General features: G+C 33.5%; 3 protein-coding genes, 1 long non-coding RNA gene and 1 other non-coding gene across 5 annotated transcripts in view; 3 read left to right on the top strand and 2 right to left on the bottom strand.

Moving 5' to 3' along the window:
* Positions 1–10,474, top strand: part of LOC114277736 (mitochondrial carnitine/acylcarnitine carrier-like protein) — an 11,873-nt gene extending 1,399 nt beyond the window's left edge. The window contains exons 3-4 of the mRNA XM_082895910.1: positions 8,275–8,666; positions 9,746–10,474. Of these exons, the coding sequence (XP_082752036.1) occupies positions 8,275–8,666; positions 9,746–10,247 (894 nt within the window). The 3' untranslated portion in view covers positions 10,248–10,474. The remainder of the gene's footprint in view (positions 1–8,274; positions 8,667–9,745) is intronic.
* Positions 10,475–21,178: 10,704 nt separating this feature from the next.
* On the bottom strand, positions 21,179–26,343 carry LOC145803304 (uncharacterized). Its single transcript, XR_014345414.1, has 3 exons — positions 26,292–26,343; positions 24,769–24,847; positions 21,179–22,090 (listed from the first exon to the last, which is right to left on the bottom strand). It is a non-coding gene; the product is annotated as an uncharacterized LOC145803304 (long non-coding RNA).
* A 5,063-nt stretch (positions 26,344–31,406) lies between these two features.
* On the top strand, positions 31,407–32,403 carry LOC114277728 (abscisic acid receptor PYR1). The gene has a single exon (XM_028219672.2). It carries the CDS (start codon positions 31,449–31,451, stop codon positions 32,094–32,096), a length of 648 nt encoding a protein of 215 aa, XP_028075473.1. The 5' UTR covers positions 31,407–31,448; the 3' UTR covers positions 32,097–32,403.
* A 30,696-nt stretch (positions 32,404–63,099) lies between these two features.
* LOC114266182 (small nucleolar RNA Z103) lies at positions 63,100–63,196 on the top strand. Its single transcript, XR_003630580.1, has one exon. It is a non-coding gene; the product is annotated as a small nucleolar RNA Z103 (small nucleolar RNA).
* A 3,313-nt stretch (positions 63,197–66,509) lies between these two features.
* LOC114266173 (protein HAIKU1) lies at positions 66,510–68,486 on the bottom strand. Its single transcript, XM_028207056.2, has one exon. It carries the CDS (start codon positions 67,884–67,886, stop codon positions 66,939–66,941), a length of 948 nt encoding a protein of 315 aa, XP_028062857.2. The 5' UTR covers positions 67,887–68,486; the 3' UTR covers positions 66,510–66,938.
* Positions 68,487–72,089: the final 3,603 nt, after the last annotated feature.

The following is a 72,089-nucleotide window of genomic DNA, read 5'->3' as shown; positions in this document are numbered from 1 at the left end:
GAGCTAGAGCACAAGGGAGATTGCCTCATCTCATATGGTTCGAATGATCAATTGGGTTGAAACTTCTACTGAAAATAATTTTTCGGTGTCCCAAGCAGATAGTGCCAATTGGATGAGGATTGATCATCTTGCATCTTGTCAACAAGCCCTTTCATATGCCACTACATCATCCACTTAACCATATTTTCTCTCATTTCATATTATTGGTTAATTAATAGGCCTTGGATGTGCTATTCTTTGAAATATACCTCAAAGAGAGAACAATTAACTTTTCTTTTTCTTTTTCTTTTTTTAGAAAATATATACTTTAGAAGTACTCTGAATTGAGATATGAGTTTCCTTAATGTGAGTGTAACTTTAGGTAAGCTGAATGTTGAATCGGTTTAAATAAAATCTTCGTGAGAAAGCATAGTGGGGAGTGGGGAGTTAACTCCCCACTATGCCTTGTCTATAGTCTGATTAAATTTATGTCCCGCAGTTCATACTAATTAATATTGCTATTATATTGTTAACTCCTCACTATGCTTTGGCTTGAAAGGTCCAATTCCATGTTTTCAAATCGCAGTATAGGTCGTTGTAACATATGTAATCATCGTGTAATAGTATTAGGAGTATTGGCCAAAGAGTAATGAGAATTGGAAACTGAGCCCATGAATTTTTGTAAAGCAATAGCAAACACCTAAAATCTCATTGATACACATGTTTTCAAATTGAAAGCTGACTCTCGTGAAATCAGTTGAATTTGGTAAATGAGAGCATCCTTATAATTTATTACAAAATTTACAAGCGTTATGGAGCATCAAATCTAAAGAAGAAACTTCTTTTATCCTTCACTTCATGTTTTGCTTTCTCTGATCTTTTTTATGGGCATACGTTTCGAACTTAGCTAAACAGCCTCAAGCTAAATCATTTTCTCTTTTCTCTAATATGTTAACATCCTTTTAGCCCATTGATTATAATTTATTAACCTAAGACTTCTGGCATGCTTTTTAATATTTTCTTTAATCCTTACAAGCATCATTCCATCTTTGTCTCTTTTCAATTGAAAATATAGAAGTGAAAATATCAGCACTAATATAATCACATAAAAAGGTTTACTCTTTAATATCAGCACTGATATTTTCTCTTCTAATTTTTCCCAGTTGTTTATTTCTTTAATTTTAACCTTTGACTCTTTAGTGTTTTACCATTATTAAAGAGTAAACCTTTTTATGTGATTATGGATGATCTTGTATTTAAATTCTTTTACCTGATTATGAATTTACCACAACTTGTTTTTGTCATTATTTATGTGATTATTGTTGATAAAAATGTCAGTACGCGTAAAATACCCTTAAATTTATTTTAAGTAAATTTCTATAATTTTATATATCTTTTACTTAAGCTTATTTGTTATCTGTTGTTTTATTTACGCATCTTAATTAATTTTCAATATATTTGATACATTCCAGTTTTGCATCTTGCGTTACTAGGGATAGAACATCTAGCCTTCTTTTCAAAATACTATTTTTACTTAAGGACGAGTTATCATAGGTGACTTGTCGTATGTGAATAAGATAGTGTTAGCATATTATATTAGCCGAAAGTTTCACTAAGGTCTGTCTGTAATCATTTTGTGCCCTCAGGGATTATCTTGTAATTGACCTTCTTGTAAACCCTAATCTTCATTTATAAATAGGGGGTGATATTCTATCATACCCCTAAGCTGGTTACTCAAGCTTCATGGTATCAGAGCTGAACCTCTAGGGTTTCGGCGCACCCTCGTTGGTAGACCTTTACACCAACGACACTCTAGGGTTGGAAGCTTACCTGGGTGGATCATCACTCAGCCGTCAGCTCGTCTTCCTCGCCTTCCTCTGTCGTCTCCCTCACCTCGTCGATCTCCTCAGCTCGTCTTCCTCGCCTTCCTCTGTCGTCTCCCTCACCTCGTCGATCTCCTTGCCTTCCTCTGTCGATCGTCGCTCGTCGTCGTCTTCCTCAGCCTCTGTCTCACTGTGGTATGATCTCAGCCTTGGTATATATAATTATATATATATATATATCCTGATATTTATATAAATATAGCCTGTTATATATATTTATATATAAATACATGTATACATAAATAAATCAATCTATATATAAAACAAAAAAAAAACAAAAAAAAAAAAAAAAAAAAAAAAAAAAAATGGTTTCTTAATTTTGTTATGTCTTTATAGTGGTCATTGTGCCTGTTATCTCACTACCACCTTCCGGGTTTGTGATTTCCACTAGTTTTGTTGCGGGTTTGGTAGTATTGTATCCATGATAGATTCCACCAGTGTGTCCCCTTCTTCTCAAACACCAAAGAGTGAGAGTCCCATTCTACCTACTACCATGACTGAGAACCCCAACCCTAGTCTGAAAATCACCACCTCTCTATTTAATGGTCAGAACTACCTAGCATGGTCTCAAAGTTTGACTATGTTTTTGAAAAGCAGAGGGAAGATGGGGTATGTTGATGGCAGGATACAGGCACCTAGTACCATTGACTCAGGTTATGACCAATGGGAGATTACCAACTCTTTGATTATGAGTTGGCTTATCCATTCGATGGTTCCAGAACTTGGTGAGGGCTACTTGTCTATGGAGACTGCCCAGGACGTTTGGGAGGCTGTGGCTATTACCTATTCTCGCAAAGGAAATTTTTCACAAGCATTTGAGTTGCGCCGATCTATTGAGAGCTCACTTCAGGGGGAGTAGACTGTTCTTCAGTACTTCACTTTCCTCACCAACGGCTGGAAACGCCTTGACCTAAGAAGCACGGACACTTCTAAGAAGGTGACGTATCCGTGTCGTGTCCGTGTCGGACACCGACACTCTTCGGACACTTCCCGACACGTGTCCGACACTCGTCAAAACGTGTCCTGTTTTTTAATTTTTCTTAAAGATCCGGACACTCTTTGGACACTTGGAGGACACATGTGTTTATCGCTTAAACACACGTGTCCATCAATTAGACATGGGTGAAACTAATTATAAGTTTGAACAAAACAATTTAAGATACAAAATAAAACAAAAACCATATGAATTTATAGGAATTAGTGTCATATTGCATTTTTTATTATCTTTGAATGATATATCTATATATATAACATATAATAAATATATATAGAATTATATATTTTATGCGTGTCCCCCACGTGTCGTGTCCTGCATTTTTTAAAAATTAGCGTGTCGGCGTGTCCGTGTCGTATCCGTGTCGTGTCGCGTGTCCGTGTCCATGCTTCTTAGGCCTTGACCACCTGGAAGACTATAAGCCCGTTTGCCCTGCTGATTCTGTCGGGTACAAGAAGTTCATCGCACGGGAACGGGTCTTTAAATTTTTGGCCGGCCTAAATGTGGAGTATGATCCAGTTAGGGGTCGAGTTCTGAGTATGGACACTCTTCCTTCACTTCAGGAGGCATTTGCCTATGTACAAAATGAGGAGAGTCGTCGGTCTGCTATGATGTCCCCTGTCTCTACTGACCGTTCCGCATTACTGTCTACTCCTCGAGATGGCCTCAGCCTGCCTCCTCCGTCTGCTGCTAAGGAGTCTATATTCTGTGATTATTGCAAGAAGCCGCGGCATACTCGTGAGACGTGTTGGAAGCTTTATGGGACTCCATCCGGGGGTCGAGGTGATCGGTCTGGTTCTCGAGGAGGTCGGTCCGGCCAATCTCGAGGACGTGGTTCCTATTCCCGGGCTCATCAGTCTAGTGCCGTTGATACCCTTGAGTCTAATTCTACTTCTGTTACCCAAGCTTCTGATACTGAGCTGGAGGATGCTTTGCGCCAATTGTTGGACCGCCGATCTTCTACTGCTCTCAGTACCGCTTCCTCGTCTTTTGCCCGCTCAGGTAACTTAGCATCTTCTCCTTGTGCTTTCCTGTGTCATACATCTTTGCCTTGGATTATTGATTCTGGTGCCTCAGATCATATGTCTGGCTCCTCTGATCTTTTCTCTGTCTATAAGCCCTCTTCAGGTCAGGACAAAGTTAGGATTGCCGATGGTACTGTTTCTTCCATTTCTGGAAAAGGTTTAGTCCAAGTCACTCCTACCATACATCTATCTTCTGTTCTCCATGTTCCCAAGTTTTCTGTTAATCTGTTATCCTTAAGTCGTCTTACCCAGGATTTGAATTGTAGTGTGACGTTTTTTTCTGATCATTGTCTTTTTCAGGACCTTGTCACGGGGAGGACGATTGGCAGTGGTAGTGCAGAAAATGGTCTCTACTTCCTAGATCAACCGGACAAACTTGCTTATTCTTCCACCATGTCTTCTACTACCCCCGCTGATTTATGGCTGTGGCATCGGCGTCTTGGGCATCCCTCATTTCATTTACTTAAGCATTTATTTCCTTCTAGTTTCGCAAATCATCATGTGTCTGACTTTCTTTGTGAGTCTTGTCAACTTGGCAAACAACATAGAGCTTCTTTTGCTCCCAGTTTGAATAAAAGTTTCGTTCCTTTTTCATTAATACATTCTGATGTTTGGGGTCCCTCTCGTGTTCTGTCTGTGAAAGGTCATCGCTGGTTTATTACATTTATTGATGATTTTTCTCGTGCTACTTGGGTGTATCTCATGAAAGATAAGAGTGAGGTTTTCTCTGTGTTTCGCACTTTTCATAAGCTGATTTGTACTCAGTTTGGGGCCACTGTCAAAATATTTCGTTCTGATAATGGCGGAGAATACATAGATTCTGGGTTAGGACAATATTTCTCTACTCATGGCATTATCCATCAGACCTCTTGCACAAATACCTCTCAACAAAATGGGGTGGCCGAACGCAAGAATCGGCATCTTCTTGACATGGCTTGGTGCATGTGTTTTTTTATGAATGTGCCTCGGCCCTATTGGGGCGACGCTGTTCTCACCGCTGCCCATCTTATTAATCGTCTCCCTACCCAGGTCTTGGACAAACAGGCTCCGCTTCACGTCCTCCTCGGTTCTCCGTCCTTGTTTTCTATTCCTCCCAAAATATTTGGTTGTGTCTGTTTTGTCCATAATCACTCTCCCTCTCGTGGTAAGTTGGACCCTCGCTCCCTCAAATGTGTTTTCCTTGGTTACTCCCCTACTCAAAAGGGGTATAAATGTTACCACCCTTCTTCTCGTAAGTGGTTTGTGTCCATGGATGTAACTTTCTTTGAGTCCCAGTCCTATTTCTTGTCCTCTCCGGTGTCACCGTCCTCATTTCCGGGGGAGCCTTGGTGTGAAGTGAGTCCTGTGCCTCCTATGGTGGAACCAGTTCTTGTGCCTCCTATGGTGGAACCAGTTGTTCTTGCACCACCCTCTACTACTGTGCTTCCTATGGTGGAACCAGTTGTTCTTGCACCCCCCTCTTCTACTGGGACTATCGAACCCACTGTCACCAAGAATAAGGACGGGATGTTTATGTTCGGGACATAGATAGAAAACCAGTTAACTGGATACACGGGACCGTTTTTGCTACTCCACTGCCATCTCCTGCTTCTGATGAGAGTCTGGGTAACTTTGAATCTCTTGAGTCGATTGATCTTGATGTTCCTATTGCCAAGAGGAAGGGTGTGAGATCTTGTACTCAACATCCTATCTCACAGTTTGTATCATACTCTCATTTGTCATCCTCATATAGAGCATTTGTGTCCAATATTTCCTGTGTTAGCATTCCTAACCATTTTCAGGATGCTCTTGCTACCTCTGAGTGGAAACTAGCCATGATTGAGGAAATGAAAGCACTTAGGAAGAATGACACTTGGGAATTGACTGAGTTACCTACGGGCAAATGACCTGTGGGATGTAAATAGGTATATACTGTGAAACACAAAGCAGATGGGTCTATTGAGCGTTACAAGGCAAGACTTGTGGCAAAAGGGTTTACTCAGACATATGGCATTGATTATCAGGAGACCTTCGCACCAGTGGCTAAAATGAATTCAGTCAGAGTACTTCTCTCTCTAGCAGCTAATCTAGATTGGCCGCTTTATCAATTTGATGTCAAGAATGCTTTTCTCCATGGTGACCTCGAAGAAGAAGTATATATGGACATTCCTCCGGGTTTTGAGGATCATCAAACAGAAGGCAAAGTATGCAAACTACGGAAGTCATTATATGGTCTCAAACAGTCTCCAAGGACTTGGTTTGAGAGATTCACTCAAGCTATGTTTAAATATGGCTTCAAACAAAGTCAGGCAGATCACACATTGTTTGTGAAACATTCCTCACGCGGTAAGACTACAGCACTTATTGTTTATGTAGATGACATAGTTCTTACAGGCAATGATAGTGGGGAAATACCTCTGTTGAAGAAATATTTAGCTAAAGAATTTGAAATCAAAGACTTGGGAAGCTTGAAGTATTTTCTAGGAATTGAAGTTGCTCGCTCTAAGGATGGGATATTTATCTCACAGAGAAAATATGTGCTTGACCTGTTGAAAGAAACTGGGATGCTTGGCTGTAAGGCATGTGCCATCCCACTGGAACCCAATCAGAAATTGGGGGATGATGAAGGAGGAGAAGTTGTGGATAGGGGGAGCTATCAACGATTAGTGGGTAAGCTCATTTACCTATCTCACTCCCGTTCTGATATTGCTGTTGCTGTCAGTGTAGTTAGTCAGTTTATGCATGCTCCTCATCAGATTCACTTTGATGCTGTCATGAGAATCTTGAGGTATTTGAAGTCTGCTCCTGGTAAGGGTCTGTATTTTTCAAAGTATGATTATCTTCGTGTAGAAGCCTATACAGATGCTGACTGGGCTGGGTCCGTAACTGATAGGAGATCAACTTCAGGGTATTGCACATTTGTTGGCGGCAACCTAGTTACTTGGAGGAGTAAGAAACAGAATGTGGTTGCCAGGTCAAGTGCAGAAGCTGAGTTTAGAGCTATGGCACAAGGTGTGTGTGAACTTTTATGGATCAAATTATTGTTGCGTGATCTAGGTATTGATCAGACGGACTCCATGCGGTTATACTGTGATAATAAGGCCGCCATCAACATCGCTCACAATCCAGTTCAACATGACAGGACAAAACATGTTGAGATTGATCGCCACTTCATTAAGGAGAAACTCACTAGTGGTACCATTTGTACTCTTTTTGTCCAGTCTGGTGAACAACTTGCTGACATTCTCACCAAGGGGATTGGGAATAAACCATTTCATGACATATTAGGCAAGCTGGGCATGAGAGATATCTTCGCACCAGCTTGAAGGGGAGTGTTAGCATATTATATTAGCCGAAAGTTTCACTAAGGTCTGTCTGTAATCATTTTGTGCCCTCAGGGATTATCTTGTAATTGACCTTCTTGTAAACCCTAATCTTCATTTATAAATAGGGGGTGATATTCTATCATACCCCTAAGCTGGTTACTCAAGCTTCAGATAGATGGTTTATTGGAGATTCGGAGCTAATTCAGTTGTGGTTTTCCTAGATTGTGCCCAAGGGTTGTAGTGGGTGTCATGTAGACATCTGTTGGTTATTGAAGTGGTTTTGCTTGGAACATGGACTACTGGCGTTTGCTTAGCCTTATATTAGGTCCATCCTACAATCAGCTTTCTGTGGTGCTGTGAGGGAATTTGATTATTAGTTATTTTTATTGAAACAAAATTTGTGTTGCTGACCAAGTAGTCGGGACATAGTTGGATCAACTATTGTTATTGCCTCTTGGACTTGCTTTTTTTCCCCTGCAAGAGTGTTATGTTTTATCCTGGAAATATATGTCCTTTCTTAAGCAATTCATCCTTTTTATTTGGGTGGAGGGTTTCTCTCTAGCACAAGGATAGCCCTCAAGGAATATATTGTTTTTCTGATTACGAAGCCTGGAACACAGAGGTTTCCTATTGCAGCCCTGTTTTCTAGATTGCTTAATTTGAACAACACAAGTTATGTTACTTGGATTGGGGAACTGGTGTCCGGTGCGGGTATTTGTCTGTTTATTTTACTTTTTAGGATAAAATGGTTTTTACAAGGTGTCATGGAGCATTGCATAATATGAAGTTTTATGCATAATTTTATAGTAAATTTAAAGAAATGTTAATAAATTCTAAAATCCATTTCATTGTCAGTTGCGACAGGTCTTTACTAAATATTTTTTTCTGTATGAATGTCCAACTACACGTCTGACCCTTAGTTAAGTGTCGAATGCCCAATATGGATACTTTTTACATTTAGAAGAGTCCATGATACATAGCTAAATTTAATGACTTTTCCTTTAACCATTTGAATTAATCATTTGATTCCAAATTATTTATTATTATATTTTTTAAGCTGAATCGTTTTTGATATATGAAATTTGCAGATGGGTGACGTAGCCAAGGACCTAGTTGCTGGGACTGTTGGTGGGGCAGCGCAGTTGATTGTTGGACACCCCTTTGATACGATCAAGGTCAAACTCCAAAGCCAACCCACACCACTCCCAGGTCAACCTCTGAAATACTCGGGTGCTATGGATGCTGTCAGAAAAACGATAGCATCAGAAGGCCCAAGTGGTCTGTACAAAGGTATGGGGGCACCTCTTGCCACTGTGGCAGCCTTTAATGCTCTCCTATTTACAGTTAGAGGACAAATGGAAGCTTTATTGAGATCTGAACCTGGTGCGCCTCTGACCGTCAATCAGCAGATAATTGCTGGGGCTGGGGCTGGAGTTGCCGTCTCCTTTTTGGCTTGCCCCACTGAATTGATCAAGTGCAGGTCAGTTTAATGGTGCTCTGCAATTTTCATTTTTTATTTTTTTTCATTTTGGAAAATTCTGACAATACAGAAATCCTTTACAGAATGCCTATAAAATGTAGTGAGTTTCTGTGATAGGTCTTTAATTGATTTTTTTGGGTGATATGATAGAACATAAATCAGCCCACCATTTTGTATGAAAAATCTGAAAAGTTGTCTGTATAGCATTACTCTCTCCCTCTTCCCTCTTTTTTTTCCACCTACTTTTTTCTTTGGCACTAAAACCTAGTTTTCCCATGTTTTATTGAGTCAGACTTGGACCCTTGCTTTGCCATCAAGCCTACTCAACCTGATTGTGTCTAGTATAATCATCTTGTAACCTAAAATCCTGGTTATGAGTAATTTCTTAACCATTTTAAAAGTTTACAAATGTTTGAGGGTTACCAAAAAACACTAATACCCTAATGATTTAGGTTATGAAATGCATGTTCGGAAATTTGGCACATTTAGTGATTCAAAGTGAATCCAAATTTTATTATCTTAAACGTTTCTTTACGAGGAAAATGTGAAATTTAATGAACTAAAAATCTAGGGAGACTGGAGTTTTGGAAGGACAGAATGTATATAAAAAAAAAAAAATACCTTAATACTCCTCCTAGAAATGTGGTTTTACATGGTCAAATTCAAAAGACATATACACTATATTGGATGTCTAATCGTTAAAAGAACATTACAAAAGAAACACCTTAAATTCCATTAGTGTAATCTAAACAAAGTCTATGCCTATCCTATTTAGAGCATATAGCGTATCATGCTCACTTTTCCGTTCCATGTACCAGAGTGATTTGCATTTCATGTAACATAGTTTTAGATTACCTGTAAAATGACAATTTGTGTTTCTTTCCCTCACTTGAAAAGTGCTTTTGAATTTCCCTTGTTTTTCGAATTTCCCTTGTTGATGTCACTATCTTCAGTGATTTCCAAATTGAAAGTTTCTATGCCATTGTATTCAAGCATTTTTTATTAGGCGCTATGCTATTATGAGATGGAGACCTTTAAAGAATTACTCATGAACTGCTCAGGATCTAACTGTGAAACAGGTTGCAAGCACAGAGTGCTCTAGCAGATTCTGGTTCAGCTGCCGTGGCAGTGAAGTATGCAGGACCAATGGACGTGGCAAGGCATGTTCTCCGATCAGAAGGTGGTATGAGAGGTCTCTTCAAGGGCTTAATTCCCACTATGGCACGAGAAGTTCCTGGAAATGCTGCAATGTTTGGCGTCTACGAAGCCCTGAAGCAGTACCTTGCGGGAGGGCAAGACACATCCAAGTTGGGAAGAGGTTCTTTGATTATAGCAGGAGGCTTGGCTGGAGCTTCCTTCTGGGTTTCTGTCTACCCAACTGATGTTGTCAAGAGCGTAATTCAAGTTGATGATCACAAAAATCCCAAGTTTTCTGGCTCGATTGATGCTTTTAGAAAGATTGTGGCCTCGGAGGGAGTGAAAGGCTTGTACAAGGGTTTTGGACCTGCCATGGCTCGAAGTGTTCCAGCAAATGCAGCATGCTTCTTGGCATATGAAGTAACAAGATCTAGTTTGGGATGACAAACTATTTTGAATGAAATTCTATTTTTTCGAATATGTTAAATCATGTTCGGTTAAGATTTCTGCACAATTCATTTTTGGAGCCAGAAGAAAGTTTCATTGACAAAATAACGTACTTTAAAGTTTCATTTTCACGTTAATTATGCCTTTTGACATGTAATGCACGCTCAAGCTGGCGAGTTATTTCAAAATAGGAACAAAAATGGAAGAAGATTGTGCATCAGAAATCTGTTTTGGGTGATCTAATTCATTTTTGAGCTTGTTTTTACAGGTAATTTGTAGTAGACTGCCAATACATTTGGCTGCTGCTTTGTTGCATTTGAGTCCCATTTCTCAAAGCTAATAAAGCATGGTGGACCTTCATTTTTTTTTTTTTAGACCTTTACACATAGGGCTGCAAATGAGCCGAGCTAAGCTGAGTTTTTAAATGTCCAAACTTGTTTATTAAAAATTAGTCGAGTTCGAGCTTGAGCCGAGCTCTAGTCAAGCTTCAAAAATCTAGCTCGAGTTGGGCTCGTCAAATATTTGTTGAACTCGAGGCTTAAGCTCGCTCGATTACGTAAACGAGCCGAGTTCGAGCTCGAGCTTGAAAAGAAAATAAATTTAAATTAATTTATTTATTAAGATTAAAAAAAATAAAAAATTTTGAGTAAAATTTATAATATTACTAATATTAATAATAAATCTCATCAATCAAATATGAAGATTTACACAAACACCAAACATAAATAAAAAATAAAATAGATTATTGCAAATTTATTTAATATATTATTAAAAATAAATATTAATTAATATATTTTTATATTCATGAGTCTTATTGAGTCAAGCTTAGGGTTATTGAAGTTTGGCTCAATTAATAAATAAGGTTAAAAATTGAGTTCGAAATCGTTCATTTAGTAAACGAATCGAATTTAAACGAACTTTAAACGAACCGCGTTTGAGCTGTTCATAAACAGCTCGATTCATTTGCAGTCCTATTTATACACTAAAATTGCTTTCAACCCTCATATTTTGACTTCCAGTAATAGTCTCTTACATAATTTCTTTAGACCTTTCGGTAATAGTCCCACCTTTTTACTTGCAACCTTCATAATTTTTTTTGGACCTTCACACACTAAAATTGCTTCTCACCCTTCTTTTTTTGAACACACCATATTATCAACTCTATCCTCCCACCCCTACAACACCATTCTACCCTTCCCCATTTTGACCCCCTTCGTGCACCGTGATCCCTCACAAAATTTTGATCCTTGAAAGAGAAAATAGATCTAGGGTTCTCAGGTTTAGAGTATAATGAAGGAGGAGGAGAAGGAGGATAAAGAGGGTGTGAATAGGAGAGAAAGGATGGGGGTGTTAAGAGGGAATGGGAAGGGCAAGCGAGGCAATAACTCTGTATTATTTACTTTATAACAAAAAAAATGAAATAATGGAAGAAAGCACAAAAAAAATTTGTGTTACAAAAAAATATTAAGTACAGCGGTGACATCTCACATAGTCTTACAAACTAATGTGTCAACTGAAATTAGATATACACCCATTATCTTTCTATAATCCGAGTTGGTCCAATTTGAAGAGAATGACTTAATTAAAATTGGACTTAAAATATAAGGAGTTAATTATTCAAATTGAAACAGTAAGGATCAAATTAAAATTTAATTTACTCATCATTTTTTTAAATATAAAATTCAGATCTTCATTATTTAGCTAAATTTTCTCAAGATTCAAAATGGATTGCCATAAAAAAAAAAAGAAAAAAGAAAAAAAAAAGAAGGGTTTGTATGGTATACTGTGAAAAAGAATTTGTGACCCCCTTCTTTAGCCACCCTCTTTCTACCATCGCCATCTCGTCGCTAATATTTTCTTGACAAATGGATAAAATTATGGATTGGTTGGGAATGTTTTAAAAAAGTGTACTTTTTGACTTATTGGCTTATATGAGTTGGGTTTGGGTTGGGTTTGGGTTGGGTTTGATATGATGTGTTAGAGAGGTGATGTGATTTAAATAAGATGATGTGACTTAAATAGGATAGTGACTTTTTAACTTTTTGTATTATTTAGTTTAGAATAAAGGTTGAGACCCCCCTTTGGGGGTCACCTTTAGTTTTGATTGGTCAATTTTTCCTTTTTTTTTTTTTTTTTTTGGTTCTCACTCAATCCTCAACCTCCATGTGTGTGAGGGGATTGTGGGGGTGAGTGTTTTAAGGGGGTCTAAATCAATGCCCTTTAGTTTATGCCAAACTAACCCTATTTCTGCTGGAAACTTTCCGTCTCAAAAAAAAATATATTTTTTAAGGTTGTGATGGTGTGCTTCTACAAGCTACCATGTGACCTTCAATTTATACACATGAAATTAAAATTTAAGCCAAATAACTATGAGAGCATGTGAGTTTAACTAGTGAAGAAGATAAGCAGAGAGTCGTTGTTTCAATGACATAATTAAACAAAATAAAATACAATAAAGTAGATCATCAATATTGAGAGTCCTCCTCTAATTGTATTCCACAATTTGCAATTGTTTTCTCATATGTTAAAATGGTGAAGCCAACTATTAATGGAAAAAAATAATAATAAAATTTTACAATAATTTTTCTTGAGATTTAAAAAAAAAAAAAATACATCAAGACTTACACAAAATGATAGTCATATTTGTTACATTCATGTATTTATACATCATCTGTATTAATTTTGATTGATTTGATCTGACTAAAAGTGATATCAATATAATTACATTAAATTTATAAAATTTATTGTATTTTTAGAATTTATTCATAAATAATTGAAACTTTAAGCCGATGGCTTGAAAACAAATAGGCTTGTGCTTCCCAATTTGAGAGGAATCTTTTGGCCAACATCTTATGCTTTAATATAAAATGTTATAAGATTAGACTCCTTAGATGTGGCCAACATCTTATGCTTTAATATAAGATATTATAAGATTAGACTCCTTAATTTAATAATAAGCACAATATAAATTGAGCATGATGTCTCATCAATGGGACAAGGTCCAAACAATTTGCACCAATCCAACATTCTCTTTTCACCACTTTCTAAACAAATATATAAAGCCAAAAAAAAAAAAAAAAAGAAAGAAAGAAAGGTATGGACAAGAATTGAAAACCCCATCAAAGATAAACTCTTAAATATACAAAGTCATGGATATGGTGGCATCCAAAAGGATCAAGACTTTGTTGGAGGATTCATGTCCATGTGTGTATGCCTATATTATCATATAAAAATTGAGGACTTAATGCAACTCTCTATTGTTGAATTTATTATCTAAGAGATCCTGTGATAATAAGTGGTGTTTTTATATATATATATATATATATAAAGTCATTAATTGTTAGTTTTTAGTGATAGTTTATGAAAAATTAAAAAATCTCCAAAATATTAATTTGTAATTATGTATCAATTTTAACAGTAAATAACAATCTCATTCAAACAATCAAAGATAAATCGACAAAACGATTTAACGTGGAAAAATCACAAATTGAACGTTTCCAATTGTGATAAAAAAAAATCTCGAGCCAAAACTACAAAACAATCCACTAAGAAAATAAAAAAAAAGGAATTACACAAGTGTACTCTCAATTATCTAGCGAATCCATACCCAAATTGAACTGACCCCAATATGTCTCTTCCACCACCGTCTTCACCTCAGAATTATCTTATCCAACTTTGAATCCACAACGCTTATGTCGAATCTATGATGACGAGCCACTCCGAAATTTACCAAAACTTCAGGCCCAAGTTCCCCGAAATTTATTAAAGAATAACTTTCTCTTTTGTGAATAAAAGGAAATAAACAAACCCCTTAATGATGTTGATATAAAGTTCATAAATCCATTAATTACTCTTAAATCATCAAGGAAATATTCATAAATCACCCTCTAATATAAAACACTTTGTTTTTTTCTTCCTCTCTGAAAATTTGGACATCTCGAAACCTAAAAACAACGAACATCACACTTTATAGAAAACATGATTGCGTAAACTGCACGAATGGTGTGACTAAAGGCGGTGCGAAACATATATGCTGACCGCTCTAGCACAACTTTCACCGCTCGAGCGGTAAAACTTTCTTTCAAGAAATTCAGATGCTTTGCAAAAGTACTGGATGATTATTTTCTTCTCTCAAGCGTACAAATGACCGCTTGAGCAATCAAATTACTTCGACTGTATTTTTACTTTTTACTTAGTCAGCTCGATCCCCGTACTTAGTTAGCGAAGTGGTAAACATGACAGGATTAAGATTACAAACATTTCTGCATAGGCACAATTTGGGTTAGATTTGCATCTAAATACTCATATCCTCACTGAAATATAAGAGCGAATAAAATTATAACTGAATGGAATTTTGTCAAATGAAATTACCAATTACAAAAACCTAACAGTTTACAAATTTCATTACATAAAAACGTCACTAATTGTCAATTTGTAGGGACAAATTCAAAAATGTCGCGAGTTGTTAGTTTTTAGCAACAAATTTAGAAAAAAAAAAGTTGATTGTCAGATTTTATCGATGATTCTCTTAGGACCAACTTTCAACGATCAACTAATAGAATTTAATGAGAATCAAATCCAACTATTAGGACTTGTTGATAATTTATCTTAAAATCTATCATGTTGTTTGTGTAAATACTCTTCTATTATGTTTTTTCACTTCTTAAAAAATACTCATGGTTAATTTAAAAATTACTAATATGAGAAAGCTTATTCAAATATTTAAAATTTTATGGATGATTTTTATTCATCTTTTTATTGTTAAACTCTATATATTTAGACACATATCACATGTGCACCGATCACTAATATATATTAGAAGACTGAGCAGTGCATGCATCTTAAATTGTCAACATAAAAATTATGGGCAAGTGAGAGTGATGGTTTCTACTTGCACTCCAATATTTTTCTAGAGTTCACACCATTTTGTTCATTTATTAACTATCAAACAAAAATTAATTATTTAGATACCAATTACCAAACAAAAATAAATTATTTCAATATCAAGTACCGAATAAGATTTTTGATAAGTAATTATTGATTTTTTATTTGATAATTGATATCCAAATAAAAGAATGATATGAACTGAGAATTTTAGTGGTGTGCAAATTGAAACGCCTAGTGATTATGCATTTGATTTTATTTTCCAATTTTTTCAATCACTATTAGGCAAAAGTAAATATTTTTTAAAAAATATAATGTAACTGTATTATATAAAAATCAAAATCAAAATTGTGAGACAAAACTTCACACCAAAAGAATTTGGGTAAGATAAAATTGACCATTTGATAAGTAATTGAGCAATGGGAATCCCATCAACAATTGGAATTTAGAAGGAAAAAATTTACTGTATTAAAAAATTGAGAGGAAATAATTGGAATTGCATAGCTGGAACAGGCGTGATATGATGTGGACGCCTACTTTCTTTAAGGAGGAAACCACGCAAGCTCTCTCTCCTCTTTTTTTTAGATAGATTCAAGACTTATTAATTCATATTAAAATGATCATTTTTTTTTTATTTTTCAAAAAATAAGGGAAAAATTTTACTTTCTCTCTCAATTATTAGGTAGGTGTCACTCCTATTTTGTGAATTGAAAAATACGTCATATCACTAATTTAGCGTCATTAATGCACCATTAATAATGTGATATTATGTAAATCCTGATGTGAAAATTTGACTTTTGTTTTTTTTTATTTTTTACACAGTCACATAATTAGTGATGTTTTGTGAGTTTCTAATTTAATACTTTAAATCGAAACTATTGTGAATTATCAATTTGAATGATTACTTTAAATTTTATAAAATACCACAATCAGCGGCACACAAAAATATTTATATGCTTGATTTGTTTTAGTTGTTTGTATCCAATGGCAATAGTTTCTTACAACTAGTTGTACTTTATATATTAATAATTTAAGAAAGTAATTGTTTAAATTAATAGTTCAAAGTTACTGTGACACAAGTGTAAAAAGATAAATGAAAAAGGTAAGGGAAATATGAATAAAATATATTTATATTTTATTTAATTTTACACATTTTTTTTCTTTCTCTTTTCAAATTTCTTCCCAAATTCCTTAACAACAGTGTAAGTAAATTAATCAAGTAATATCGATTTGAATGTAGGTGAAGTTTTATAACGTTGTTAGTTTTTTTTTTTTTTTTTAAATATGTTTTTTTTACTTGTAGTATATATAAACATTTTCAAAACATATTAAAAAATTGATTAGTTGTCAAAGGTATTGGTAGGAGGTGCTGGCTGATAGTGGAAGTGGTTGGAGGTGCTTGTTTGTTGTTACTTAACAATTGAACTATTTTTTCTTTGTAAAATTTTGAAAATGTAAAAAAAAAAAATAATAATCATAACTTTTTGAAACAAAAACAGATTAAATAGACGTCATTTGTTTCTTACTAATGTCACTATATAATATTATTAGTATTTATAATATTTATTTATTTATTTATTAAAACTTTTCTTAGTGAATTAGGTCATACATAGTTTGGTGGTCTTAGAATAATATTTTACAATATTTTATTATTTAGTAGTTATTTAGAATGTGTTATATAAATGTACTTTTTGAATTTTTGGTTAAAAAAGTAAAAAAAAAATAAGATGTAAGTTTGGGATATTTTTTTACTTTTTACGGAAAATTATATAATAAAATATTGTAATAAAATCAAAATGACCATTTTATTATTTTAACTTTTGACTTTTTGAATAGTTGAATTCAATATTTTGCCCTAGTGCTTCCTCCCCAAGTTACTCTTGAATACTATAGATGTTTTGACTTTTTTAGTAATTTTTTTAATTTTTTTGACTTTTTTAATTTATCTCAAACAGACCTTATTAAATTATCTGTTAAAAATCTAACAAAAAGTACTAATTCACCTTTGATCAACAATTATCAAATAGGGTGTCACGTGAACTTATCCTTTCACCACCAAATAATTTTCCCAACATCTGCACTTTCAAATTCACACCAAAAAAAATAAAAAATAAAAAAATTCGGTTTAGTTGTTTCTTGCTGTCAATAGTCAATGTCAATCCATCATTTTTGGAATTGGGAGAGAAAGAAGAAGACAATCCAAACTTTGCTTGTGGATTTGAGAAAATGATTTGTAAATAAAAAATTTATATAGAAAATATATTTAGAATGATATATTAATATTATTTTTAAATTTATAAAGTACAAAAAATATATTTGGAAAGATGTATTAATATTGTATTATTTTTGAATTTGCAAATAAAAGATTTGTACATAAAATATATTCAAAATGATGTATCAATATTAATTTTAAATTTTATCAGAACAAAAGTAAGTGTTTAAATTGAAAATAAAAGAATCACAAACAAAAAACATTATCATTTATGATATTTTATTTATAAAAATAAATAAATAGAATTTAATAAAAGAGGGCTTTGAGAACTCCAATTTTTCTGTCACGTTTTAAAAAAAATATAATTAAAAAGCAGTTGCTTTGGTGGATTTAATTTTCTTATTTTTAACACCATTTAACTTTAAAATGAAAATTTCCCAAGACTAGTTATACATACAAAATTAAATAATGTAAAATAGAATAAATGAATATGTACGTATATAAATACACTAGTGTATGCCCGTGCCTAAAGGCACGGTGCAAATAATGATGAGATCAAAATGTAATTAAATATAAAATTATTGGGTTAAAAGGTAATTTATCCCATTTGTTGCTAAAAATTTGAAGTCAAAATATGAATGAAGGTCTGGTTAGTTTTGAAAAGATTTTTTATTAAAAAAGTTTGAAAATATTTTTGGTTGTATATTTTGAAAATAAATATTTCCCAATCAACTATTTAAACTACGGCAAGTAACGCAATCATAAACATTTCATTTTTATTAAAAAAACTTTATGACTCTAAAGTATAAACTTCATATCAATGCAAACATCTAAAAGTAAAAGCACCCTTGCTATGCAAGTTAATAAAAAATTATAAAGACAAAACAAAACATACAAACCAAGGTATTGTACATTTGTTAACACTCCATAATTCAAAAAAAATTACACCAAACAATGCACACCAGCCAGTATTTTGCAATTCAAAAAAAAAAAAAAACAAATTAAAATTAAATACTAACCAACGCACACCAGCTATTGCTCTGCAATCTAAGAAAATTAAAATTGAAATGCACACCAACCAGTGCTCTGCAATCTAAAAAAATTAATTTAAATACCAAGCAATGTACACTTGCTGGTGCTACTGCTGCAAATCACATTGTAATAGTTCTTTGCAAATTATAAACCTAAAACTACGTGAGAAAAATCTAGGAAAAATGTACTCCCAACACAACCTGACATCAACCAAAAACCTACAAATATTGTGAAAACTTTCAGATATAACTAATTAAGTTGAGAAACAACTAATATACCTAGGCAGTTCAATATAAAGCTAGACATTGAGTCATTGAGCAATTAACAATATTTTTTGATTAATACTAAATCACTTGTACATTTTTTGAGCAATACTAAATCACTTGTACATCCATGAAAATACTAAATCATTTGTACATCCATGAAAAATATTAAATCACTTGTACAAAAAATAACAACCTTACAAAAAGTAGCAACCATACATAGCAATCAAATGTTTTTTTTCTAAATCACTTGTACATCTTTTGAGAATTTAAAACGAATAGCAAAAAGTCAACTCGTCTCTCCACTTTTTGAAATAAAACCATTGATAGCAAAATCGATAATAAAATCTAAAAATTAATAGGAAAATTGCAAATTAATAGTAAAACTTATCAACTTTAATAATTTAAGTGATAAAGTTTCCCATGATTTTGCAATTTTTTTTGGTCTTACCACTAATTTGCAATTTTTCCTAAATTAATTCCAGTAATTAAGTGTCACGGATAGAAAATACTTAATGAGTTACAATCTTTTTTGCATTTATATTTGTCTATAATCTTTTTTGACTTCTAGAAACAAAACTTAATCTAGACATTGAACAAATTTTTTCCCCAACTTCTATCACCTTTTCTGTGTTCATAGGTGTTTCATTATGTTTGTTATTAATAACCATCATTGACAAGTTCTTTGCTTCCTCAATTGTGTGTTCAATAGATGGAACAAATTCATTGAACACCACATTATTCCTTTGTATCCAAATGGCCCAGAGAATTGCTATAGATTGGATGATAATGTCATCATCCTTTACTTGTTCCATCCATTCTTTGAACCATTGAAAGAAAGCCACCGGTGTTCCACTACTAAAATCAAGCCCCAGCGTTGATCCTCTCCACACCCTTTGTGCCAGTGACAATAAAAAAACACATATTCTAATGTCTCATCACTATGATTACACCTAGCACATCGAAGATTTACAGAAACTCCTCTCTTTTTTAAGATCCCTGGATTAAGATCCCTGAATTAAGAAAACTAAGCACAAATTCAACAACTGACGGACCCACTTTCCCGCAAAAATATTGATAAAAACCCGGTATAAACCCATCGGGTCCCAGCGCCTTAAGTTTACCCATTTGAAAAACCACCTTCTTAATTTCATCCAGTGAAAAAGGCTATTCTAACATGTGAATATGTTGCGCATTTAACATACAATGAACAACATTTAAAATATTAAAATGGTTAGGGAAAAAACCTGTGTCCGAAGAACTCCCATTCGGCCCTTTGTTTGTGAAAAAAGCTTTTGAAAATGTAGTATGAAAGTTCTCTGAATGGCCTGTGGTTCTGTAACAACATGATCTTCTTCATCTTTAAGAAAAGAAATATGATTTCTAATTCTCCTCCAAGGAGCCATTTGATGAAAAAAATCTGTTATTTCTATCTCCAAGCTTCATCCACATTTGTTTCGATCGCTGTGCCCAATACAATTCCTGTTTCTCCAAAAGGCCATCCAATTGTTGTCTCAACTCTATCTCTTTGTCAGGCTGCCCAGATTGATGAAGAAAAGATTGAACGCGTTGTAACTGACTTTGAGTATCATCTATTTCTCCTTGAATACTTCGAAATGATAAAGAATGCCAATTCTTCAAGTGTCTCATCAAAACCTCTTGTCCCTAAATTATTGAGCCTCCGTTTGGGAAGTGGGTTGGCTTTTTGGCTTTTTGGCTTTTTTGGCTATTTTAGCCTGGGCTTAAAAGCTTGGTTTGGGAAGGGCTTTTTGGTTTTTTTGAGTTTTTTTGTGAGAGAAGAATGTAATGATTATGGATTGGATGTGATGTTTTGTTTGTTATGGCTAAAATAGCCTATTTTGTCTTTTGTGGCTAAAATAGCCAAAAAAGCCCAAGAACCAACTTGCCAAACAGAGGCTGAGAATCGATTATACCCCTGTGCAGACCACCTTCACACCTTCTTGACAATCTGCTGTGTGGTCTCCTCCCTTAACCATGTTGCTTCAAATCTATTCCACTTCGGACCTTTTAAATTACTTCAATCGGTATCAAGCAATAGAGGGCTATGATCCGAACGTTGAATTGGTAAAGTAATTAGTGAACATCACTTAAAAGCTTCCACCAAACTCAAGGAAGCTAAAGCCCTATTCAACCGTTCATACACTGCAGCTGAATTCCACCGATTGTTGCAGCAGGTATACCGAACTCCTTTACTTGGCAGATCCACCATTTGGTTTCTGAAAATCAAATTATCAAACTCCTTAGCTCCCTGAATGGGTCAACTTGACAGACTTAATTTTTCCGCACGATTGAAGTCCCCTATAATAATAAATGGATGCTGGAACCTATTGATTTGGCTTTCCACTTGACACCACACCACTCCTCTTCTTGAAACTGATGGATGGCCATACAAAAAAGCAATGAACCAAACTACTCTAATATCATCTTGAATCTGCAAAGCAATTATATTCGCAGACCTATAAGTTGGCAATACTTCCACTGCATCATTTCACCACACCCATAATCATCCTGCACGACCATTGCTATCTGACCCACAACTATGTCTGAACCCCATCACATACCCAATTTTGCTGGCTTGTTGAACCGATTTCTTTGTTTACACCAAGAATTTTCGGGTCAATTGGTTTGCTACTTGAAAAACCCATAATTGATACTTGATATTATGAGCAGATAACTGAACAGAACACAACATCACTTGGGCATTTATATTTGTCTATAATCTTTTTTGACTTCTAGAAACAAAACTTAATCTAGACATTGAACAAAGACAGACAGATTCAACAAATTGAAGGTTACTACAATGAACAGCCACCATGACACCAAATCCCTAATGCTGTGTTATTGTTCATTTTCCATCTAGATTCCATTTAGTTGTTATCAAAAGGGTAAGGGAAAAAAAATTCAAATCTCAAGTTTTTACATCATCTAGGACCCGAGGAAACAAACAAAAAAACCTAACTGACCCAAATAAAATTTGTTCTTATTATTTATCCCAATAAAAAAAAAAGGGCGACTTTGTTCTTCATTTGGAAACCAAAACAATGTCGAACGATACAGGTTAGTATTGTAAATTCGTCCTTCAAAGTTTCTTCTTTTTCCAAAAAGAGGGAAAACTAAATTTGAAAATGTGCCAACGTTTCAGAATCAGCTACAATGTGAAGATCTCAAAAATTGTTAAATAATTCTCAACAATGATCTATGCAATGTCATAACAAAAAAAAAAAAAATCCTAATCTAGACAAAAATTTCAACTTTGAATACAAAACCAAACCAATCATTAGAAAATAGAGGGGGGGAGAAGGTACTTGAGAGCCATTTTTCGATAAGCGCTTTTGATTTCCTGATCTGTGGAGTTCCTTGAGACGCCGAGAACTTCATAGGGGTCTCGACGAAGCTGCTTCGCCACATCGTGTTTCTCCGATTTCGATCTGTGAGCCAAAAAATATTTTCAAACAATATTTTCAAACAATATTTTGTATGCATGTCAAACAATCATAGAAACTAATTAAAGATCAAACAATATTTTCAAAGATCTTGAATTCTTGATCTCTTTCTCTCTCTGTTTTTTCTCTCCCCTTGAAAAGCTTTTATATATATTCTTGTGAATACAGTAAAATGTTTTCTGATATTGTTTTCTGATATTCTTTTATATATATTCTTGTAAAACATGTTCCCAAAATGTTTTCTGATAATAAAATCTGAAACTAACCACATTTCCTTGTACCACATTGTTATCCCAAATTAACATTTGAAATTAACCACAACACCAAAACCAAGAATACTATACACAACTCAAAAACATTAATTTAACCATTATAGACCTTAATTCCATTACAAAAAAAGATTGTGAGCAATTCCCCTTTACTGAAATCATCAGAACACAGCCTTAATAATTACTGACCAACATTACACTATAGTTTGAGGAGACAGAAAACAAAGTAGAAAAAATGGCTTACCACTGCTTGATTGCGTATTTTGCATCAAACCCAGAAAGCGATGAGTGAAAAGGAAGAAGCCAAAATATGATAGGGAGGAACACAGAGAGGCTGAAAATCAGAATGAAGACGCATTTGAGATTGAATTCTTGGCCGATTCTAGAAAGACCCACCGAACATCTCTGGCAGAGGATCGTTGAAGCAATAAATCTCCGAGACAGAGAAAGAATCTGTGGATAAAAAAAAAAAAAACAAAAACAAAAACCTGGGGAGACGGGGAGAGGCAGAGATCGGGCGGATGGGGAGAGGCAGCGAGCTGGAGGGTGGGGGGAGAGGAGGAAAGGCAGAGATCGGGTGAGGGAGAAGGGGAGAGGCAGCGAGTGGTAGGGTTTAATATATATAATATGTAACTGTTTCAATCCCAAAAGATTCTGTATATTGTTGTTCTCAGTGCTTATCCATATATGGAGCTCTATCTTGTTGTTCAGAAATAGAGAAGAGAAAAAGATGAAATGGGGAAGGAGACGTGGGTAGGTGGGAGAGGGCAGAGAAGGTTTGAGCGGGAATCAAATTGATCTGCACCCTTAATATATTTTTAGGATTGATCTCAGCCATTGGATCAAAATGTATCTCACATACATTTTAAGACATTTTCAAAATCCCTCTTGTCTTATTATATAGATAGCAATCAAAACAAAAGAAATAAAACAATTAATCAAAGTACCATAATGTTTGTACAGGATCTTTTTCTACAGGATCATTTTCAGATAACTTTATTTTTTTAACACAAATAAAATAAAATAAAATAAATACAGAAGTGAATAGTTGAAAACAAACATTAAGGGTTGAAAGTGAAACCACCTTCTTCTTCACTTATGAGGTACCATTATGCATAATCATCTAATTAAAAGTATAAAGCAGGTTTAAACTGCTTCAAGCATAAAGTAAGTTTATGCCATCGCTCATTACTCCAAGATGACTAACTAATAACATAGATAGTCTATTGAATTAATGTAGTTCCAAAACCAAATATTTGAAGAAAAATCAAAACGGCCAATTGGCTTAAAACTGACTTTTGTTACTCTAGACCTCTTTACTGTTTTTTTTTTTTTTACAAATTCTTTATAAACCTCATTGACCCAATCTCAGCATTGTTTAACTGGCAAAGCTAAAAGCATAATTTGTTTTATTTTTTATCAGAACTTACAATCCTCACTCTGAAAGTAAAATAAAAAAAGAGAGGAAAAGAAGAAAAAAAAAGAAAGAAAGAAAGAAAGAAAGAAAGAAAGAGAAGGGAAAGAATAGGCTTGGTTCCTGTAAAAAATAACATACGATTTTCACCCAATGAAACAAAAATATATTGAGTTAAGAGTCACAGGAGTAAAGGGAAGAAGAAGAAAAAAATTGACTCTAACCCATCCAATCAAAAATTTAATTTATTATAACCACATTTTTTTGTCACATATATTTTAAAATGAATATACAATTGTGCCTACAGTGTCTAAGTCTTAAAATTAAAATTTTAATTGATTATAAGCACTGGTAGAGTTATAGGGTGTGAAAAAAGTAATAGGCAAAGTTATTCTATTGAATCAATATAATCTAAATTTCTCTTCCACCCCCAAAATCACCTATCAAGAAGAAAAATTCCAATAAAAAGAAACTTAATAAATAAACTTCTAAAATTGTGAAGAAAAAAAAAGGCTAACTTGTTAAATGGGCCGTTGTGCCATTGCTCTCCATTTCTTAAAACATTCACTAATAGACCCACACAACACTTCCATTCATTGTCTAACTTGAATTTTTCAAGTCTAATCAAAACAAACGAAAACATCTTGTTTTTGAAAATCAATAAAATCAAACATAAAGGCATTCTAAACAATGCTAATTTTTAAAATTACAGTAAAAAATATCACAATGATTATCAACAAAATAGTATGAAATTCAAAAATTAAAATAGAAGACCCAAATTATTAGCATAAAAAAAATCAAACACTCGCTCTTCTTGGTTCTTGCTTCTCTACCATCTCTACATCTAGCTAATAATCCAAAAGATAGCCAACATATAAAATGAAGCCTAGCTAGTAAAAATTTAAGATTCTTAATTTTCACAACATGTATAATGAAGCCAAGTTAAACAATAGATAAGCAACAAATTATTGACAAATTACCTAATCAACCATTGTAGCAAACAAAGCCATAACTTTTTATGAGCTAATCAAACACACCTTCAAGCCAAGGCATATGTACCTGAAACAAAAGGAAGAATAAAAAATATAACCAAGCAAGCTCCATTATCCATTATCTAAAATCAACTCCGTAAAAATTGCCCACTGTTTATTATTAAAAATAAGATCCAACTCCCATTGATTGATTCACCAATTTGAATGTACCTATATTTTTGTTAAGCTTACCAAATATCCAAGGCATGTATCATTTACTATTTGGGGGGAATGTAGAAAATAAACTATGATGGATTCAGTCACTATTTGTGTGTGTGTGTGGGGGGGGGGGGGGGACGTAGAATAAACTATAAGATAACTTTGATCAATTAGGAAATTCACATTACCAGCACTAAGTGCATTCAAGCATGGTTAATCAAACTCTCTGCAGGAAAGGTTGTTTAGTCATTTACTTGGCTTGATAGATTCACTCACTATTTGAACAACAAAAAAGTATAATTATATAAGAAAGTAAACTATTTTAATTGAGGCATTTTACAGTACATCCAAAATTTGACCATCAAAAACAACCACCACAACTTTCTAGCAAAATTTGCAATTAGTTACCTGACCAAAGGTAATGTTGAAGAAGAAAACCAACAATTCTATAGCAAAATTGAATTTATAGGTGTTAGAAAAGTGAATCTAAAAGGTATAGAATTTAGAAAAGTGAATCTAAAAGGTTCAGCTAAATGCAAGTAAAGAAATGATGTCTATTCCTAACAAAGAAAAAATATATACAACATCATTGTAACTTAAGCCTAAACTTAGAAAACCCACATAGAAAAATTGCAAAAAAATAACAGAAAACAGACCCAGAATAATAATATTGGTAGTTGGATGATTCCCATTATCCAAAAGCAAGTTAAAAAATTATTGGGATGATTCCCATTTCTCCACAAAATCAAACCGAAAACAAAAATATGAGAGAAGATACCATTGAAACATAATAGGAAGGCCCATTTGTTGCATAAAATTATATGATAGTGATTCTCCTCATCTTTGTTGCATAACACACCACAAATATGAAGGCCCATTTGGGAACATTATTGTTTGTTGCCTCTATATATCATGTTTGGATTGAAAGAAACTCCAGAATTTTTTGGAGGAATGAATAGGCATGATTGTAACCTATAGGAATTTCTTTTAAGGTTCTGTTTGTCTTTATTGCTTTGATTAGATGGTTTCTACTCGTGTTCTTGTCTTGATTGCTTTTAAGGTTCTTTGAGACTGTTGTTTCTTTGTTTGCTATGGGGTATGCCTTGTTTTGTTGTTTTTGTGCAATAAAACTTATAAAAGTAATTTACCAAATAAAACTAATCCATTGTAACTAAGTTTTACCTTGTTGAAGTAAAATTTGTAAAAAATTTAATTGACTATTCTCAGAAACTCCACAATGATTCTCAGAAATCCTATAGAGTTCAGCAAGCCAATAGATAGCTTTAAGTAATGCAGGGAAAAAAATGACTGACCTCATAAAAATCAACAAAAAAATGTGTGAAAACCCTGCCATAAACCACACCTGCAAGGGGAAAAAGCTAATCATTAAATAGAATTACATCTAGAAAGTCTATTTTTCTAAAAATAGAAAGGAAACAATAGACAAATAAAGTAGAAAATGTAGTTTTAATCGAAGGATATAGCGAATGAATTCTTTTACAAAATTGGATCACTAAATTGGACCATGAAAAATAAATTGAACTATCAGAGGCACTGCAAACTTGATGCCCTCAAGCAGCTTTTTTCATGTTATTCTGTGGAGTCCCGAGCTAGTGTACATACTTTGTGAACCAAATTTTCGATATTATGTAAGTTCCATCTACCTATCCATATGCATCAGGTTAAAAACAGAAAACAGATAGTATAAAAGAAAAATATCAAATATTAAGAATAAACAACATGCATGTCCAAGTAAGAATAAACACTCAAAAATGTTCTCTGTGGCTGAACAAAGAAACATTCTTCTTATTTCCAATAATTCTCTGTGTAAGAATAAACACTGCAGAACATTCTTCTTATTTCCAATAATTCCTACTAAATCAATATGAGAGAAGATACCAAGAATGGGTTTCGAACATTTTGGTAACAACCATTCAATAGAGTAACTTAATACAATGGTTGCACAAAATTAAAGTAAAGTAAAGTGCACCCAAAATTAACAAAACCCATTAAAGTACACCCAAAATTAAAGAAAAACAATACTCAAGAAAAAAAAAAAAAAGAAAAATATGATCCCTGTGGCTGAACAAAGAAAAAATTAGGAGTTGATGAATATTAGATGAATTCATATGATCTTTTTTTTTTCATGCACTTTTGCTGATATTGACAACCTTATGAATAATAATAAAATGTAAGAGGACAAAAAATAAGGCTTAAAAAAAAAAACAAATAATCATGATTCATATCAGACTATTATACTTACAGGTATTTGGTAATAAATAAAGAGTGGCTGATTTTTAAAAATTAGTTTCTATTTGTATAATCGTTGTAATGAAGTTTTTCTCTTAAGGTGGTGAATGAAAACAGTTTTCAATTCTTGAAAATTTCCCCAAATTTCCACATATCAAACCGTAATCAACAATTATTAATTATTCAAAATCAAAGAAAAATCAAACCGTAATCAACAAATCAACAGTTATTAATTATTCAAAATCAAAGAAAAAAAAACAAAGAAAAATCTGTACAAACAACTCTTCAATTTCAAACAAAAAAAACAAAAAAAAATATGTAATCAATATATCAATATATATACACACAAAGAAAACCTTACAAAAAAAAAATAGTCAAGATTTTGGAGAACCTTATGAGGAATGGTATGTGAAAACCTTACAAAGGGGTTGAAATAGCTATTTATACATTAAGGGCTTCTTAGAACACCCCCTGAAAATCGAATCATCCAAGTAACTTTTCACACATTGTTGCAATGTTAAAAAAATCCCCTCTAATCTTGAATAGGAGGATAGTCATCTGCTGAAGAAGTTGAAACTTGAAATTAGTCTATGTCAGCAAGGCAGCACACATTTTGGTTTGACCGCATCCAATTGTAAAAATAGAAAAGGATTGCAACGTAAGAAATGCGGTAATTCACCGTTGATGTCAAACTCTATTTGAAAGATCAAATCAAATCCATTCAAATTAAAGTGGATACCAATTATATTCATTTTTTTTTATAATAAAAACATGTATTTAGCGCACACTACACAGTAACCAAACAGAAAACAGTCCTAATTATCAAGTTGAAGTCCCTTATTGTTCTAATCTAACTCATTAGATTCTGAAATTTAAAACACAAACCCATTTTCCTCATATAGCCAACTCAACAAATAAAGCAAAACCTACAAAGTTCCTAAATTCTTAAATACAAATAAGCAAATTAAAGCAAACAAATGAAAGGGGTAAAAAATCAAAGTTCAGAGCTGAAAATAATAAATAATATAAATAAAAAAAAGAGAAAAGAAATGAAGAGTAAATAATGACGATTACCCCATGAGATTGATGCGAAGATGGAGGCTCATCTCAACGAAGAGCTCGAACATCTGACCTAAATCAGCGGCATTACCGTGGGAGTAGAGAAGAGTAGCAGTGGTCTTAGGATGCTTGATATGGACGGCCACGATTTCGTTGCCTCGTCGAGTCCGTAGCCTCAAAAAGTCGACGTCGTCCGTCCTAGGGACCTCCGGTATGTAGAATCGGCTGGCGATCAGAGTGTAAGATGGAGGGCTGGGAGGGAAGAAGGCGAACTTAGCGGCAAAATCGAATCATCCCCTAATTAAACTCTAGAGCATTCGGATTCATAAAGTTCCGCCCATCTTCGGTCCAGAGCATTCGGATTCATAAAGTTCCTCCCCCACTTTCTTTCTTCAGATCTCGGTTTGGGGGTTGTTAGAGAGAGAGATAAAATCGAATCATCCCCTGATTAAACTCTAGCCAAATTGAAATGAGAGAGAGAGAGAGGAGATGGGCTCCGATGCAGGTAAAGAGAGAGAGAGAGAGAGAGAGAGAGAGAGAGAGTTCAAAATTGAAATGAGACTGAGAGGAGATGAGTACTGTTGATGCTCAAAGAGCATTTGAGCGGGAAATAAATACATCTCAACCATTGAAGTTGAGTTGAGACAATTTAAGCCATTGGATCAAAATGTATCTCTAACATAAATTAGACATTTTCAAATACCCTTCTCCTTTATTATATAGATTGTATATATGTAAAATTTGTGAGTTAAGTCAGGCTTTTATCGTTATCTTCACATCGACTTTTATTATTTTTTTCTTTAAAAATTGTTTAAATTCAATCTTAACTCTTTTTACCCAATCCTATAAATTTATGAGTTGGAATCTTTTAAAGTGATTTTTATTAGAATTACAGTATTATTGTATTTTAAATTTTTATATAATTAAATTTTAATTATTTTAAAAAAATTAGTCTTTCATTTTTTTTAAATCCTTGTAAATTAGCTTTGCTTGGCTTGGCTTGGCTTGTAGCGCAGCCAGATGACATGTCAAGCAACCACAGCTAAGGCAAGAGGAGTCAGAATCCACCTGTCGTTAGTCACCACTAGTTGACACCTTTCCAACTTCCTCAAAAATTACAATATATTCTCACATTATCACCCATTATTTTATTGTAAGGCTTTGTTTGCCGCCTTCTAAAAAAAAGTCAAAAAATCACTATTCTATTTAAAACTCTGTTTGAGAAGTTGGTTTAGAGGTTTTTTTGATTAAAATAGTCACAAAAAACAAAATAGGCTATTTAGCTCAATAAAACAAAATATCACACCCAACCCATAATCATTACATTCTTTCTCTCACAAAAAAGTTAAAAAAGCTAAAAAAGTCAAAAGTCCTTTCCAAATCAGGCTTTTTAACCCCAAGCTAAAAAATTCAAAAAGCCAAAAAGTCAAACCACTTCCCAAACAGAGCTTAAGTCACATAATTCTATTTAAGTCACATCACCTCTCTACAATATCAGTTCAAACTCAATCCATATCCAACTCATATTTCATAAAAAGTAAAAAAATAAACATATTTAGAACATCCCAAACAACTCCTAAATTCACAAAAATAAAAAACTAAAACAAGAATACATTTTTTTTTCTGTCAATTTACTCTCCTCTTAACAGGTAACTATGGATTACTCTCGAAGCAAATTAAAAGTGTAGTGAAATTTTTTTATAATTGAGACATAATATTTATTAAGTAAACATATTAAAAACAATCTTTATAACTTGTTTGTGTCAAAAATGTGTATTGAAGTTATTGAAATACGTATACGTGAAAAATATATTAAAATTATGAATATTTTTACATTTTGTACTTTTTTATAGACAATTTTTATATTGTGTTTGGCTTATGAATTTAGATAGAAATTTAAAAAGAAAAAGAAGAAAGATAAGTAAAAATAAAGAAAAAAGATAAGTAAAATTTTAATAAAATGTAGTTACATTTTACTTCTTTACATATTTTTTTTTCAAAAAAAATTGATCAAAATTTATGAACCAAACGGTATAGACAATAATTATCAATAACTTCATTTTTTATTTTTTATTTTATTTTATCAGACCAATAACTCAAATATGTAGAGACCTTGGTCTCACTATTTTTTCCATATGCTCGGAATTGTATTTTTTTTTTTTTTTTTTTGCAACTCATTAACGAATTTTTCAAACTGTCATTGGAAATTAAAAATTAAGAACGTTTTTTGTGATTATTTTTTAAACTATTACTAAAACTTATAATTAGTGACATTTTTAGTGATAAAATTTTTAATTTATTGGTAAAAATTAATAATTAATGGCATTTTTTAATAGTCTTTGATAAAAATATCATTAATTATTATAAGACTTATTGGATAATAAATCTACTTATTAAGATTTACACATAAGTCCTATTGGACCTATAATATTTCATTATTTTATCAAAAAAATTCGCTTAATGTAATTTCTAATTTATTTGGTGATACTTTGATGATACTCTAAAATTATCTAAGTAATTTTTCCTTCAAATGCTTGGTTCTCAATTTTTTAAAAACAATTTTCAGAAAATTCTATACTCTTATTTTTTATGTTTTTTTATTTTTACTGAATTTTTTTAATATTTTATGCAAATTTTTTACTTTTTAGACACACCTAACATAAATACATCTAAAAAATAAAAAAATTGTAAAAAAAATCTTTTAAAAATTCACTAAATACCAAAAATACAAAAAAAAATACAAGAATTTAATACATTTTTTATATTTTTATGTATTTCTTAATTTTTTTAAATATTTTTTCACAATTTTTTTTACTTTTTAGGCACATCTAAGTAAAGTATATCTAAAAAAGTAAAAAAAAAAAATGTTTAAAATTTTAAAAATATTCACTAAAAATAAAAAAAACACGAAAATCAAAAAATTCAATTTTCAAAAAATTTAATCCAGAAAACTTAAATCAAACATACTGATATTGTCACGTCACCACCATTATTCCATTATTATTCAATTCACAATAATAAAAACAAAAATACCCATTTCTTTTTTAGTTTCCGATTTTACCCTCCTCATTCCCAATAATCCCCCACCCTTATAAACAAACAAGTTTCCTTATACTCTTCTCTCTCTCTCTCTCTCTCTCTCTCTCTCCCCATATGCAGCAATGGAGAAAGGGCAAACCTCCTCAATCGCCGAAGAAAACCAACAATCCAACGAAACCACCACCACCCACCACCTGAACCCTCCACCAGGTCTAACCCAGGACGAGTTCAACGAGTTGAATCGGTTCATCACCGAGTTCCACACCTACCAAGTCAACTCAGTCCAATGCTCATCCCTACTCGCCCAACCCATCGACGCGCCAAGCGACGTCGTTTGGTCCATCGTTCGCCGCTTCGACAAGCCCCAAACGTACAAGCATTTCATCAAGAGTTGTACCGTCAAGGAAGATTTTAACATGACCCCGGGTTGCACGCGGGACGTCAACGTCATCTCCGGATTACCGGCTGCAACCAGTACCGAGAGGCTCGATGTGCTCGACGACGACCGGCACGTCACAGGGTTCAGTATTATCGGGGGTGAGCATAGGCTGAGGAATTATCGGTCGGTCACCACGGTGCATGAGTTGGAGCGTGACGGGAGGATCTGGACCGTTGCTGTTGAATCGTACGTCGTCGATGTGCCGGATGGGAATACCGAGGAAGACACGCGTCTGTTTGCCGATACGGTTGTGAGGTTGAACCTCCAGAAACTGGCGTCGGTCACCGAAGGGTTGGCACGCGATGGTGACGGCAAATCACAGGTGATGTGAATCATGTGAATAATAAACACACAATTTAAAGGAGGCCAAAAAAAAAAAATTTGAAATTTTACTTCAGTTCTTTTTTTTTAATTTTTGGGTTGTCATGATTTTTCTTTTTTTTTTTTTTTTTTTTTTTTTTTTTTGGGTGGAAATCACCAAAGCATCCTTTGGTGAAGATGGAAATGACTAGAATGCCATGAGATTTCGAGATTGATATGCTTGGAACTCTTAAGAAGGAAAAGGGCATTTTGGTCAATGCAGTGTACAGAAATGTTTGAGATGAGGTTATTGGTGTATTTTTCATCTTGTGAAGAATGTTGCTTTTTCGAATTTTGTTTCTTTTTCTTTTAAAAAAAAAAAAACAGTTGTAGATAATTTTGTCAATCCATTTATTCTTTATTTTTTAATATGTATTATATTAGGAGTCTTTGGCGGGGATTATATAAATTATTTATAATTTATTAAATAGAAATAAAATTAGAAATAATTTAAATAAATTAAAAAAAAATTAATTTTTGGGAAGTTGAGTGAAATGTACTTTTATCTTCTGCTTTCTACTCATTAATTTTTAGCTTAAAATAATCTTCACTAATTATCGGATTTGGGGTGACTGATGTGTGAGGGTGCACAGTAGTCACTATTGTGCAGCCAAATGGGTTTATTTCGGGGGCCTATTTCGATAATATGAACTATTCATATTTTAGAATACATCAAGTAAAACATATCTGCGAAAAATCAAGTTAATTGAATATCGTTTACCTATTTATTCACTCACATTTGTATCTACACAAATAAATAACAATTGTAATTTAAAGTATTAAAATAAATAAAAATGTGAGTGGATGAAAGGGTAAACGATATCCGATTAACTTGATTTTTTGCAGATGTATTCTACTTGATGTATTTTAAAATGTGAACAGTTCGAATTATCGAAATGAGTCTCAAAATGAGCCCATTTGACTGCACAGCAGCCATCCCAATTCTCTAATCACCCCATTGGCCAGTTTGGTGGAGCTTTTTTTAAGTTAAAAATTGTTAATCAAAAAACAAAAGTTAAAAACATCTCTACTTCACCTTTCAAGTAATCAGTTTTTTCAGATTATTTAAGTTATTTTTGCCTAATAAGCTATAAGCAGAAGTTGTACCAAACAGTTTAACACAAACTCTCCAATTAAATTAAGTTGTAATCATCCCAAAAACTGTAATAAACAGTCCCATTGTCTTATTAGTTATTTCGGTCTAAGCTATATACACTTGGTTATATATAGGCAAAGAAAAAAAGAAAGTGTTTGCGTGTGTTAGGTGCATACTATATGTACTTGCGTAAGTTTTTATAAATATACATAAATTATATCGTAAAATTATGTAAGTTCTCATAAATATACAAAAATTGTGATTTTTATAAATTTTTATGAGTTAACATACATATATTTGTGAAAATTTACTTGATTTTGAATTTTTTTTTATATATATATTTGTAAAAATTTATGTAAATACATATGATATGCACTTACACACTTAAAAATTAAGGAGATTTATTTATAAGTCATTTTCAGACACTTATGATAGGCTAAATCCTGTGTAATTTCTTAGAGTCTCAAGTCCTATTTAGATAGGAATGTATTCCACAAGATCCTACATAAACGTAACGTGACGTGACACTTGCATAAACGTAACGTAACGTGGCATCTACATAATCGTAACGTAACGTAACGTAACGTAATGTAACGTGACACCTATATAAACGTAACGTATCGTGACACCTGCATAAACGTAACGTAACATGTCATGTTACGTTTCACAAACTTAATGAGTTTTTATTTTTTAAAATTGAATGTTAAAATGTTGCTGGTTTATGTTAATATCACGTTACGTTTCATATAAATATGATCTATGATAACATTCAATTTCCTTACGTTACCTTTATGTAGGTGTCACGTTACGTTACGTTTATGTTATATGATTTATGGTAACATTCACGTTACGTTTATGTAGGTGTCACGTTACGTTTATCTAAGTGTCACGTTACGTTACGTTTATATAGATATGATCTATGGTAACATTCAATTTTCTATATATAGTTTTACTATTATTTATGATATTAATAACTAATATTGAGAGTAAATGTGTCAACAAACTTCCCACAGGATTTATGAGAACATAAATTTTTTAGTAAGACCATATGTAGCATAAGTCTCCCTAATAGAACTTATAAATAATTTTCTCTAAAAATTACCCAAAAATATATATATATATATATATATCATAAGGGCATTTAATGGAACCACAATTCACAGTACACTTCAAGTGTGTGTGAATTAAGAATTTATGGAGAATTTTATGAAAAGAAAGAATAAAATTTAAAATGATTTTAACTATTTTTTATTGTATTCTTTCTCTTCAATTTCCGCCCCCCAAATTCTTAATCTAAACATGACTTTCATATTGAATTTGACGCTTCTTGTATTCAATTAGAGACCACTTTTTTCCCCAAAAATTATGCTTCTAAACCTTCTGCTTTCATAAATTTAAGAATTAATTCACCACTAATCAAGGGAAAGGTTCACAACACCATAGAATAAAAAGATGGAATCCATTTTCTGTGAAAGTTATTCAATGGCATATCAAAATAGTGAAAGATTATTTATTAAAGAAACAAGTGGTACTCTTTTTTTTCGTGTTAAAAAAAATAAACACATTTCGTAGTAGTGATAACGGAGGTAGAGAGTAAAACTACAAGGAGAAGTTTTGAGGGGCTTGAATGGTTGCAGTGGCAAAGGTTTGCAAAAACTGGTTATTCAGTGGAGAGAGAAAAGATTAAAAATGGTGGGGGAGCGATATGGAGTAGAAGGGAGAGTGATGATAGTCTAAAGATAAATGGGAAGGGAAAGGGAAAGCGGTTGAAGGTGGCGGGAGGAGAGGGCTAGGAATGATGGGCGAGGGTGGGATTGAAGAAAAGAAAATGGAGAATAGAGAAAGCAAAAGTTGTGGGACAATTTGATCAATGAAGCCCTCTAAATGCATCCAAAAATTAGTTGGCTACCCTATTTTTTAAGACATTGCATTGCTAAATTTGTATTTTATTCTTCTTCCTTTAACACCCCAACTAATTAGGGATGATAAATTGAAACCGACCTGACCCTCCGACCCCAAATGGAATGGTTTTTCTCCTAAAAAAACCTCCAACGAGCTGAGGATGGTATTCAAAAATAAATCGCCGATCATTTTCGGGCTGGGAATGATGATACCTTGTCACGCCCCAAACTTGCCCCAAGTTTGGGCATGACCAATTTTGAACCGGACACTCAACCTGATATATATATATATATATATATAGTATATGGGGTTTGAACGGAAGCATTTAATCAACATAAATAAAAGAACTATATCCATTGAGCGATCACTTTCATGCCAGGATCACAACAGAACATAAGGCAGATAAACATACAGTGACGTGCCTCAGAGAACTCAGTTATGTACATATATATAGACCCAGCCCTCAAGCTTGGGCATATAACGAAACATTGAAAGATAAAAGAATTAAGTATACTAAAAACTTAGTAAAACTTCATAAAATGAGTTGCCTTCATAAAAGTGCCTAGACCCTCTGAGGTTGACAAAAGAGGAATGGATGCCATGGGTTAAAACTGACCTCCAAGTGGAGTGCCTACAGAAACAAACATAACACAAAGTGAGTCAAGCTCAGTGAATAATAATACGTAAACAATTTAATGAGTAACTTGAATTATAATGTACATACATAAGTGCAAAGAACACATAATTAACTTAATCTTGTAATTATTTCCAGAATGACCTTAGGCTTAAACTTTAAACAGATTGGCATGAAACCCTTAACAAAACGACATGAAACCCTTAAGCAGAGTGGTGTTAAGCCCTTATCAGAATGGCATATAGCCCTTGTTAGGATATATGAACTCGAGAGGTGTGTCGCATGGATTCTAGAGGTGACTCGCATGGCAGCACTTAGCTCCGTGCAGTACTTTGCTTCATACTAACAGATCATATAGAATGGCCATAGGCCCAAATGTCACAGATTAGCTATAGGCCTCACATATGTCACAGAACGGCCATAAGCCTCATAGCTTTCACAAAACGGCCATAGGCCTCAGTTCACATATGTATGGACTCAAGAGGTGGCTCGTACAGATTCTAGAGGTGACTCGCATTGCAGCACTTAGTTCCGTACAGTACTTTGTTCCATACCAGAAATCGTTAGGTCTTAAAGACCGGTCAATCAACATCATGTCATAGCATAACATAAACCGAACGGATAAACAAAAATAAAGTCATACATGTTCTTAATTATGCTTGAATCATAAACAAAAATCATAATTCATGTTTGACTATACATGGTAATTCAATAGCGCTAATAAATCAATATAGAGCACACCTTTTAGTTTCATAAAGGGACCTCCAGTACCGGGGACTTATACATACTTGAACTACGGTATTATTACCCCTAGGCTAGGGCCTTGTGTTAAGGATGTCCTGAATACTTTGATATATAAGGACAGTCATTTACTGATTCGAAACATAACATATCAGAAAATAGAGCATTTCTTGTTATATCGTCATTACAGTACGCTTAACAGAGACAGAACCATACACTCTTTAACGTGGTTTACATAATGATGATAAACCTTTGCATTCATGTCGTAGATATTAAACAACTTCAGGCCCCTTAGTAGCAAAATAGTATGCTCCAAACAATATCATTGATATTCAATTCTTGACATCTAAAGCAACCCGTGGTTCTATCCGATTTTCATTTCGTTAATCCATTCTAAACAAATGTCTATGTCATAAAACATGTGTTGAATCAAATAAGACTATAGAAGTTCCTGATAGGACGTTCAAATATCATATCTCCATTAAGCGTAGTTTATAGTCATAATTTCTTTCCGTTAACTAGTTGCATAGTATTAATACTTCTTGTGCAGAGTCTTAGGTAATTTACAGGTTATAGCACATTAATAACAACCATTAACTATACCCAGAATGCAGAGTAGTTCTAGAGTCATACCGAGGTACGCATAATCTTTCAATGTTCTCACCGATCTTCAAACAACATAAATGTTAACGTAATTGCTTATGTAAAAACAGAGCATTAAGAATAAGAATTGTTAACGGTAAGTAAACGTACGATTACAGTACTACTACTCACAGTGTTGTGGCGGAGCGCTATTTCCCCATGAAGCGTGTCCTACACACATACAAAGTTCACAAATTAACTTCCCTTTTTCCTTGTCAAATTACTTCCTGACTCATTACGTTTCGAATGAATTTACAGCCATCCTAAGATCATCAGAAAAATATTTTAAAAATATCAGAGGGTCGAGCACGCGAAACGGAGCAGAACATTTTTTCCAGCTTGGGTCGCACGTGCGGCAGTGAGCCCCGCACATGCGGCGATCTGGACAGATTACAGTTTGAAATTTTCAACAAAACTCAGTTTTTGGCAAGCTTTTACAAGGCTCTAACTAGGCTCTTTAATTGATGATACAAGGTTCAAAAATCATATACAAAGACATTTCAAGCATACAACAATTGCACTATGAAGTGATTTCTCAATTCCTTGCAATTCACAATTATAAATTAAACACTTTGACCCCCTACCTTAAAGTTCCCAAATCAATTCCATGATAACACATCTTTTTAATTTAACCAACACACACCCTAAATTTGCATGATTATCAAAGAAAATCTCACTCATTTTCAAGAGAGGACTTAATTCAAGTAAAATACACATACCTTAAGCTTGAGATCCTACCATCCTTTCCAATTTCCCAATGTTTCTTCTTGAAGAACTTGACCTCTTCTTCTCAGACCTCTCTAATTCTTTTTCCCTCAAAATATCTTGAGTAATGGCTTTAAGTCAAAAAAATGACCCAATTGCTCCAAGAGACTCATATTTATATTAAAAGTAGAATAGGACAAAACTCTATCAATCATCCCAAATCGAATTTCTACAAACATGCTTATTATTAGTTAAAAATTATGCTGATCATAAATGTTCATTCATTTTCAGATTATTAAGGTTCTAAGGTCTTCAATTTCTGATCTGAACATTTTAATTGTGACAGATATGTTTTCTTATTAAACAGATATGGATTTATAATTATAAGGTTCACTTAATGAAACTTAATTTCTCATGAACTTTTACAATAAGCATGTAAATGCACAGAATAAGGGACTGAAAATATATCAGAAAACATATACGAGGGTCGGGTTATTACATACTTTCTCCAGCCCCAGACCCACCTTGTCACCGTCCTCGTCCCCGTCCCCGTTTACCCTCGATATGAAATTACAGTTGTACCCCTCCCTATATATATATATATATATATATGTTTCCTTATTCTTTTGACTCAGTTTAGGCTCTCTCTCTATCTAAAACCTTCCCCTCCCTCTGATCTCTTTCCATTCCTCCGACCACCACCACTACCTTACACCGATCTTCCTCCTTCCGATCTCATTGTCTCATGCTGATCTCCATCACTGCCTCACGCCGATCTTCCCCCCTCCGATCTCCATCACTGGCTCTCGTCACTCTTTTTTGAAGCCCCCTCTCTCTCTCTCCTCTCTGTTACTGCCGATTGCCGTCGTTTCTCAATCGTTAGAGTTCTGTCACTTCTGTCACCTCACCAATGCTGGCGTGAGATCTTCGTTCATCTGAGCTCAGATCTGTTGTTGATGAAGATGAAGAAAATGATGATCTGTTGAATGTATTAGATTTTTTATTTTTTACATTTGATGAATATATATGCTCTCAAATCTGTTGATGATGTTGTTGTTGTTGATGAATGTTGAATATTTTTGTTATTGTTGTTGTTTTTTCTATTTTGGCTGGGGAATTTTCGGGGTCAGGGAAACTTGATCCCCGTTAAGGGACGGGGACGGGGCCGGTGATAGGCTCCACATCTGGGATAGAGACCGGGGACAGGAAAATTTCTACCATCGGGGACGGAGAGTTTGATCCCCAGCCCTACCTTGGCTCGTTGCTATTCCTACAGCTAATGCCAACCCTACCGTTACCCCTATCCTTACCTACTCAACCACATTTGCCTCTAGTGTACCTCTGCCATTGTCTGCTACCCCACCTCATCCATTCTCACTGTCTTTCCTTTGAAGCCTTATAGACCCCTCATCTTTCTTCTTCTTTTTCTTTTTCTTATTGTGAACCTCTAGAGATTTCTCATTCTCTTCTACCACTTTCTTTTTCTTTTAAAACCTTAAATCTCTCTTTTTTCCCCCTTTCTCATGTATAATGAGGGTTGTTGGAAAAATGTAGGAAGGGGTTGGGATTAATGGTGGCAATGAAAGTTAGGGAGGTAGAAGAGAAGGTAATGAATGAGCTGGGGTGGCTATCAAAGGTGGTGTCAACGACGGATAAAAGGAGAGAAAATAACGAAATGGATTTTATAGATTTGTCCTCTAGATCATTATGGAAAAATTATTACATTGTCTAAGGGTACCACTTGTTGCTAACCTTACAAATTATCAAATGCCAAGCCTCTCATTTTGTTCTTTTATGCCTTAACACAAAGTTGTGAATTTCAACTTTTTCATTAATTACAATATTCTCTAAACACTACATGATAATGTTCTGTTCTTTCATGTCTCAATGTAAAGTTGTGAGTTAACTTTTTCATCAATCACAATACTCTCTAAATACTACAACCTCATAATGTCTCACAAGCATTGAATCATTTTTTTGTTGATGTCATGTCCTTGCCGAAAAGAGAGAGTACATATAATTTTATACTTTTGGGGGTAATGTGAAATGTTATAGTTAAGTATACTGAGGCCTCGTTTAGGAATTGATTTTTTTAGTTTTTTTTTTTTTATTTTTGGTTAAAATATGATATAAAAAAATTAATATATTTGAGATAATTTTTTGATTTTTTACGAAAAGATGTGCAAAAAGTAGAGAGAAAAATGAATATTTGACTTTTTAGTATAAGTTGTTGGTTTTTTTATTTTATTTTAGTGACTTTTTGACTTTTAGACTAAAAAATAATATTCAATGTGTTTAGTTTGAGTTTTCTGAATTAAGTTTTTTGAAAACTGATTTTTTTGATTTTCGTGTTTTTTTTGTTTTTAGTGAATATTTTTTAAATTTTAAATATTTTTTTTACTTTTTAAGATGCACCTTACTTAGATGCATCTAAAAAGTAAAAAAATTATGAAAAAATATTTTAAAAAATTAATAAATATATAAAAATATAAAAAATATATTGAATTCTTGTATTTTTTTTGTATGTTTGGTATTTAGTAAATTTTTAAAAGATTTTTTTTATAATTTTTTTAATTTTTAAGTGTATTTATGTTAGGTGTGTGTAAAAAATAAAAAAATTACTTAAAATATTAAAAAAATTTAGTAAAAACAAAAAATAAAAAAATATAATTTTTTAAAATATATTTTTTAAAAAGTAAAAACAAAGAAGATGATTGCTAAATCATGAGAAGCTGTGGAATTTTTAGGGATGCTCCCACATGTAGGGGTGAGCAGCGGATATACCGATCCGCTAAAACCGATCGAACCGAACCGATCCACCACATTTTGGACGGATGCGTGATGACGAATGGACGGTTGTGGATTGATTTTCTTCAATCCGCCAATTTGGCGGACGGATGACGGATTTGAACTTCCTTTGGCCGCAACCGAACCGCCAAACCGCGAGCACCCTAAGTAATTTATAAGACTTTGTGTTTTCAATTTGTTTAAATATTTTGTTTGTGTTTTCAATTGAAAAAGAGTTCAAATATTCTGTTTAAAAAAAAGTTTTCAACTTGGATATATTTTTTGAATTGAAAAAAATAAACATATTATTTATCTATATTTTTTGATTTTTAAATCTAACTCTAAAAGTAATAAATAGAAAATATAACATATGCTGATTGGTTTTTGTTTTCAAAAACATATATAAATGTAACAATACAGAGACATACAATCTCTACTATTGCTCTGCTCATGGTTTTGATGGTTTGAATCGTTTTTATATTTTAAGAAACACAGATTGTAATATTTTATGTAGATGAGGCATGCAGTAATTGTGATATTCTAAAGTTTCAAACTTTCTTTCTTTGGATGATGATGCATGCAGTAATTGTAATACTTTTTTAAGTCATTGACTGTAATACTTTTTTGTTTTTTTTGAGAAAGTGCACAAGTTGAACTATATTGAAAATTTATAAAATTTCAAACCGTCAAACCGATTCGCATCCATCCGCCAAACTGCCAATCTGCTCGATTCACATCTGCCGGATTGGCGGACGGATGCGGATTGATTTTCTCTAATTCGTCAATCTGGCGGACGGATGGCGGATTGGAGGTTTCGTAGCCGCAACCGACCCGCGCCCACCCCTACCCACATGCATGATGTGGCCATTTCTAGTAAGTGCTCAACACTCTTTTTAATTTTCAGCCATGGCTACAAAGGGGATATACTTTTTTTTCTCTCTCTCTCCCCCAATTGTTCTACTTCTGTTTTATGTTGTTAATGTTAAAAAATATGTAAATAATTGATATTAATGAAATTTGTGTAAAACCCATCACATTTATAGTAGTAATTGTGTCACATAACATGATATTTAAATCAAGTCAGAAGAGGTGGTTTACTGGCATTACTCTATTATGCCTCTTTTATTAATAATCCTTAAAAGAGAGTAATTAGTAAGACCCTTAGGAATTGTGGAATTATTAACATTTTCATAAAGGAAAAAGATTGAGGCCTCGAATGTGGCTCGAATTGATTTTTTTTTTTTTTTTTTTTGAAAATGTGTTGGTTTGGTTGTTTTTATTATTATTATTATTTTTTATTTATTTGTTGGGTTGTGTTAGTTTGATTGCTTTATTTATTTATTTATTTGTTGGGCTGTTGTAAATTTATTTATTTTATTTTTTTTAAGGATGTTTATGTGTAGGGGTGGGTTTAGAGTTTAGGATTTAAGGTTTAGGTTTTTATTTCTTCCGAGTCTTTCTGATTTGAAATAAAAATATAGTAAAGACTAGTACAAAATTATATGAAATTAATAACTTTTAACCAGTAGTCTAACTGATCAGTCAATTTTATCACCCAATCAGTTTAACCCAACTCACTAATATTATCAAACCACATAGGCTAAATTGTTGTTGTTGTTGTTTTTTTTTTTTTTTTTTTTTTTGGGCTATGTTGGTTTGTTTTATTTTATTTTATTTTATTTGTTAGACTGTGTTGGTTTGATTTTTTTTTATTAGGATTTAGGATTTATGGCACACATAAAAAAAAAATTCAAAAAAAAAAAAATTTCGAGGCAAATTCGCGCCGGTTACAATTCAATCTTATGAGATTGGATGATTAAGGCCAAGTTTGGCATATGGCCAAAAAGTCAAAAAGTTACTTAAAAAGTTAAAAAGTTATCACTATTCGCCAAAAGTCAAAAAGTACGGCTGCACAACTCCCAATCCTAATTTTTCCCTATACACTAATTTACACAATTTTTTAATACACATTTTTTCATAAAAAGTTAAAAAGTTAACTCAAACAACCATATTTTCTTCTTCAACTTTTTAGTCCAATAAGTCAAAAAGTGCACTTATTTAAGACATCCTAAACAACCCCTTAGATACTATTTTATTTGAACTTTGTAACAATAACAAAATCATTTTTTATGCAATGAGAATTTTTAAATAATTTTATTAATTTAATTTTGATTAATTAATATTAGGAAAATTTACTTATAAATTCCACGAGGAATGATGATCTGATTAGTTCCAAGAGTTTTCTTATAAACTAATCAATCTCATTGATTTTGGAAAAGTAGATTTAATAGATTATTTGAAAATTAAATTTATGGCTATACCCTTATTTCTATTATGTTTTCTTCTCTCTCTCTCTTTATTTCTATCTTTTTTCTCTTTTTGTGCTAGAAAAGTAAGATACACAGTTTATGAAAATCAAATTTGAAATGGGTTTTTATATGAGAATATTTTTTATTTGAAATGACTTGAAATATGAGATTATTCAAACATTCCAAAAGAATGTACAATTTTTTAAATACTTCAAAAGGAGTACAAAAACTCCTAAACAAATGTATAATTTCAATATGTGACACTCAAACGTAGCACTCCAATGAAACATACCAATATAATACTCCAAAAAAATTCTTTAGTGTAACACTCCAACGTAATACACAAAAAAATTATTTAGTGTACGTTTTTGAAACGTAATATTTGAATGTAACACTCCAAAAAAAAAAAGAAGATATAAGATTCTTCAAACCACTCCAAAAAGGTGTGAGACTGTTCAAACTATTACAAAAGGAGTACAAATTTTCTTTAATAAGCTTTGAGTAATTGTATAATTCAAACTGTGAGTGTTACGTTTAAAAAAAATATACCAAGTAGTTTTAGTGATTTTATGTGTGTTATATTGAAATGTTACAATAAAATTACACAAATGAACAAGAAATTGAACGTAAGGCAATTTTAGATTGTTAGTCTAACAAGACGATTATAGAACAAATATTATAATATAAACAAAATTTAAATTGAAATTTAGAGTATGAGTAGAGGTGTAAATTTGGGTCGGCTCATGTTGAGTCTCGCGGGCTTCTGTCAAAATTTAGGTCAAGCTACGGGTCAGAAAATTAGGCTCAGTCCTAGGGAGTATTTGGGCCTTGGCTGGCCTGGATTTGGACTCAGGATTAGGTCGGGTTTGGGCAAGGCTTGAACATTTTTTTTAATTTTTTTTTTCACTCTTTATCAAAATTTATCTTTTTTTCACCAAAAATGACATTGGGCATTGGGCTGGACTTTGAGTTGGTCATGAGCGAGACGATAGACGGGCCCACGGGCCGGACTGGACTTTAAAATGATAGCTTAGGCCTAGACTCAAGATCCTGAGCTGGGTCGAGCCCGGGCCATAGGCAAATTTCGAGCAGCCCACAAGCCGTGAATCATTTTTATACTTCTAAATATGAGAATTGTGTTGTCACTGTATTAATATTTATTTTTCTTCCCTTTGTGAATACGTCAACGAAGTGAAGAATTTCTAAAATAAAACCTACTTAAGCGACTCCTGTCTAGAGTTCCTAATGGTGAAAACGTTTGAACCAAGTTACACATTGTCCAATCACATAAATATAAATAATAATAAAAAAATTAACCTAGTAATAGGTCTTAATAATTAGATTTAATTTAGATTAAATCTTATTGAAAATATATTCTAATAAAATTATTATTAAAAATAATTTTTTTGTGATATTTTTTTTACATGTTGCTAAAAATTGACCATTAGCGACTTTTTTATCACAATTTTTATAAATTATTGTTAAAATTTGTAATTAGTGACGTTTTTCTATAACGAAATTTTCAAGCTATTGCTGGAAGTTGAAAATTAATAACTTTTTTATGGCGATTTTTTTTAAACTGTTGTTAAAACTTATAATTAATAACATTTTTTGCGACAAAATTTTTAAACTGTCTGAAAATTAACAATTAGTGACATTTTTAAATAATATTTGTTGAAAAACACCATTAATTATTATAGGATCTATTGAACAATAAATCTATCTATTAGAATCTACACGTAAGTCTTCTTAAAAAAAATCTTAGTTAGAGCATCTCTAATGACAAGTCATTAGAGCTGCTAATGCCATAATTTGGCAGCAATTGACAAAAAGCTTGCTCCAATGACAAGTTATGGCAAATGTCAAAGATTGTGTCAAATTTGACACAAGTTTTGGCAACTGTCATAATTGCTAACTCACAACAAAAACTTCTCTCCCTTCTTCCATTCCTTCCTGCAAAACATCCCTCCTTCATTCACATTCGTCACTTTTACGGAATGAAAAGTGAAAATTGGTATGCGTGGGACGTCTGACTGGACAGACATCTCACACACTAGTTTATATGCCAAAATGGCAAAAATGTCAAATACTCTATTAGAGTGTTATTGTTATAATTTGAATCAAATGCTATTATTCATTGTCACAATTTGACAATATCAATACTATTATAATATTTGTCATTGGAGATACTCTTAATAATAAGAAAAAAAAAACATTAATTAATCCACTTTCACATATTTATTTATTTATTTTAAATTTTTTTTTTTTTTAACTATCAACTTTAGAGATTATACCAAATAAGGCAAAAATCTATTTGATGGGGGGATGGCATGGCATGGTAGTGGGGGCAGTTTTTATGAGAAAATGCTTTTTGATGAAAAGGTATTTGGATATGATGAAAAAGTGAAAACAGTACAGAAACTGATAGGCAAAGCAAAGCAGACTTTTGTCAAACAAAACCCTAGAGTGAAATGAACATACATCCCATTCAACAATTGATTGGATAGATGTGATTGATACATATATGGTCGTGTTTGGGAACTTGAATTTGAGATTTTTTTTTATTTTTTTCACTAAAAGATAAATTTTTTGTAAAATAAAAAAATATATATATCAAAACGAAATATTGCATCCATCCCATAATCATTTTATTTTTTCTCTCACAAATATCACATCTAACCACAAAAAAATTCAACTATCTTGTTAAATACTAAATTTTTTTTATCCAATAATATTTTATAACTAAAAAAACCTACATAAAAACTCAATTCCCAAACACCCACTATGTATAGATATAAAAAATTTCCCGATCACTAATTAAAAATCACTAATTGACCATTAATGACGTGATATTATGTAGATCTCATTATTGATATGATAGCTTGACTTTTTTTTTTTTGATACTATCAATTTATTAAAATTGACATTAATACTATACAATTAGAACACTGAATCAGTATTGGTACAAATATATACACAGGACATTATTATGGAGAGGAGACTAGTTTGATTGAGAGAATTGGAGAAGTTATGGGGAATTTTTCTAATTAATAGAGTAAGTAATATTTATAATTTAATATTAAATTATAAAAAAATAATAAAATGACATAATATTTAATAATTGATAAAAATATTAGCGCGTGATATTTCAATAGTACTTAAGCTTCTCTTGGAAACATAAAAAAATAATAATAATAATTTATTAACTTATTGATTTATTTAAGTCATATTATTTTTTTATTTTTCATATATTTTTTTATAAAAAATTAAAAATTAAATTATTATTATTATTATTTTTACTTTCAAAACAAGCTTAATAATTTTTCGAGTAATTTGAACTTTAAATGATGGTCACACATTGGATGAAACCACCACGTGAAGAGCGGTAAGCACATGATGATGACACGTGACAAACAAGTCCAACCATGAAAGTGACTAGGGAAACAGCTCCGTTTTATTCTGCCTTCAACTTGCCAGCTTGACTATTAAACAAATACTACTAAATAAAATTCTTACAAAATAATGATGGAGTGTAATGATAATATTATTTTACTTGATGATGTGATATTATTGATTAATAAAAGATCAACAATAATTCATCCCATTAAAAATATCACCACTAATAGTATTAATGCATTAAAAAAGTTAAAAAAAAAAAAAAAATTCCAAGACCAAAACATCACATCATTAATGACGGGACCCACTGCCACCTAATTAGTGGGAGCACTAATTAGTGCTCCCAAGCATTTTTCATAAAAGATTATGAATAAATTTAAGTAAGTAAATCTTAACTCTTATTAATTTAACTATGATGCATTCGTACTCTTAAATGATGATATTACTAGGTAATATTATTCGTATATTTAACATTTATTACTTCTTCCGCTGTAAAATAATTGTCCTTTTTAGGGTAGGAAATTTAATTTTTTTTGATAATATAATTATTATATTTTAAAAATATTAATTTTTCAAAATTTTTCTTTGATAGTATATTATTTTAAAAATATCAATTGTCATAATTATACTTTTTACATTATTAATGAATTTAAAAAAGAATAAAATAGTAAATTCATATTATTTTATTTTTTAATTTTTGAGAAATGACTAATATTTTAGAATAATAAAAAATTAATATTTTGAGATAAAAAGAACAAAAAAATTAAGAGAAAAGAATATATATATGTATAAATATATATAAGCTACAAGGACTAGCTTGAGAGGATAATGGCAACTTGGCAAGTTGGTGGGGGCTGTTAAAGAACCTTTGCGACATTTTGAGGAGAAGTCTTCTTGTCCCATGGCGTGGTTAGGTGGTGACTAAAATAATAGGGGAAATTACTTACAGAAAATGTTAGGAATATCTTATTAAATATTTTATTAAATGTAATCTTATGGAAGTTTCACATCATATGTGATATTTAGTAAAACATTTGATAAAATTTTAAAAATCTTTAACATTATTCTTATTTATATTAAAAATAAGATTTGACCTTTAAAATAAAATAAAATTGTAATTTTTTTAATTTATTTTCAATTTAAATAATTCATCTATTTTAGTTCAGTAAAATTGACAGAACATTAGTTTAATAATTAAAATGTCCTTTTTTTTTGTTTTTTGTTTTTGGTTAGTTTTACCTAACAAAAATGGACAAATATTCAAGTTTAAATTTATAAAATTAAAAATTTAGAATTTATTTGTTACAATGATCAGATTATGGGACATTTTTTTTAAAATTTTCTCTTATATTAAAAAATATAATAAATATTATAATTTTAATATAATTATATTAATTTTTCTTTTAATAAGATTAAAGTGACTAAACTAATATAGATGATTTGAACATATTGAGATAAATAAAGTAAAAAATATATATTTCAGATTTAAAAATATAACAATATTATTATTTTTTCATTCATATAACTAACAGATTATTAATAAAAATGTGTTAATTATGTTGTGAATTAAAATTTTAGATGAGCTCAATACAATCATATCAAACTTATAAAATTTAATATATTTTTGTTTGAACTACAAAGAAGGTATAATTTTTTTTTGAAAATATGATATTCATGAATTTTTTTTTTGTTGGTGACATTTTATCATTGATTATGACACAGCCCCGTAGAGCCCTTAAGGCAAGGAATAGTTTTCACTTTTGAGGCATATTCTCTACAAGAAAATTATATAAATTAAAAAATTTACAAAATTTATAATTTGTGAAATTAACGGAAATTTTTTTTGTCACCTACATAAGTATGTGAATAATGCCTATTATTTTAATAATTTAATATGAACTTTATTTAAAACAATAAAATTATTATTTTAACCAATCAAAAAGAGGTATATTTCGCATTCACCTAACAAAATCAAAGTCATCAGTCATGGGCCCAAAATAAATCTAAAAGCCAATCTCCAATCCTTCATTTAGTTTGTGGATTCCACTTTCCCTCTTTCTCTTCATTAAGATTTAAGATTCCTCTCTCTTCGCTCCTCTTTTTGAGTCCGGATTTATTAAAATTATAATTTTTAATTTCATAAATAAAATTAACATATTGCAGAACTAATCTATATTCATGTTAATAATTTAAACTGTTCATTTATCTCATATGACAAGTTCAAAAGAATGTATAACTAAAAAAATGAGTTGATCATATATATGTAATCACATGATCAAATCATATATATATATATATATACATATATATTATAATACATGAACAGTTTATTTTTAAAAATATGTACGTCCTATAGATAAAAATAATCTAATAGTCTGACAATTAATATTAGATCAATTTAATTTTTATATGAATAATTTTCTTAATTTATTGTATAAGACAAATGATTTGAATCACTAAAATAAGTCTAAATTAGTCCAATAATAAATAAATTTTATGATAAATCAACTTTATCATAAATTTTGTAGGCTTTAAATGTTTGACGATGTAGATGGGGAAGCGTTTTATTTAAATGCTTTAATGTTTGATGACGTAAATAGGGAAGTGTCATATTTAAATGTTAGGTGATTTATACTTCACCTTTTTATATTTGATAACTTTTTTACTTTGATTCTTAAAATTTATTTATTTTTTATTTTGACAGTTTATGTTTTAAATTTTTTTCAATTTACTTTCGGAGTTAACTTCTATTTAAACTTAGACAAAAAAATATTATAATAATTATTACATAACATAAAAAATAATAATATTAGCATTTAAGTTTATGTTAGAGATATAAATTATATATAATAAAATATTTTTATGTTACGTGACTGCAATATGTTATTTGTTGTCCAATTTTTAACAAAAATTAGAGGATGTTTAGGATGATCTAAATAAATATATTTTTTAATTTTTTTTATGAAAAAATGTGCAAACCGTAAAGAATTGATTTGGCCTAAAAAAGATAAATAAAAAAAAAATATTAATATAGGAGATGCCAAATAATATCTTAAAATATGAAAGGCAAATATTAAAAAAATTAAAAATCAAAATAAAAAAATAATCAAATATAAAAAGATCAAAGTTGATGATGTATATAGGGAATGGTACACCTTTTATAAGAGAATAGCATATGAATCTATCATATATTATATCACATTGTCGCATCATCATTCAATTAAAATTTTGGATTTGTGAAGCTTATCTGAGAGGGTAATTTATGTATAAATTAGGTCGAGTTGGGTAATGGGTCATTCTGAGAGCCATAGTAAGAAGGGCTGAGTAAAAGGGTCTAGAAGTTAGTCCGATCCAAGAGAGCGGTAACAGTTAACTCGGTCATACCATATTGAGCCGAAGTATGTTGAGCTTTCCTCAGAACCTTGCTATTGGTTAGCTCAGTCCAAGCTCGTTGTGGTTAGTACGGTCTCAGATAACCCAGTTGGAATATGTCAAACCGAGGTACACTCAATGAGAGGAAAAACCGAGCTAATAGGGCCTCGGTCTAGTCTGCGGCTTTAGCATGGCCATGTTATCTCGGTCGTATTGACATTCAACTGCGGTAGAACCATCTCACTTGGTTTAAGCAGTGAGGGAGGTGTTGAAGGATAAGCATTATCTTTCAGGAATGTGATTCCTAGGAGGACTCTACATGGAGAAATAAGAGTCCTACTTGGATTGTGCCACGCAGAACCTATAAAAACTCACAACATCACCTATGAAGGGGTAACACAACTTTGATTCTCGAATACACAGAGCTTTTGTCTATTTTGCTGACTTAGGCATCGGAGAGGTATCTGGCACATACCTGCCGGCTGGCTCACGTTTGTATTTTTAGGGAGTAAAGCAACGATGTTTGGAGGAGTGCGGACTTGATCAACAGGATTATACGAGAAGATTATTTCTTGCTCGTACAATTGGCGCCGTCTGTGGGAACCACAGAAAGAACAAAACCTCTTGATCAAAGTTTTTCCTCGCTAGATTAGACGTAATGGCACACAATGAAGATTTGCCACAGTCCGCCATTGACGGACAAACCCCTGCAGGAGACGGAAGGCGCGAAGGTTTGCCTTCCATCCCTCCCATGGCAAATTTGGAGCCCCAGCAACAGAACCCCCGAAGGGATGCAAGGGGAAGGCAGGTTAACAGCCCCCGTCGCTCATTAAGTCCTGATAAGCAGAGGCGGAGGATCAAGTAAAAGAGCAGGACGAGTTAATCAGGAAGATGGCGGTGGACATGGAATTAATGAAGCGCCAGATAAAAGGAAAGGGGGTGGCAACAGGAGAGGGGCGCAAAAACAATACGTCTCCTCGCCACTCAGAAGACCGTGGTAGGCATACCACGCCATCGTAAGCAGAGAGTAGGAGCCTCAGAACAGGCGACACTTGATCAAAGACTTTCAGGACTCGTTACTCTAGGTCTTAGAGAACGAGAACATTGAGATCTTACATTGAGGGAAACACCTATTGACCCTCACATGCGCACCAGACATCATCTAGGCAAACGGAGTTGCCTAGATCGTTTGACTTACGGACTGTGCTTGAAGAAAGGGCACGACGGAAGGAGAATGCCAGGGCACGCGACCTGCGCCGAGTTTCAGCCTTTCAACGGTTGGCTCCTCGGATGCATGGAAGCGTCGAGGTAGGAATGCCAATACCGTACCTTGCCTACGAACCAACAGATAAAGCATTGGCAAGGCTACATAGCTCGCCGTTTGTTCCGGCGATTGAGAACGCACCATTACCTTCAGGCTTCATCCAGCCTAAATTTACGACTTACGAGGGAAAGACAGACCCCTACATGCGCCTAAGCCACTTTTGCCAGGTCATGGAAGTATACCGGCGGAACGAGGCTTTGATGTGCATCCTATTCTCATCCAGCCTTGGCGACCTAGGTTTAACCTGGTTCGAAAGGCTACCAGAAGGCAGCATAGCCTCCTGGGCGCAATTAGCAGAGGCGTTCGTGACAAGGTTCAGAACGAACACCAAGACGCCAGTAGAGATCGATCAGCTACTCTCCATTGACATGGGCGACAAGGAGACATTGAGATCTTACAACAGTACTATTGGGAAACCTTTAACCAGATAGGAGATTGCCCCACAAATCTCACCATCGCGCAATACAAAAGAGGTCTTCTAGTCGGAAACAGGCTGAGGGACTCAATTACCATGACGCCCCCCCTCACAATGAAAGCCTTAATGGAGAGGGTACACCAACACATTCGGGTGGAGGAGGACGGTGCCCGTGCTAAAACAAAGTCTGGTACAACCGCGATACCAAATAAAAAGAATACGGCAAAAGTCAACGCGGTAGAACGTCCAAATAGGAACGGCGAGGCAGGCGGGACAACGGAGAAGACCAAGACAAAAGGTGGTTAAGAATCCGCACTGCCATCACCACGGTGTTCAAGAAACCGATCTATCGGATTCTCAGTGAGATACGTGATGAACCTTTCATCAGATGGCCAGCTAAATTGGGAGAGGCACAAAAGGACTATGACGAAAGATCTCGGTGCACCTTCCATAAGAAAAAGGGCACCGCACTGAAAATTGTACGCTGTTGAGACAGCACCTGGAGGAGTTAGTGGCAGCTGGGCATTTAAACCAGTACATAGAAGGAGGGACACAGCCAGCCCCCTAAAACCACGATCATCTAAATGGAACGCCGATCGACGCCCTACCTCAAGGCGTGATAAACGTAATAATGGGGTATACGAACCTGAGCGAGTATGTGAGCTCAGGGGAATAATTAAGAAGGCTGAGCACTTAAGAGAGGTATTAAGTGCCCAGCCTACCATTAAAAAGGGGAAAACAGAGGCCACGAACGTCATGTCTTTTTCAGACAGAGACTTGGCAAGGATATATTGCCTTCACAATGACGCACTGGTCGTCACTCTCCGAATCAAGGATTACGACGTCAAGTGAATTTTGATTGACCAAGGGAGCTCATGTGAGATAATGTATTACGAAACCTTCAAACAGTTAAAACTGGAGGACAAAGACTCGGCACCTGCCGTATCTCCCCTGATCGGATTCAACTCAATGCCAGAGTGGCTAGTTGGCAAGATAATCCTCCCAGTCAGAGCAGGAAGCATGACGAAACAAGTGGAGTTCTGGGTATTGAAAGTCCCTTCCACTTACAACATAATCTTGGAAAGGACATGGTTGCATGCCTTGCGATCGGTAGCGTCAACCTACCATCAAGTAATGCGGTTCCCCAACGAAACTGGAGTAATTGAAGAGGTCTTCGGAGACCAAATTATGTCCAAACAGTGCTTCGTTACAGTAAATGGCAACCGAGCTGCCAAAGGGTTTGTTCAAATGGTAGAAGAACCTGAGAGCAATGAATTATTTGCGGATGTTGGCAAAGCCGCTGAACAGAAGGCAGTGGAAGACTTGGTACAGGTAAGAATAAATGAAAAGGACCCGGAAAAGTTCTTTTTGCTTAGCTCATCTATGTCCAGCACCGAGAGAATAGAGGTCATGGAATTCTTGACCTCTAACATCGAAGTATTTGCCTGGACGCCGTATGACATGCCTGGCATTGACCCAAACTTCATCTGTCACCAATTGAATGTCCACCAAACTGCAAGACCAATCATACAGCGCACTCGCAGATCAGCGCTCCACCACGCCGAGATAGTGGCGAAAGAAGTGGGAAACCTTTTGGAGGCAGGAGCTATCAGAGAAGTGCACTATCCCAAATGGATATCTAATACGGTAGTGGTGCCAAAGAAGAATGAAAAATGGCGTGTCTGCATGAACTACAAAACAGTCAATAAGGCGTGCCCAAAAGACAGCTTTCCCCTACCATAGATAGACCAACTGGTAGACCAAACGGCAGGACACAACCGACTTAGCTTTCTTGATGCATACAGAGGTTATCATCAGATCGCTATGTATGTACCAGACCAGGAGGTCACATTTTTTACAATGCCAAGAGGTTTGTATTGCTACAAGGTCATGCCCTTTGGCTTAAAGAACGCAGGGGCAACATTCTAGCGGATGATCACCAAGATGTTCGAACCATTGTTAGGCAGAACAATGGAAGCTTACATCGATGATATGGTAGTCAAAAGCAAGGATGAGAATGACCATCTCAGGGACCTATGTGAGATGTTTCAGATCCTAAAGAAGCACAAGTTGCACCTTAATGCATCTAAGTGTGCGTTCGACATAGGATCAGGCAAATTCCTAGGCTTCCTGGTGACCAACCGAGGCATAAAGGCAAACCCTTCTCAGATCAAAGCAATTCAAGATCTAGAGAGACCCAACTCTGTAAAAGAAGTACAGCATCTCACTGGTGTGGCAGCCGCGCTAAACTGGTTCATAAGTCGGTCGTCAGACAGATGTCGACCATTTTTTCAAGCGTTAAAGACCAAGTTTGAGTGGGATAAAAAATGCGACCGTGCCTTAGAAAGTTTGAAAGAATACATGTCTTCTCCACTGCTGCTGGTGACCCCAATACTTGGAGAAGAACTATTTTTGTACCTGGCAGTTTCACAGCACGCAATTAGCGCAGTGTTGGTCCGAGCAGAAGGAATCCAACATCTGTCTATCTTTTATGTCAGCAAGACATTGTTGGGCGCAGAAACCAGGTACTTACCATTGGAAAAACTGGCCTTAACCTTGATGATGGCCTCAAGGAAGTTGTCGCATTACTTTCACTCCTACACCATAATCGTTTTAACAGCTTTTCCATTAAAAGCTTTGTTTGAGAAAGTGAACTTTTCTGGGCGAATCTTGAAGTGGGCAGTAGAGTTGGGACAATTCGACATCAAGTTTCAGCCCAGAACCGCGATAAAAGCCCAAGCTTTGGCAGACTTTGTCGCAGAATTCACACCAGGAAGTCATCACATCTGCCCAGTCGACTTAACGGGTACAACCGAAATAGGGATGGAAAGTAGTGCCGGGATAGTGCAACCCCTGATACAAGATACCCAGCCACATCCCAGGACAGACCAGAGTAATGATGAGCTGGAAGAAGCGAACCATGCTACACCAAGTAAAGACCCATCAACAAATAAAGACTTGGTACAATCAGACAGCGAGGGGCAAACAGTAAGTGTGGACTTTGAAGAACACACTAGCAACACTCAGGACCCCAAGGCATCATCCGATCCCTCTACCTGCTGGAAGTTATTTGTTGGAGAGATGTGGAAGCTCTTCGTGGATGGAGCATCCAACAGACACGGAGCAGGACTCGGCATAGTCCTCATCTCACCAAATGGCCTAGTAGTAGAACAGGCAGTCAACCTTGGCTTCCCAGCATCAAACAACGAAGCGGAGTATGAAGCACTTCTGGCAGGACTAAAATCAGCACTCTACATGAAGGCCACTGAGCTAAAGGTTTACAATGACTCACAGCTGGTGGTAAACCAAATTTCAAGCGACTACGAATCAAAGGATGAAAGAATGGCTAAGTACCAAGAGTTAGTTAGAAAAGAGATCATGAAGTTCGAAGTAGTACGGATAGAGCAGATTGGCAGAGAAGAAAACAGCAGAGCAGACGAACTAGCAGGCTTCGCCTCAATGGCAGATACATCATTTCCACATTCACTACTGATCGACTTCTTACCCATACCAAGCATTGAAGAACCTGAAGTAGAAGAAGTGTGTTGCGTCGAACTAGGCCCTTCATGGATGGACCCCATCATAGTGTTCCTAAAAGACAACATTTTACCCAAAAAGAAGGAGGAGGCCAACAAGATAAGAGCAAAGTCACAGCGATTTTGGCTCTCCCCATCAATGGCCTTGTACAAGAAATCCTTCACAGGACCTTCCTTGAAGTGTGTCCATCCCAGCAAGGTCGAAACATTCCTGTTCAAGATTCACGAAGGTGTATGCGGAAGCCATCAAGGGGGGAGATCATTGGCTTATAGATTAATTTCGCAGGGATATTGGTGGCCATACATGCAAGCAGATTCAGAGAAGTATGCCAAGAAGTGCGAGAAATGTCAGAAGTTCGCACACCAAATACATCAGCCAGCTAGAGAGCTTCTACCTTTAACTAGCCCATGACCCTTCGCAATGTGAGGCTTAGACATAGTAGGACCACTTCCAACAGCACCCGGCAATAGAAAGTTCTTCCTTGCAGCAACAGACTACTTCACCAGTAGTTATGGGTACTATTCAAGTTGTTCTTACTCGTTACGGAGGAAACTATTTTGAAAAGTGTTGTAAGAAAACACGTATATACAAATAGTACATGTAACCAGTCGAAACGGAAAGAAAAAAAGGATTGAGTTACTTACAGATTGGAGAAGGAAGGATGTAGGTCTGAAACCACGACGGTGATGTTGAAAATGCAAGCTTCGCAGGTGCAAAAGTGGCAGCAATGGAGGTTCAGGCAAGAGAAAGAGAGAATATGAATAGTGCAAGTGAAATGATTTGAAGCATAAGGGTTTGTTTTGTAAAAAGGAAGGAAAAAAGACGGGACTGTTCAAAATTCGCGAGGTACGAAGGCGGCGTGACAGCTACGATGGGCCAGTAAGAGTTTGCCACGTGTCCAAGGAATAGAAAGCGATTCAGTTACAGCGGCTGAAAAGACATTTTGACCGGACAGATTAGTAGCTCGGTGTAAATGGAGCCCGGTATAAATTTAGCTCGGATGAAGGCTACAGTTTAGCTCGGTTTAGAAAACTAAAGTTGTTAGCTCGGCTGAAAATGGTTAATCCCGATCATGCTACGTAGATGGAATTAAGGGGCAATTGAGAGGGTAATTTATGTATAAATTAGGCCGAGCTAGATAATGGGCCATTCTGAGGGCCACAATAAGAAGGGCTGAGTAAAAGGGCCTAGAAGTTAGCCCGGTCCAAGAGAGTGGTAACAGTTAGCTCGGTCATACCATATCGAGCCGAAGTATGTTAAGCTTTCCTCAGAACCTTGCTATTGGTTAGTTCGGTCCAAGCTCGTTGTGGTTAGTACAGTCTCAGATAACCCAGTTGGAATATGTCAAACCAAGGTACACTCAGTGAGAGGAAGAATCGAGCTAATGGGAGCTCGGTCTAGTCTGCGGCTTTAGCATGGCCATGTTATCTCGGTCGTATTGACATCCAACCGTGGTAGAACCATCTCACTTGGTTTAAGCAGTGAGGGGGGTGTTGAAGGATAAACATTATCTTTCAGGAATGTGATTCCTAGAAGGACTCTACATGGAGGAGTAAGAGTCTTACTTGGATTGTGCCACGCGGAACCTATAAAAGCTCATAACATCACCTATGAAGAGGTAACACAACTTTGATTCTTGAATACACAGAGCTTTTGTCTATTTGTCTATTTTGCTGACTTAGGCATCGGAGAGGTATCCGGCACACACCCGCCGGCTGGCTCACGTTTGTATTTTCAGGGAGTAAAACAACGACGTTTGGAGGAGCGCGAATTTGATCAATAGGATTATACGAGAAGATTATTTGTTCCTCGTACACTATCTAATTATATTTATAATTTTTTTTTAATCGATGACACAATGTAACAAGTTGAAATGATTATACTCAATATTTATTAGTATAGTCAACATTTTTAAAACATAATTTTAGTGTTTGGCTTAGGAAATTTATCTATAAATCTCATTTTAAATAATGATGATTCATTTAATCATAATAATTTTTTGTCGTAGAATAATTAATCCTATTAATTTTGAAAAGATAAATTTAATATATTATTTAAAAATTAGATTTACGGTTATATCTTTATTTTTATTATGTTTCCTTTTTTTTTCGTGCTTAAAAGGTAAAATACATAATCTATGAGAATCAAATTTAGGATGAATTTTTATATTTGAATCTTTTTTATTTAGAAACATTTCAAAAGGAGTACAAAAATAACTTGAAATATGAGATTCTTCAAACATTTTAAAAGGATGCGAGATTCTTCAAACATTTCAAAAGGAGTACAAAAACTCCTTAGTAAGTTTTGGATAAATGTATAATTTCAAACTGTATCACTCAAATGTAGCACTTTAAAAAAATTGTTTAATATACTTTTCTCATGTGTATACTTTAAAAAAAAACTCCTTAGCGTAACACTTCAATCTAAGACTCCAAAAAAAAATAAAAAAATAAAAAATAAATAAAAAAAACATATGATATTTTTCAAACCATTCCAAAAAGAGTACAAAAATTACTTAGTAAGTTTTGAACAAATATATAATTTCAAATTGAAAATGTTATATTTGGAAAAAGTATACTAAGATTTTTTTTTTAGTGTTTTTGTATGTGTTACATTAGAATATTACATTTAGAAAAAGTGTATTAAGAAGTTTTTTTTTTGGATTGTTACGTTTGGAAAAAACACACTAAGGAGTTTTTTAGTATATTACATTAGAGTGTTACATATTTGTTCATACAGAAATGCCTGGTAGCTCGACAAAATAAGGCTCGAATGGCCCAATCCTCCGCTCTCTCTCTCTGTCTCTCTATCTCTCTCATTCTCCAACAACTTATCTCTCTCATTCTCCACTTTCATTCGAAGAACAAAGACAGCGATTCAGCTGACGAAGCTCAATCTTCCGCTGAGTTTTTTCTCTGATTCTTCTTTCTTTCTTTTTTTCTTTTTTTTTGGTTTCCTCGGTGAATTTTTTGAACTCCTCTTATAGCCAATCTCCTCTTCTTTGATTATCTTCTTCTTCGATGGGTTTGTTTTTTATTTTAATTTTGATTCTTTGGGTTTAGTTTTTATTTGATTTTGGATTTTGGAAAGGAAAAAGCGGAATTGATTTTGTTTCTTGAGGAAGATGAAGCTTTGAGAGGGTCATAAAGATTTCAAGTGAAGAACGAGAGAGAGGAGTGAAGCTCTGTATGATGGTGATTTTGGATTTGTGATGGTGATCTTGAGGAATTGATTTTGAATCTTGAGGAAGATGAAGCTCTATGTTGATTTTGTTCATAAAGATTCCAAGTGAAGAATAAGGGAGGAGTGAAGCTTTATGTAATGGTGATCTTGAGGAATTGATTTTGGATCTTGAGGAAGATGAAGCTCTGTGTGATTTTGGAAACTTCTTGTCGTCTTCTTCTTTCTAGAGACAGAACAACAAACAACAAACAACACACACACACAAAAAAACACACACACAGAGAGTAATAAAAAGAAAAAGAAAAAAAGGTGTCAAAACGACACCACTTGAGCGGATTGTCCAAAAAAAGGTGTCAAAACGACACCACTCGAGCGGATTGTCCAAATCTCATATTACGAACAACAGTCCAGAAAAAAGAGAAAATACAAAACGTTTATAACGCGGATTGTCCAAATGTGTAATTTCACATTTAAAGAAATCTACTTTTATCCTTCAAAAATTAAACCCAAATGTGCATGTGACTACTTTTTTTGTGTAATTTCTACTTTAATGAGACCTTTAAATTCATAAGAAAAGATGAAAAACTAAATAGTTCACAATATCACATTTTAAAATTTATTAATGCTTCACCCTTTGATTTACTTAAATAAAAGAAAAATGTAAGAAAATTGAATGAAATGAAATTCTCATCCTGGGACAATTTGGAAAGCTAGCTAAAATTAGGGGTGAGCATGGTTCGGATTGGATCGGATTGGGGTAAAACCAGAACCAATCCGTTATCTACGGTTCCTGAAAAATTGGAACCAATCCAATCCGTTTAAATCATGGAACCAATCCGAACCAATCCATTTAAATACGGATTGGATCGGTTTAGAACTACCGATTCACATAATTAAATAACAAATATATATATATATATATAACACTTTAATTTCATAAAAATATAAACATAGCGCTATATCAGTTCCATAATAGTAACATGTTTTTCTATAATAGTGACATATTGTTCTTAAATTTAAATAACTATAAGAAAATACAAACAAAAGTAATAAAATAAGATATTATACGGTTTTAGGTTTGAGTTTAGATTTTATATAGAATAAGAGAAGATACTATAGGGGGAGGATGTATAATAAAAATATAGACTATTTGTATACGGTCCGGATCGGTTCCAATCCGGAACCGTGAGGTTCAATCCGGAACCAATCCGTGGACTACGGATTTTTAATTTTTCAATCCGGAACGGAACCGCGGATTCAAAAGACCAATCCAAACCTATCGGATTGGACTGGACTGGATCGGATTACGGATTTCACGGATTCCTTGCTCAGTCCTAGCTAAAATCTAACTTTTAGCTTTTAATCCATTTTGGATCACATTACCTCTCATGCTTTTTTTACACATAAAAAAATAAAAAAGATAAAAAAACAAAAAAATAAAAAAATTATTTTTTAACTAACTTCTCAAATCATTCCTTAAACTATAGGTTGTGTTTTAAAAAAGCTAATTTATTAATTAAAAAAAGCTCATTTGGCAAACTCAATTCTTATCAAAAAGCCCACTTTTAGGCTCAGCTTTTTGTAAATTTCTTTTTAGTCAGCAAACTATTTTCAAGTTTAAATAATTTATAGTGTTTGAAAAGCATAATAATAATAATAATAATAATAGTTTGATGTGTCCAAACACCAACAATTAGAAAAATTATTAGTTGGTCTTGGAGTGTCACGTGATGGTACTTTTCACCGGTCACAAATTATTATATATCTTTATATTCTTTAATCATCAAGTATAAAATTATAAATTTTATCCTCTCTACCAATAATAATACATGTGAAACGCCACGTGCCGCTGGCCGTGACTTACCTATAACTTCGACAACTATTGCACGATTCCAAAACAAAGTCAACCAGAGCCATTTTTAGAGCCTTGAAAAGATTTTGAATATTTTTATTTTGAAGTTTAATCTTGGGCATTTTTGTGCATGTGTGCGCGCGCCCGCTTGGTTTAGTATGTAAGGCCGAACTCCCTTTGGGCTAGACATTGTTATTAAGAGCTTTAGCAATTACTCAAAGCCCAATCAATCCCTTCACAATCTGGGTTGATAGTATGGCATGACAAAGTCAATCTAGGGGTCTCCCCATCTAAATCGAAACATCTTACAATTCTACAATCTTAATTAGGCTGCTTTACTTGAGAATATTCGGAAATGTAAATCTCTGGCCTTGTTATGAATTGATCAAGCGCCAATTACCGATCAAAGCTAGGCTTTAAGAAGAAAAAAAATTAATGTTAGGTGACCCAACCAAAAAAAAAAAAACTGACAACAAACTCACCACACTATTTTCTTCTAAACTATTTCCAAGAAATTATTATGAAAATAACACATTTTTAGGGGGGAAACATTTTTAAGTTCTATGCATTTTCAAAAACTGTTTTCACCCAAAAAATGAAGACGATTGGTGTTCCCAAACTTTTTATTATTTCTATTTCTGAAAATATAAAGAAATGAAAACATGTAAAATAAAAAAAATGCCAAATCTAGCTCATGCATCAGTCCCAAATGCAAACTTCGTATAACCCTAGAGAACTATCTGTTTTTTAAATTAAGAAAATACAAACGATTGTCTGTTTCTTGGGGGGGAAAATTACACCACCAAACTCACACAATTTTATCTAGAAAAAATAATATATGATTTAGACTCAATTTTTGTACTATTCATGTAACCATTAGAATGAATATCAACCTCACTTTACTTTTTTTTCTGAATTTTTTTTTATATACGGATTCTGATCCGTAGCATTATTTTTTCATGGACAGTTTGATCTCCTAGGTCAGAAACTCACCTTTGAAACAACAAAGCATGAAAGCTTCATTTAAAGCTCAACCATCAGCACAAAAAAATAAAATGAAATGAAAAAATCCTGCTATCTAAGTCTGCTTCAACCCCTTCAAGACCTTAGAACATCTCCAATGTTCAAAAATTGAGTACTAGTACGTGTTATATGACAAAAATTGATAAAAGTAGAGACAAATTTTGTGTACTAAGATTTGTTAATTTATTAAGTGTTAGGTATTGCGATAGAAATGTTATTATGTTTTAAGAATAAAATGGACTAAAAACAATTTGTGCCCTAGTGTATTAAAAAACAAGGCAGTCGGGCCATAAGTTTAAATTTTAATTTTGTTTGGTCAAAAATTCAGGTGCGGAAACATTTTGTCCATGAAGACATTGCTAAGCAAAATGACTAAAATACCCCTCTATATATAAAACATTTTCTTTCTCTCCTCTGAAACCAAAAGTCCACATTGAAACCAGTCTCTCTCTCTCTCTCCCCCCTCTTCATCTCCTGACATTGCCACCTTCGTTGCTGGTGACAACGGTGGTGGTGGTGTTCCTGGCGGCACCGCAGTCAGAGCTCTAGCACCTTCGCGTCAGAACATTTCGTCGATCTCTCTCTATCGCTAGCTGTTGATATCTTTTCCTTCATTATCGCTTGATGGTCTTTCTTCTTCCGTCGCCACACCGTCGCGCCTCTCAGATCCGATCGATGTTCGCCGTAGTGTCACCTCGATCTCTGTCTCCTAGATCAGGATCTCAGATCCTCTCATTTTCGCCGTTGCATCTCTCAGCTCCAATCGATCGAGATCTTCGTTATCCCTAACTTCTTCCACTCATCTAATTTGACTGTGAAGGCACCAAGGGTGAGTTTGTTTGGACGGACTGGATAAGGGGGATTGTAATCCATCGGACTGTTAGTCCCGGGATACATTGTCCCCGGACTATTTGGTCGGATTGGATTTGTATCCTATATTTGTTTGGTCATGGGATTAGATATCTGGATTGGACTATTTTTAGTGAATCCAATGTTTGGTTAAACGGATTGGATAATGATAAATGTTCAAAAGATTATTTTACCCTTGTAATTTATAATTTTTATTTAATATATAATTTTAAATTTGTAATCTATAATTTATAATTTAGCAGCACTAAAAAAAATTCATTTATAAGGCCATAATTCTTAATTTATCATTTTCAATTAAATTAAATTTATAATTTATAATTTATATTTTTTATTTAATATATAATTTTAAATTAACGACAACAAAAAATAATTTTATTTAATATATAAATTAAATTTTCAACAACACTAAAAAAATTTAATTTATAAGTCCATAATTTATAATTTATTATTTTTAAATAAATTTAATTTATAATTTATAATTTCTATTTAATATATAATTTTAAATTAACAACACTAAAAAAATAATTTAATTTAATATGTAAATTTAATTTTTTAACAACACTAAAAAAATTTAATTTATAAGGCCATAATTTTTAATTTATTATTTTTAATTAAATTTAATTTATAATTTATAACTTATAATTTATAATTTTTGTTTAATATATAATTTTAAATTAATTTATAAATATTCAAAAGATTATTTTATCATTTTCTAATTGTTTACTAAGTAATAGCATGGAAGGTAAAATGGATATTTTACAAAATAATCTTATGGGATACCAATCCCATGGTTCTATCCCACAGTCCCATGAGATAGGATAATCCCATATTTGTGGGATTAATAGCAAAATTTTACAAATAAACAATGGACTATTAGTCCAATGGGACTAATAGTCCAATCCCACCCATTAATCCTTCAAAACAAGCATGCCCTAAGATCTGTGCAAGGACTCTTTCGTTGGATGAGACTTGTGGAGATGATCATAATGATGATGGGTGTTGTGAAATTATGCATCGAATACCGATTACCAGCACTCTGCTCCTATTCTGCCTTCAAACCCTCACTTGTTAAGGGGGCTCTTGAAAAGAGTCCATTCGAATCAGACTCGGAAAAATTCTTCATATATCATATATATGTTTTTTTTTTATTATTAATTATTTTGAGTTTGAAACATGTATGAGAGAGATGTAAGTGATGAATATTTCCCCAGATGATCGAAACTGAAATTACCGAGTGCTATTCTCTTTAAGAGAAAAATCCAAGCTAGGATATTCTGATCCATCTCTCTTTTTATATATACATTTATGTGTGTATATATTCAAATATCTAATGCTTGTGGATTCTATTTTGATCTGTTTTTGTTTCCGATCGTGATGATGATAATGATGATCGATCGATTCATCGTCTGGCCCAAGCAACCGTAGACGGCTATTCTTCAAACTGCCCCCATCTCTACTTGTGGATTCTATTTTGATATGTTTCTGTTCCCCGATCGTGATGATGATGATGATCAATCGATTCCTCGTCTGCCCTAATCATCTCTCTCTTTTTTGTTGTTGATTGTAATAAATAGTGGCACAAATACTTTTTTTGTGTTGTTGAAATGCTTATATTTGTTCAATTTTTATTTTTATTTTTATTGTGGTTGTTGTTGTTGTTCAAATTTTGAACAATGGAGAGTAGTTGTTGTTGAAATGATTGAAACAGATAAAAAAAAATCTATGGTGCAACAGATAAAAAAAAGATCTGTTCAAAATTTGAACATATAGTGGCTTGGTAGCGGGTTGGTGAATTTGAATAGTAGCAAAGATTTGAATTGATAAAAAGGGCAAATTACATATACCTCCCTTGGGGTTTGGTTATATTACAGATACCCCCTGAAGTTTCAGAAATTACATACCGCCCCCTGAGGTTTGTATTTTCATAACAATTTGCCCCCTAAGGTTTAAATTTCATAACAAATTACTCCCTAATTTGTTATGCAAATATAGCATTCAGGGAAAAATTTGTAATTTCTCAAACCTCAGGGGGGTATTTGTAATTTAGCCAAACCTCGAGGGGGGTATATGTAATTTGCCCAAAAAAATAACAAATAGAATTGAAAAAATATTGAACAGATAAATAAAATTTATGGGAAAAATTGAACAGATTGATATAATTTAAGGAAAAAAATTGAATAGATATATAGAATTTAGAAAAAGAATTGACCAAATAAATGTACTTCAGGAGAAAAAATTGAAAAGATTAACAAAAAATTTGAACAGATATAACAATTTTGAACCGATAGATAAAAATGTAAACAGATAGTCAAAAAGTCAAATAAATAAAAAAAGTTCAAAAGGTAAAATTGAAAACAAACTGTTCTTCAGGACTTCTCACCAAATTATTTTACAAAACGTGAACCTTTCATCAATAAAAAATATATCTTAGACCTAATGCCATATACTCTCTTTAGAATTTATCACCGATTAACCCAAAACAATAAAATGCCTCTCTCACTAAAAAACAAAAACAATATGACCCACTATTGTCAACAAAGAGTGAAGATCCTCTAGAATGATTTTTTAAATGATTGATATTTAATTCTATCAAAATTGAAGGTACAATAATCATTTTATTTTCTAACTCTCAAAGTCTCACCTTATCACTCTAATAAAAATCACTCTTGAACAAAATCCTTAAAATGTCTATATTTTTATCTGTAAACTTATTCAGTAACAGCTCTAATGCAGTAACTAGTAACTGTGATGCTTTTACACCAGGTAAATGAGGGTCAATCACCAAATCTAAGCCTAATCAATCACTATATATAAATATATAAGAATTGGAAGAAGTCAAAGAAGGGAGAATGAAATGTATGGATAAACCAAAATGGAGTAAAGTGCGATTTAAAAATTTAAAAAAAAAAAGAAAAAAAAAAAGAAGCACTTGGACAAATGCTAAAAGCAGAACAGGTGTTGATTGGTCTACCACACAATTGCTTCATAAATTTCCCCGTTGTAGGTGGTCATGGAAACAATGCAAACAAATACATAATCTGACTACTACTAATCTCTGTAATTTTTTAACCGCCACAAACCTGGCACCAAAGTCTGTACATGTGAATATGTTATATATAAATCTCCAAATGTTCTTTCAAATCAGAAAATGAATAGGTCCTATTCTTACATGCAAATAGAGTTTCTCAACAAGTCTACATAACTAAACGACATTATGCTAAACGACATTATGCTGCAATTTTTTCGAGGACAATCCACCTCAACTACCAAGTCAACATCGATTAGTATGTTTTGATTCAAACTTTGCATTAAATTTCATAGCAATACAAGTTGTTTGACTTGAAGTTAAAATTACAGTCAACATTCAAAATTTTGACCTATGACAAGAACAATACTTCATGCAGTCACTACTGCTTTAAATGCACCAAAAATGTTGAGAACCCCACAAAGGACTCCACGATTAGTGTACTGATTATTGATGTGTTTAAATTTTTATTTTTATTTTTTATTTTTTCTATGTTTGGCAATGACATAAATGATCCGATCATTTTAGAGATCGTAGAGGTTGAATTTTGTGAGAATCTCTATCATTACTGTAAACGGACACATATAACCTGCACTTTCAAGCCTATGAAGGAAAAAAAACAAATAAACTTAGCCTGGATCATTAGGATTAGGTAAATTTGCAACATCACTCTACAGAAATCCTTTCCAGATGTTGACAAAAATATAACTATTTAACAAATAAATCCATGAACCAAAAAAAAAAAACAAAAATTGAAGGACTGCACTCAATAAGATCAAGAAAATCACAGGGACAAATTGCAGAGTGCATCAGAGATGTGCCTCTGAACAATGATAAACAACGAGAATTCTTCAAAACAAAAATTTTGAAAAAAGTAATTGTCACTAAAAATAATCTGCTTACGCCAGACTTAGAAGAAATGAAAGAACTAATTTAAATATGCTTTCAACTCAATTAAACATAAAATCAATTTGTAAATATACCATAGAGGAATCAATCTGCAATTATACACCGAGAAGAAATGAAAGAACTAATATAATAATTAGCATCTATCACAACGAAGTAAGAAGCAAAAACTCTCCCAAAAGAATTACCAGACAATAGAATAACATTAGAATTACAAAACCAAAAAAAACAAAAGAAGCTAAGAAACAGTCACCATATGAGGTTCAACATCCTCAGCTCCTCACCAAAGGTTTTCAGATCACTAAAGATTTTGTTGACAAGTGTTAAAATAATCGTGTGGAAGGAAGATGACACAACCTAAATGAGTAAATGGAAATTCAATAAAGTGGCTACACCGTGTCTCTTCTCATCATTTCCAAATCTTTTAACCAAAAACAAATATACATATATATATGTCCATAATACCTCATCCAATTTTTTGGACTTTGATTCCCTCAGCTCAGCTCAATCCAATCACTCATCAGTTTCTCTCTTTAATTAATTCTTGTGACACGATTTTTCTACTTAATTAATAACTACAACTATTAAACCAGCAATGCATATTGCATTACAATAGAGAAGGTTAACAACTTAATACTGGAATCCCTAATAAAGGCATAACAAGATACAATAAGCATAAACTCATAACATTGAGATTGTTTCCAAGGACTGTCAAACTGAAGAATGATTTGAACTCAAACTAAATACAAATTGATTACAACATTAGTTTCAGTGTATTATCCTACCTTCTTACATGTTACAGCATTGTTGATGTGCTAGGAACAGTTCTCCAAGCTTCATTAAATCACCTAAAGTTAAACTTGACCAAGGAAACGGACAGATTGCAGCTGTTACATAATCAACATCTCAAGACAAGCCTTGATGTCGGTATTAACAAAAAGAAAACAAGGGGGGGATCCCAAAAAAAAAAAAAAACTACATAATTCAAGATTTTCACAAGTGAAGCTTCCATACGAAGGAGGTTATTCACCACAAAGAATGTCCTCACTGCAGATCAAGCATGGAAACCACAAATAGTATACTGCTGGCAAGGACTACTGATCCCTCCATCTTGGACTTGATATAGGGAAAAAGCCGGAAGGAGATAACGGAAAACCAATGCCCGGAGAAAGTGGAGGTTGAGGCCCGGGACCTAAAATCCCCTGCTGAGACATAGGAGAAAATGCAAAATTCGGTGTCAGTGGTGGAGGAAACTGATACCCAGGAGAAAGCAAGGGATAAGGTGACCGCGGAGACAACAAATTCAAGAAACCACTCGGTGATGGCACAGGGAACTGCGAAGTTGGAGAAGGTAAAGGAGGACCACCCATAAGTGGAGAGGGGAAAGGAGGCACAGGTGGGTTAGGAAGTAAAGCAGAGGATCGTGGTTGGTCTTGAATTTGACCAGGCTGCGGCTGAAATTGAGGGTGAGGGTGAGGGTGAGGATGAGGATAAGCTTGATGTTGAGCTTGGGTTTGTCTAGGTCCTGAATCTATAATCGAGTTTTGAAGGTACCGCATATAAGCTGAGATAGGAGACTCAGCAGTATTAGGCCAGACCAAATCACTAGGGGTTAACGGAAACATTGTGGGGGATTGTTGACCAAACTGAGCGGGTGGCCTAACAAAGGCATTAGCGTTATTATAAGGAATTTGTGCTGTTGGCATAGGTGGATGCTGGGGTGGAGGAGGTTGATGATGAACCGGGATTTGGGGTCGGTTCATGGGTGTTAATGGAGGAGGACGGATCCTCTGCAACCGCATACTTGGCGATTTAGGGGGATTGTGGGGAGGTCTAGGCAATGATTCTTGTGAAGGTGAACCGGTTAGCTGCTGAACAATGTTTCGAAAATCATTCTTGTTAATACTATAGACCTGAGGTTGAGGTTGTTGCCTAGTTGGATTAGCAAAATTGGGTTGGTGCAAAGGGCTCTTCCTTATGTTTTTCCCCATCTTGTTCACACCCAAGTGTTCATTATTATTGTTCCTATTCCTATCATCCATTATTTCCAACAAAGCTTCAAACTTTAACCCGCTTTTATAAAAAATTCACAACAATTTAGATCAATCTAGGGATTCAAAACAATACCTAGAAATTCCAAATCGATTCAATGCTCAAACAGGAACAATCAAACTAAACCCAAAACCCTAGAATTAAATTAACCAAGTAGAAAGCATACCCTTTGTTCTGGTTTCGTCAACCACCAAAACCCAGATCAAAATCAAATCCAATACCCCGAGAATCTCACTTTCTCTATCTAGGGATTTAGGAAGAGAGAGAGGGAATTGAATGAGAAATAAGAGAGAGAAAGGAGAGAGGGGGCAAAGGTTAGAAGATTACGCCTTGAGTCGCGCTGAGTGATGAGAGAGAGAGGCAGAGACAGAGGCAATACATGGGGATATTCTCTTAATCTCTCTCTCTGACTTTATCTTTCTGGTGTGTGTAAAAGGAGTGGAAGTTTCAGAGGAGGAGAGTGACGGCGACGGAGGAGAGGGGAAGGAAACCCTAACGTGATGCAACGGCCGAAGTGCGCGTCGGTCAATGTTGAGAGAGAGCCAAATTGGATATTGGAATGATTACGAGGTGTGTGTAGTGCCAAAATTATTAGTAGATATTTTCGGAATACTACATCTTTATTTTGAGATAATTCAAAAAGTTAATTTTTATCTTTTTTTATTTTTTTGGTAAAAATATATTAAAAATAAAAAGTAATGTGATTTTAAAAAATTAAAAAATTAACTTACCATAGGTTTACGTGTTTATATCCCTCTACTCATCATCGTTCACCATATCATAACACAAAAATGTTATATGCTCCGGAGCTTTAATTAGAGCTGCAACAGTGCAGCTCTAATGAGCTGTCCAATTATAAAAAAAAAAAAAAAAAAAAAGTGAAATAAAAGACCAAAAAAAGAAAGAAAAAGACAAATTAGAGATACATTAGATGTCTTTGTTTAGTGGTCCAAATTATTTTTGTAAACACAAAATTATAAATTATATTTTTTTTACTAATTATAAAATATTATAATACCACGTGTCATACAATAACTTCCGATGTGGAGTGTGTAGGTGACAAATGAAAAAATTATAAGTTCGCTTAGAGACATTACGTGACTAATGGGTTGTTTGGGATGACCTAAATAAGTGTATTTTTTATCTTTTTATGAAAAGATGTGTAGAAAAGTAGAGAGGTGATGTAATGAAAAAAAGATAAAAAGATAGATTATTTGGGACTTCCCAAACTTGGCCTAATTATAAATTATCATATTTTTATATTTTTTAACTATTTAAGTCTCATTTGAAAACAGGTTAATTTAGTAACTTTTTTATTATTTGGCTAAAATATGAGCTAAAAAAAATTAGTATATTTAGGATGATTTTTTGACTTTTTACAAAAAGATGTGCAAAAAGTAGAGAGAAAAGAGAATCTTTGACTTTTTGGTATGAGTTGTCGGCTTTTTGAGTTTTTTAGGAACTTTTTGACTTTTTGGCTAAATTAGTTGGTTCCCAAACGAGGCCTTAATATAAAATTATAAATCTCACTTATTTTACCAATCATAATATATATATGTCATGTTTATTTAGGCGGACTAGATTAAGTTGGATTAGTATTCTTATGACTAATAGTTTAGGACTACGAATTGTTAGATAATGTCTCAATGGGACCACATAATTAAATGTGGTGTTATCATTTATAAGAAGCCTACAATTTAAGTGATTCAATTTAGTTAATAGGCTTAAGGGTATATGTGTTATGGACCTAATGTGTAGATACTAGTTGTATAATTTCTATTTCTATGAGGGGCAGAAATAGAAATTAAAACATATTGGTTAAAGTTGGTTTTCATTACCTTTCAGTTTTAAAACCAATAATGGTTAATTTATTGGTTTTCATTACCTTTCAGTTTTAAAACCAATAATGGTTAATTTATTAGTTTTCATTTACCTTTCAGTTTTAAACCAATAATGGTTAATTTATTGGTTTTCATTACCTTTCAGTTATGAAAACCAATTACAACCTTTAAAAGGTTATGGTCCCTATTCCTTCCTAAGGTGGAAAAAAAATAAGAACACTGTTTTGTTTTTCTAAATCCTCTCAAGGAGAAACATAAGGCACCAAAGGGGAAAGGATTAGAAGGCTCTAACAAAGTCAATATCAAAGGTTTTATTGACAATCAGACGCTTCCGTTTAACTGTTCATCGATGGATTCAGGTATGTCATTTTGTCTTGATTTCTTGATGATATACATGGTAGATGATCCGAAACATGAAGTTTCATGTTCTGAAATTTATGTTTACAAGTGGTATCAGAGCGGTTATATCATGTGTATTGTCAGAATTGATATGCTTTATTCATTCTATTTAGTTTCCTGGAATCAGATTCTGAATTTTCTTATGGATGTAAATTCTGTTTTTTCCTATTTTGTTCTGTGAAAATGGCAATCTGTTTTCTGGAATTGTAAAATGATTCGGTGGGCAGTTTTTTTTATATATGTATATATATAATTGGAATTGCTGCAGATTATATAACATATACGGGGTCACAAATTTAGAAATCTTTAAATTTAATGTAATTTCATACAACGTCTACGGAAATTTAATTTTCTAATGTTCTAAATATAAGTCAATTCAAACAAGATGTCGCAAAAGTGATCTCTCTTGTCTAGATTGTTTTATATGGAATGTTTTGAAATTCATGTCTGTGTATCTCATGAGGGTATTTATCGGTCCAAAGACATGATTAAGACTTGGCAGAATTACACACACATTTTGTGGTGATAAACATGTGCCAATTGTCAAGGAAACCTAATGTGAATAATAAATCCATCAAAAGATAGATTTGTTATTTGACATAACTTATTGTCAATGTTTGATCATTACAACAAGAATACCACTTACAGTTAATATTACTACCCAAAGGCTTAGTATTAATGTTGTGCTAGGTATCTTGAGATGTTGTCATTAAATTAATTTATTTAGAGATTATCTGTTTGGTAACTTAATGGGAGTATAATTGTTTATTCCTTTTATTTTCTTTTCGATTCAGCTTTAATGTCGACTACTTCAATCTCTGCCAACATGAACAATGTTCCAATGTTAAATGGAACAAACTTTAAGGACTGGAAAGAGAACACATTGATTGTTCTCGGCTGCATGGACATAGACTTGGCATTAAGGATGCCAAAACCGAATGCTCTCACTGCACAAAGTACTCCTGAGGAAACTGTGTACTTTGAAAAGGGGGATCGTTCTAACAGGCTAAGTCTTATGATCATGAAGCGTGGGATTCCAGAAGTTTTTCGGGGTGCAATAACAGAGGATGTTACCGTTGCCGGTGAATTTCTTTTAGAAATTCAAAAGCGTTTTGCTAAAAACGATAAGGCTGAAACAAGCACGCTTTTAGCAAGCTTGATTTCAATAAAATATAAAGGCAAGGGTAATGTTCGCGAGTACATCATGGAAATGTCTCATCTTGCTTCAAAACTTAAGGCACTAAAGCTCGATCTATCTGATGATTTGCTCGTGCATTTAGTTCTCATCTCTCTTCCTGCACAATTTAACCAATTTAAGGTCAGTTATAACTGCCAGAAGGAGAAATGGACTCTCAATGAGCTCATTTCATTTTGTGTACAAGAGGAAGAGAGATTGAAGCAAGAAATGACTGAAAGTGCTCATCTGGCAAGCACCTCCAAGCTTACGGGCAAAAGAAAGCATAAGGGAAAGGAAGTTGCTATTCCTCAGGGTCCGGAACCAAAGAAACAGAAAGTGCAGGATGGTTGTTTCTTTTGTGGCAAGCCCGGACACAGAAAGAAGGATTGTGCCAAATACGTCGCCTGGCGTGTAAAGAAAGGTACATTTCATGTTTTGGTCTGTTCTGAAATAAATTTAGCTTCAGTACCAAGAAATACTTGGTGGGTAGATTCTGGTGCTACTACTCACATATGTGTTTCTACGCAGGGTTGCCTGAACTACCGAAAACCAACTGATGCTGAAAGATACATCTTTGTGGGTGATGGCAAGTCAATAGAAGTGCAGGCAATAGTGCACTTTAGATTATTACTGAAAACTGGTTATTATTTGGATTTATTAGACACTTTTGTTGTACCGTCCTTTAGACGGAATTTAATTTCTGTTTCTGTATTGGACAAATTGGGGTATTATTGTTCTTTTGGAAATATGAAGTTTAGTATGTCTATTAATTCCAA

The sequence above is a fragment of the Camellia sinensis genome, chromosome 11, assembly GCF_055761805.1.
Source record: "Camellia sinensis isolate YWXY chromosome 11, ASM5576180v1, whole genome shotgun sequence".
Lineage (NCBI taxonomy): Eukaryota > Viridiplantae > Streptophyta > Magnoliopsida > Ericales > Theaceae > Camellia > Camellia sinensis.
This window is presented reverse-complemented; position numbering and strand designations above follow the sequence as displayed.

Bases quoted from the DNA above. Each gene is read 5' to 3' on its own strand.
- LOC114266173 (XM_028207056.2), bottom strand. From the start codon at position 67,886: ATGGATGATAGGAATAGGAACAATAATAATGAACACTTGGGTGTGAAC.
- LOC114277728 (XM_028219672.2), top strand. From the start codon at position 31,449: ATGGAGAAAGGGCAAACCTCCTCAATCGCCGAAGAAAACCAACAATCC.